This window comes from Sciurus carolinensis, unplaced genomic scaffold, assembly GCF_902686445.1.
Source record: "Sciurus carolinensis unplaced genomic scaffold, mSciCar1.2, whole genome shotgun sequence".
In the NCBI taxonomy this organism is placed as follows: domain Eukaryota; kingdom Metazoa; phylum Chordata; class Mammalia; order Rodentia; family Sciuridae; genus Sciurus; species Sciurus carolinensis.
The window spans coordinates 2,085,077-2,157,165 of NW_025920121.1; the positions used below are offsets into that span (position 1 = coordinate 2,085,077).

Consider the following 72,089-nt stretch of genomic DNA (forward strand, 5'->3'; position numbering starts at 1 on the left):
AGTTCCACACAATACAAACTATACACAACCTTAAACCAAATGGTTCTAATTAAGGATATACAGTAATGAAGTGTTCAATTATTGTCTGTGATATGAACATTAAGTTTGCTAAAAGGGTTTACTGTTTCAAATGATGGACAATGAGGGAACAGAAGTAGCATAAGATGTGATGTATATGAGGGAGGAGAGAAGACATAGGTAAAAATTTATAGTAAGAGCAAGGGAGGAATTAATAGAGATTGGCATTTAGTATGATAGAAGTGAGAAGGAGAACCCAGGGAGACAGATAGGTGAGTGAAAAAATACATACAGATTTTTTTAAAAAGTAAAAATATATGACTATACAACAAAACTTGAATATACTATTCAGATATTCCATTTCTCAATAAATTGTTGTGTGAACCTTGTTTAGATTCAAAGATGGTAGATGTGTGAGGGAGGGCGATAAAAAGAAAAGTCTCAATGGAAAATTGAAAGATTACTTGTATTGACATCCAAAAATTTTCCCAGCTTCCCTTCTCCACCAATAGGTGGGGTTTTCTGAAGTTTGATTTTTAGCTCCATCCAGTGGAGGAGTAGTTGAGTGGGCAAGCCAATAAGAAGGTGCCCTCACATCTTCTTCCAGTCTTCCCACCCATTGTAACTCACCCTTCTGTCTCTGTGTCCTTCAGGTCTCACTGAGCTGGAGAGAGCCTGGTTTAATCCAGTGTCTCCAACCTGTGCTCCCCCTGAGGCACTGCCCCTAGTCTCTGGCTTTCCACAGGCTTGCCAGACTCAGACTGGGCCATGCCAACCTAGCTACAATCTGATGCACCTGGGCTTCAGCTTCCCCAGACTCTGTCTTGCTGCAGTCCCAATATCTCAGTGACCCTTCAACTTGCAGAGGGACAACCAGGGATGCGCTCACACAAAGAAGTGACCCTGCAAAGAGACAACCAGATGGCATCCACTAACATATCTAGCAGAAAGATCTCAAGTGCAACCAGACCTGCAGGTACCCCAACGTATCCCCAGACTGTGGCCAGTGTCCCAAGATGGTGGCGGCTGGGTGTAACTAAACATGTGGGTAGTGTGAAAATGAATTTCCAGGCAAGAATGGACAGCAGGTGATCCACTGCAGTGTGCAGGTGATCTGCAGGTTAACAGTGAGTAATTGGCGGGTGGATGTCAGGCATGGGTATGTGAAAGGTGGGTGATAGGCAGGCAAGAGGTAGGTATGTGGGCAAATGGTGATTGATAGGCGGCAATCAGAGAGCGATCTGCGTTCAAAAGATGGGTGATCTCTGCATACAAATGGGGGGTAAGCAGCAGGGGATCATTGGGCAGTGACTGTGGCCTCACTGATAAATGCTATTTTCTCTGCTTGAATTCTGAGTCATGGAGCAACAAGTGAATGCAACCTTCCTCTAGCCCACCATTTTGGATCTCCACATATGGCTTATTTTAATCTGTCACTTGGCATCAAAGAAACAGTTCAGGGATAAAATTAAATGGAGGAACTTTTATCAATTGGAAAAAGAAAGTCAGATCCATGGGTTCATTAGTGCCAATTAAAAGAAAAAGTAATATGGCCACAAAGAAAAACATTTATGTAGGGAACATGACTCACAGCACTAATACCGTGATTTTTTAAATTCCAATGTTCCCAGTCATCATATATGTAGTATATGGGAGAATATTTACATTGTTTGGTAGGCCATTTTCAACATACTCACTCAGAAAATACACTAAAACACAGAAATATTTAATGATAATCTTGTAAATATTGTTACCTTTGCATATATGTGAAACTGAAGTATATTTTTGTGTCAATATTTTTTAAATTATTCAATGTACTAAAGTGTCTTAAGATTTTTAAGACAGCTCTGTTGAAAACACAGAAACACTGAGTAGTTATTAAAGAAGTCCATGTTGATATGATTAAACTGAGATTTTGAAACTCAGGAAATTAAATACCATCTGGTTGTTCTAAATCAGGTTATGAGTTTAGATAACATATTTGAAAAATTATTCAGTAAAGAAAGGGTTTCTGTTGGCAGGCTCATCCATTTTTGGTTCTTGACTTGAATATAAGAGGGAAATTGTGATAATGTTAGACTTAAAGGATTTTCTTAATAAGATATATACTAGATCAAAGTTAGGAATTAGTGGCAGGGCTCTATTGTGGCAAGTTATATACACCAGATTTTTCTGCACAGAAAAATACAGTGAGCTATTCCCTAAGGAAAACAGTTCTTTTCACCACTTCTCTATAAAGATCACATTTTGTCTTCTACACCTTTTGTCCACTTGGCCTTGTCAAGGTTTCCTTCTCCCCTCCATGAGCTCTTCTATCCAGTCTGTGTTCATCTCTGTCCACATACCCCATGGACATCCGGAGTTCTCAGGTATCTGCTCACACCAAATAGGAATCTCTCAGCCTGAAAATCTCCTTTCAGCTCTTTCCATGCCTCTTTTGGAAATGTCTGCTGTTTGCAGATTTTCTGCTCTACATGTGACAGCTCCTGAGTAGGAACATTTGTTTCTCCAGATCTGAATGGCACAGATTTAACTTCTGTGCAAGACATGCCTGTGACTTCAAGAAAAGAAGATACATATGTTCATTTTAATGTGGACATTGAGCTCCAGAAGCATATTGAAAAATTAACCAAAGGTTTGTAATCATCAGTCACTGACTTCTTAAGGACATGGTCTACATCTGGATTTGTGTACATAGTATACTTAATACAGGATCCTACAGAAGTAGGTCACATGATTATGTACATTGACTTGAAGGATGTCAAATCAATGATTTCTTAGAAAATGGTTTAGCAATTGTATTATCTAATAATATGTTTAATATTTCCATAGTAAAATTTCATTGTCTTTTATGACAAAACGGGAACATTCTTCTCATACTACAGAGTTAAGGGATGCAAATTCCTTAACAATTACCTCAGGTTCCCTTAAGAACCTAATAATTATTTTCAGTTACAGAGTCATTGATTTCTTTCATTAAGAATCTTTGGGTTGAAAGATAGTGTAAGTGGCTGTTAGATTGTAAGAATATGGAAAAGAACAAGCTGGGTATGGTGGCACATTTCTATAATGCCAGCAACTCTGAAGACTGAGACAAGAGGATCCTGAGTTTGAGGACAGCTTCAGCAACTTAGCAAGTCCTGCCTCAAAGTAGAAAATAAGAAGGACTGATGATGTGGCTCAATGGTAAAGTGCTCCTGAGTTCAATCACCATTTCCAAAAGCAAAAGAAAAAGAACATGGGAAAAGACAAAAGCAAATTTTTAAAGCAGGTTACTCTTCCTAATTGCACAGTTCTTAGGATTAAATGCTTCTGGTTGCCTTTTGCCAAGTGGAATACCAGTTTTCCAAAAAGACTTTAGAATCCTTTTATCACCTGAGATTGTTTCTGAAAATTTCCTTCTCTGCAGGAAGCTTCTCAGCATCTTCAGCTTCTAACAATATTTGATATTTTACTTCTCAGATCTGGTGCTGTGGCCTCCTTTGTTCCACCATTCGAAGTCCTACCTTTCACTGTTTCCTTCAGGACAGTGGTTCTCAGGTGGCACCCAGGGCAGCAGTGGCAAAAGCGCCCCCCGCAGGGTGGACAGTTTATTTGTTAGGCTTTGGGGACATAGAACTGTCTACATTTCTCAGTATCACTTGATTATCGAGGATGGTTTGAACAGGCTTGCTTTTAGACCTTTCCTTCCAGAGCACCATCTTAATACAGAATTATGCAATTATAGGGATAAAATGGAAATAGTGATTTGAGCACTGAAGGGGGTGTTAGGAAACAGGTATCAGTTTACACTTGAACCACCATGTGATTAACAAAAACATCCCCCAAAATTGACTTTTGTATTTTTGTTTCAGGAGGAAAATAAATGATGCAAGCTATAATTTTTTTTATTTATTTCTTAAGGACTCTTAAATTAGACTCTTAGATTAGACTCTTAGATTAGACTCTTAAGTCTAATCCAGGTGCTTGTTGAAACCATTTCTATAGGTATTCTTAAGTATCTTGTGTTTCTCTTGTGGTGCTAAATATTTTATATTCTTCAGTCATGTAAGATTCCACCTGTGTACATAACTTACATTCGTGAGTCAGTTGAGCTCAGGAAGTTTTGCAATACATTGTAGGCATAGATGATATAGGAAATTGTCACTCAGACACAGTAGAAGAGTTTGGGGTGATAGCCACAATAAGTTATCAACAATCATGTCATCAGACTGTCTTTGGCACAGGTTACTTTGTGAAATTATGCAAACCTTAGCTTGTTCATATGCTTGTGGTGATCAGAGAAAAGTGACACATAAAAAATGTATGGTCTCTGGCTTATGTAGTTTGTTTTAATTCCTTAGGTGCAGCTATCTTCTTGGAATTCAAACACTACAAGCCTAAAAAAAGGTTTACCAGCTCCTTGTGTTTTTATTTCATGGAAATGGATGAGATTAAACCTGGGCCAATTGTAATAGAACTGTAAGTGATACACATATAGGATTCATACTGTGTTAATGGTTACTAGTGCATGTTACTTCTTAGTTCCTCTTATCCAGAATGTGACTTTGGAATAGATCAATCATCAAAGTACTTTAAACAATAGTCTTTCTGTTGTGTTTACAGATACAAGAAATCCACTGAGTTTAAAAGAAATATTACAGTTACTGCCCAAGAAACCAATTTATCTTCATCAACATCAAACTTTGCACAAGGAATGATTCTGACATGAATAACCTGAAAGTAGTGTAAATTTTACCACTCAGTAGAAACATCATAGCTCTGTGTAGCATATTGACCCTTCAGGAGGCAGAAAGTGAGTCATATCATAGGTCATTGAGTCCATTGCAAAGCAGTATCACAGAACTAAAGTCCAACTGTCATATAAGACTCCTTTGGATACAGGATACAGGTTTATTGTACATTTTGAAACATGAGTGTGCTTTTCTATAAGTTGTACAATTAATAGTGTTTTCCAATTTACCACTGTTCCTACCCTGCTTCCCGGAACAGTACTGCTGTGGTAGGTATGCTCATCTCCCAAATTAATACAGCAATAAGAATGTGCTAGAGTTTACACATTTGCTCACTTTGCTCCAATATGCTCTTTCATTTGAATTAACTTCAAACTTTGAATTGGGTAGCATAGTACCAGATAATGCTTTGAAGGGAATTGGACCAGTTACGGTCTGTCTTATAGGCTGTTTTCTAGAGGTGACCTAAATTCACCCTGATCTGATAGTCCCACTTAGAAATAGTGTGCCTTGGCCAGATCAGTATCCCAAATGGGAGTGTTCCCCAGGTTGTAACTGTGATTTTTTTCCAGATAACCATATTGTTTTCCTGAAAGTGAACACAATTTTAGTCATGTTGATTAGTTGTTCTTCTATGTCACATTGATAGTCTTTCCAATAATGATTGTTGGGTTATCATTGAAACCATGTCAGAATAATTCCAAATTTTTTCATGGGTTTATGTCTTCTATATCATGTCATCTAAAAATAAGTGGGTCAGATGCTAATGAGACACTTCAGGAATGAATGCTGATTTTCTGACAGATTGTGAAACCTTAAAACCTGCATACTTCATTTTTAAAGTAATGAGTATGCATAATCTGGAAAGATATTTTATTTTCTTAACATAGGTTAATAGGATTCCATTTACTTCCTATTTAGAGTTATTGATATTCATCCATATGAAATTATGCAGGTCATTAGCCTATTATAATTGGATTGTTTGCATTACTTTTGACTTCTTGATGAGACATAAATAAAACTTTCATATCATGCGAGGTGGATATTTGATACACAGTACATTAAGATTTGTGAGGGGCTTTTGTGGGTTAGATAGAGCACCCACATATTTTAACATTCACTCTTTTACATGAACAAAGCACGAGGGGAATGCAGTGTCAATACTTGGTCTGTTTTTCAACTAGTGTAAACCCTAGTCATACCAGCCAATGTTTGCTTTTTAAAACAAGTAACAGTTGTTTTAGCCTGTGCACTTCAAGAGATCTAGGCTTTATTTTCAGTTGTCTACTAGGTCAATTCTGTTTACTAAGTGAATGTTAATAAAAACTCTATGAACCTGAAAGAATTCTCAACCAAATTTATCTTGGTTGGGTTAATCTTGGTTGGGTCTCTCATCTTGGTTGGGTTAATTTCAAATGCTAAAATAATTCCATCTATAATACTTCTAGGAAATGAACAGTTTGCCTTAATAAAATATTCATTCAACTAAAACTCTCGAGTTGTCAAATCTCCAGACTGTAAACTTCTCAAGGGACAAGAACGCCATCTTCTCCATGTCTTCTAGACTTTCCAAGGTGCTTGGCAGCACTCTATACCCTGTACAGTACTCAATACCTTTTTGTTTGATGTTGCTGAGGAGAGCTACAAAATACTCCCTTCAAACCTATTAAAATGTAGCAAAACTGAACAATTTTTCTTTCTCTTTTCTCATAGAACATAACACATGTATATCAGGGTGATAATTTATTTGAAGAAGCATCTAGCATCCTTCACATAAGCATGGTTTAAATGAAAGAATATATTTCTTCAGAATTAAAGAAGTTTAAATTGAAAATTATGAATAGCTTAGTTTTAATTCAGGCCTGCATGAAATGACAAAACAAATGAAAAAATTGATTGTCTTGAAGCAGTTCACACAAAACACTCCATATCTCCCAAGTTATTTAAATTCACTTTCCATTGGGGGGCTAAAATGAGCTGCTGAAAAATAACTATAACTGTAGTTATAATACTTTCAGGCTAAAACACTACTGTTTCACCAATGAAATAATCTTATCAACTACATCCAGAAACAATGAGAAGAATAGGAGTTCTGAAACACATCACTTTTGAGACAAAAGTCTGATTGAATCAAGGGACAATATTCTCTACACCATCTGTATATGGGCAGCTAGTTTGGGCTTTGCTACACAAGTACTACACTCAGATGGATGTAAGGGGAGGCAACTATGGGTGGGTTCATAACTACTCAGAAAAACTACATACAATGCTTTCCATCTTACTAACTGAATAAATACCAAAATTTAAAAAAAAAACTTTAAAGGGAAAAATACTATTGTTTTGAATAAAAAAAATAAATTTACCTTTCCTGTTTGATTATCTTCCTACCTGGTTTCACCTTTATTTAAATGTGATTTTTAAATTAGAAGTTACATTACCCTGGTACAGTGGCACACACTTGAAATCCCAGGGGATCTGGAGGCTGAGACAAGAAGATCATGAGTTCAAAGCCAGTCTGAGCAAAAGCAAGGCCCTAAGCAACTCAATGAGACCTTGTCCAAATAAAATACAAAATAGGACTGGGGATGTGACTCAGTGGTTGAAAACCAGAGTTCAATCCCCAGTACTAAAATAAATTAGAAATTATATTAATTGCAGCATTGCCTTATGTCCTTAGGAGGTTAAGAGATACACTCAAAATTGGTGTTTGTGACTTAAATTTTATTTTTACATGGTTATAAATGGCATATGCTATTACATGAAGTTTTCCTATTACATACAGCTGCTTCTGTTCTTGTTATTAAATGGAAGTCATGTAGATTGAATTCCTCCTGGAGGACTCATGAATTCCTTTTGAATTCTGAGTTATCTTCTTACAGAGATTCTGTCTTTCTAAACTACTGTCTTCAGTAGTTTTAGGATAAAGAGATTTTGTTTCACACTGATGCTTTTGCTCCCTTTTCAGAATACTCTTAGTGAATTCAACAGAACAATGACATGTCATGCTCTTGGTTTCAATAATTCTATTACTTCCTAGGACTTAAAAGAATGGAAGAATGTAGCTTGGCAGTAAACAAAAGTACCAGCCTTTTACAATGTTAATTTCATCTAAATCTTTAAATGTGCTGAAAAAGTGACTATAATTGATAGTACAGCTCTGGAGAACTAGTTGTTAGAAGCATCATTTTAAAGATAATAGTTACAGGTTCAGGACTTTAAATATGGTACAATTCCAGATTCTGAGCCTTAATTGAGTTTTCAGTAAAAGTAGCAGTGTTCAAATATTCATTGTAAAATAGTATCTAACAAAAAAAGGATTTAATTCAGCCCATAGTTGCTGAGTGAAGACACGTCAGAAGCCTTAGAGTCTCAATCATTCTTTCTCATAGGATTATACTATTGTATTCTTTTGGTCATATTTCTTGAAAATAAGTGGCAAGGTATAGGAAGGAGAAGAGACTGTACATTTTAAAAAAGAAATGCCCTTATTTTTTATAGACATGACATATCACTTTGATTTTTCTATTATACACCCTTAAAGCAATAATGGCAAATGCAGTAGAACTTCAGGTAGAACAATCCTTGCTACTAATGTAAACTCATTCTCAGGCAGTGAGGGTTGGAAAAAAGCACATGAATGTGCTATAAATAGAACCACAGACTTCTCAGGAATAAAAGAAATCCCTTGTAGAGTCCACAGGTGAACAAGGTCCAGCTTCCTTAACAGTGAGCAACAGGGAGTGTGATGCCAAGTCACTGTCTTTACTTCTGATTCTGAGTTTACATGTTTTCCAAATGGCACAAATCTCATGACAATCCAATGAATCAACAGACACTTGAGGAATATTAATAAACAATTTTTTATTTAATATCACTACAAAGAACTTCAGCAAGAAGGGAAATAAGTTTAGGAAATATGTTGAGTAAACATTTTTAGCGTAACAATCTGTGACCAGATATTAAGACAGAAACTTCAAGCTTATGAACCCCATTGCTCTCTATCAACTGGAATGCACTCAAAATAGGATAATGGAAATACATGTTCTTAAAGCATTTCCACAGGAAATGTTCATATTTTATGACATTCTAAATCATTTAGCAATTATATATGCTACATTAACTAAAACACAGGTATTCCTTATTGCACACTTCGAAGTGCAAGGCTACATTAACTTAAGAGGTGATCATTATTTAAAAGGGGAATGATAGTTTAGAATTTTTTGGCTCAAAAATGCAGACTGCCAAGGCAGCTTAGTTCTAAAGATGAACCCTTAAGACTTTTGGATTTCAAAGCCAATAATCCCTTTCCACAATGAAGAGTGCACAGTCCACATTCTGACTAAGTGCCAGAGGTCATGGTTACAGGCTGTTTTAAAGCCTGTGAACAGTCCTGGCTACTGCTCTGAGAGGCAGATGAAGACTCATCTCTAGAGCCTGAAGGTGTTAAGTCTCTTGCAGCAGGTGTTGGTGAGTAGTCTTGGGGACCATGAGTTGGGGGTGGTAGTTGGGTACCAGGAATGAAGTACTCTCTCGTACCAAATGAACCTAAAGGTCTAAGTGGTGTGGGTCCTGGTAAAAATTCCCGAGGGTCAAGAGGCAGATCCTGTTTTCCAGGTGGAACACCTGGTGCATATTCTCTTAAGCATAGTGGTGGATGCACACCAGGACCTGGAAAATAAAAAGGAAGCATTGTAAATACCCACAAATGTATAAGTATGAGGATGATTTCAAGTATGTTAATATACTTTCTCATCATTTCTCCCAAACCTAGAAATTCAAGTGGTGACATCCTGCCTTGACAGGAGAGGCAAACTGAGCTTGAACAAATTTAGCTTACAGCCTATGGCCAACCAGCCATGAAGCAACATATGAAGGATTTAAGCATGACTCTATTTAGCTCCAGGCTTGTCATTTTTGTATCCCCACCATATAATGGCAGAATTATTTCTATCTCAAAAGACCTCCATTTTTATTTGGTAGTACTATATACCATTAGAAGAGGATAGGTTATGAAATAAGAACTTCATTGCATCAAAGAAATTTTGATAAAAGGAAATGCCACTGTCTACTACTGTATCAATTAAAAATTCATGGTGTATTTCAACATGGACCATGCCATCAGAATCAAGGTGCATGCCCTCCTGGAAAAGGCCTTCCACAGCCACCTAACTAAATTCAGCAACATTTATTAGGTCAGTGTTAAATCCTCCTTAATACTTCTCTCTGAATTTTCTCAAGGTGAGGAGGGTTTTACTTTTACTTTGCTATATTCTGTAACCTATTGCTTATGCTTCTTTCATGGGTGGTTACAACTTTATGTTGTAGGCTGTACATATCTGTGATGTTGTCCATCCCATCCACCTTTCCATCCATTGCAGTACATAGCTACTGATTTCCAACAAACATCTGCACAAGTAATTTTTCTGGTTTTCCAGTATATAGCCACTTTCCTTGTCTATGAGAGAGAGCTACTGCCTATCTCGGTATAAGATTATGTAGTGCCTGCCCCATGTGCCCCAAGAAACTGGAGGAAAAGCTAAAATGTACTAAGTCACCTTTGTTCCTGTACTGTAAAGCCCAGAGATAGCAACTGGTTTAGCAAGGAATAGAAAGAAAAGATGAATATGATTTACAGGTCAATCAGTAGTGTTCAGATCATCATACCAAATGGTAGAGGTCCAAAAGTACCACCAAGCTGAAGTGTCCGAGGAAGTGGCCCAGGAAGTGGCCAAGGTGGTGGTCCATATCGAATAGGTGGTGGTAGGGGCCCTCTCACAGGGGAGCCCATGAGAGATACCCCTGGGAAAGGAGGGGGCCCTTTGGTAGCCATATTAACCTGAAATTTAAGATTTGAAAGCAGTTAGTTTTAAAATTCCTGTATATTAAGACAAAGTACCAACAAGGTAAACACCAAAACCCAGGACAGGCACCTGTCCAGAGAGCACCATCAGTGCAACAAAACTCTACCAGTCCCACACGTTCCCATCGACAGCTGACAGAGGTTAGAAGGATGCCGTAAGAGCGAGCAGTGTGTGTTACTGATTATATCTGCATGGGAAAGGGACAGGCAAGAAGACTGGCAGAAGGTATCAACAGGTGATTTCTGACCAGTACGTCATGCTCTATACACTACAGCTGATTTCAAAGGAGCCCCTCCCCCACCACAGCTCTTTCATCACAATAGTTCAATACTTACATATTAAGAAGGTACAGAACATAATGAAAACTCCATTCTCTATGCATCCAATAACAGCTATTATTCAGAGTATCTTCCACAAGCCTTTCATATATCATTCAAATTCCCAGAACTTTTAGTGTCTTATTTTAACTAAATGGGAACTGAGGCAAATTTGCTGAAGGTCTTAGTACATGTAAAAGGCCTGGCTTGAACTCAATCCCAGGTTTGCCTCTAAGCTATGCTCTTCCCACTTCTACTCCTCTCTATCACAGGGTCTCTACTCTCTTTAAAGTCAACTGAGAAGGGGTTTGGGGTCTTATCTATGGTGCCCTTAGATAAAAAGATTTCTCAAAAAATGTATATTCCTGGTATAGACATACAAGAACTCGCAAGTATATTCCAACACGATACTATATACACAAATTAGAAAGACAATGCTTTAATATTTACTTTCATTTATGGTATACCATATGAGATAATGACTATTTCCTATGAGAAGTGGGTTAGAAACTAAGCAATTAAATTTTTATTTTAATACAGAGCAGCAGAAGACCTACCAGATATAACAGCTACACAAGCTGCTAAAGAATGCACTCGTGAATAAATGAGTCTATTGCTTGGGACTAGCTCAACAGGTCATTTCACATTATCATTATTCACTGAAACACTATTTCACTTCCAGAAAATCTGTTACCCATCTAATTTAAATCACTCAAAATCAGGTTTGCCTCCTACTGTACAAATGGAGGAACTCCTAAACAGCATACTCCCAAGGATAATAATGATGAATTATGTAATATATAATGAATTTACTTTGCCTTAGAACATTCACCCCAAAATACAATGTGAAGTTGGAGTGATGACTTTTCACAGTCTGAAGTTAATTATGGTTACACACACTTCAGCAACACTCCCAAGTTAAGGAGAAAAGTACGCTCAGTACTGCATGCAGTTTAAGGCAAACAAGGTCAATATCATGTTCCTCATATCCTTCCTAGAAATACACAGAATAGAAGCCCAATTGAGTCCTCAACCTCTAAGTACTTACTGCTGTTGGCTGCTCAGCCAAAGAAGTAACAGTGGGACCTTAGGGGGCCTTGGGTTCGTGGGGAATGGTTTGCTTTTCAAAAAATGAATGTGGTAGCACAAATAGAACACAAACAGGGATGATGTAAAGAGAAAGTGCTGTAGGAAAGCTAATATTCCTGCATGACCTCATGATTCACAATGCCTGCAGAATTTACCTTGCTCTCATCCATCACCTTGGCTGGAGAAGAGCTGCTGTTCATGGAAACTGGACCATGTCCCGGGTCGGTTAGAGGTCAGAGAATGAATTTAGAATCATTCCAACATGAAAAGAATAAATATCCTGCATCCACAATCCTAGAGTCTTTGAAATGACTTGGTCCCTTACCAGAGGCAAAGCATTTCCCAGAGGCTTCAGAAGACCATCGAGGACAAGGAAAAGGTCCATCCATTGACCCTTGGGAAAGAAAGAACAGAGTCCTTGCATGTAATATGCAGAAGATAGAAACCAATTGTGGGCAGGTCAGGGTTCAACAATAACTAGAAAGCAACATTAAATACTCATTTCCCAATATATAAGTCACAATTTATGCAGAGACTTAAGTAAAAAAAGAAATGCCTTCGATTGAAAGACCAGCAGGAAGCCCTGCACATTAAAAGTACTGGTTCTGAACTTCAAGCTATAGACTTGAAGTATGTAGGCTGGCTTTTCTTCAGTCTGTATAACCTGACTTCCAATCTTACCAATACTATAGACATATTTAAAATTGGAAATAAGACTCAGTATTTCACATTATTACAATGACAATGGAAATATATATGCTGCATAGAGTTTTAAGGCTACTTTTAGAATATTTGAAAAAGGAACACCACAGAGAGTTAATTTAAAGATAAAGGCTTACACTTCAAAGTGTAAAATTGTAAGAAAAAATAATAATACAGGGACCTCCAGGAAAAAAAAAAAAGTTTTCTATTCTACAGCAGATTTTACAGCACACTATTTATCCAATATGACAAAATAAGAAATCTTCTTCTATATATGTACAGGCCCATGTTCTATAATGTTTTCAATAGAATACTCAAAAGGGGGGGAAAAGAAACCCTTGAAACAGTTTATTGCAAAGCAACATGTGAATGCTCACCAAATTCACTTCTACCCATATCTCCTCCATTCAGAGTAGCAGAGACAGGTCTCCCAGCTGGCTCTGCTCTCAGTGGAGGGGGACGTTCTCCAGCACTCACAGGGGAAGGGCCAAAAGAGCCATTCTTGCTCAGTGGACCTAAGGACAACAATGCCTTGTTCCCACTTAAAAGCAGCCTTTACACTGCCCGTCCTTTAGCAAATCATTCAGAAATAAAAAGTAATTTACATACATTCTGTACCAAGAAATAGTCTACCTCCCCTTACAAAGTGCTCCCTACCTCTCCGGGGAGGGTTTTGTGTCTTTGTTCTTCCTGCCATTGGTTTTACAATCACAGGTTCATCTTGCTGCATTGCCATCTTTTGGGTCATTTCCAATAATCTTGAATATTGAGAAAGAATGGACTTAAATGTGAAACAGTAATCTACTCCTTCTTAGATATCATCTAGCATAGTCTTAAAACACTATAAAACATACAGGAAGGTATCAAAAATCACATACTTGTGTCTCAAATTAGCAGCTTCCCTTCTCTCTTCAGCTATAGCTCTTTCTGCAGCACAAGCTTTGAGCTATTAGAGAAAGAAATATTCAAATTCAGTTGCGTAGGCTATACACAAAATAAGAAAAGGGGGAGAAAAAGTCTTACCCAGTTATCATGAGCTTTCTTCTCATGAGTGGCAATCTGAAAAAGACAACACATTAAAAAAATGTTTAGGGACTCATTATAATAGCCTATAATGGTCTGTATTAGATATCAAAAAATTCTGCAACTACACAACAGTATTAATCACTACATGGTTCTTAAATGAGCGCTCTGCTTTCTGTAATTCTTCCTCCATTTCTTCAATTCTCCGCCTAAAAATTATACATGGTTTTATTAGTGAAAACAATTGAATAAAATCTGAAACAATCTGACCATGTTCCCTTTACTCTGTCAGCTATACTTTTAAAGACTTCATCATACATAAGAAAAACACTTTATATAGTTATACCAATCATGTGAGATCAAAATTAACATTACACCCAGGTGCAATGGCACAAACCTGTAATCCCAGTGACTTGGGAGACTGAGGCAGGAGGATCACAAGTTTTAGGCCAGCCTCAGCAATTTAGTGAGAATCTATGCAACTTAGACCCTGTCTCAAAGTAAAGAAAGATCTGGGGATATAGCTCAGTGATAAAGTGTCCCTGGGTCCAATCCCCTGGATCAATAAGTAAATAAATAAATATATAAAACCTAATACTATCTAATTTCTAACTTAACTGCGAGAGATTCTGAATTGATAAATTATAATTTCCTTAACTGGTCATCAATGTGTTCTCAAATAATTTTGCTAGGCATATCTTCTTCCTTAAAACTTTTCTTTTTTAAAATTATATCCATAGAAGATTTCACAGGTCTATCAAGTGGCACATTAATGGTTTTAAAACATCGCATAGCAAACTGCTTTCTTAAAGAATCACTCCAACATACAAAACCCTCAGAACTGTTTGCATGAACCAAGTTCCCTTATGGTCTTGCCAGCATTTGGGTATAAGTCAATTTTTGTTAACATTTTTCATTTCTTCAATTGAAATTTATTTTTCTTCTGTGTGAATTGAATGTGTTCATATCCTCTCATTACTTATACTTCTGTGTTCTTTTCTTCTACATCATGTCAAATCAGATTCAAAAGAAAGCTAACACTAGAGTTCATTAGACATTGAACTCACTTGTAAGTTTTAACTTCCAGTGCAGCCAAAACTGCCTTTTCATCTGCAGCTGACAGCCGCTGTGCTCTTTCTTGTCTCTCATACTCTTCTCGACTCAGTTTCCTAAAAACAAAACCAGTTTTCAAGTCAAAGTTTCTCTTTTCCCCTAGCAGTGTGTATGACTGCTCTATTCAAATGTCACTTCCCACCCTTCTCTAAAATGCTTAGGATTATAAAATAGGAAGGAATTCAAACCTGCAATTTAGGAAATCAAAACTGGCAAATCACTTACATTTTTCTTACTTCTGCTCTTAATTCTCTAATTACCAGTAAATAAAACAAATGTAAAAACAATATGTGCTCCAAGGGCAAGTCTCCTAGGCTCAAGATGATGAAAACTCACTTTACTTCTAAGTGGAAAGTCAGGACTGATCAACCTAACAGAAGAATATTAGAATAAAGCAGGGGAGAATTCTTTGTCATTTCTGCCATGGCTAAGTACATCTTTGTCATTCAGGAATTTGTTTCCCAATCCAAGACTGGTACCAAGAGTCAGTCAGTCAGAGAGAAAGCTTTTCTGAACATGTCTTCTAACTCTACAATTCACCACAGAACATTTTCACACTTTAGACACCTATTTCAAAAGAATTGTGATTAAGCAAAAAGGCAAATCTGAGTTCTGACAATGTCTACCAACCACAAAAAGGATCCAAATTGACCCATCATCAGGATATTATCTACTGACAACAAGTTTTAACTTTGATCATGAAAATCAAGACATTCATCTACTATAACAAAGGTAGACACATTTAACGGTTTAAAAAATACTTTCTGCTATCTTTGCACTGCTTTAGCCATAGTTCCAATTCAAAAGATAAGTAACTTGAAACTTAATTTTCCATGAATCAGAAGGAAAATTAGAAGAATTAGAGTAATCAAATAGAAAAGGGGATTATGTAGTCTTTTATAACTGCTCATTTAATTCTTTAGCAAATATTTTGAGTGTCTGTAATATACTAGTTACCTTGTAAAATGCTAAAGAAAAAAGGAGCTCACTGTTTAAGATATAAATGATGACTCGGCTGGGATTGTGGCTCAGTGCTAAAGTCTTTACCTAGCATGTGTGAGGTACTGGATTCAATTGTCAGCACCACATATAGAGAAATGAATAAAATAAAGGTCCATTGACATTTTAAAGGGAAAAAAATATAAATGATGACTAAAGGAATATAATAACTTCCCCCTGACACTGCCTTAAGAAATAATGTGGAAAAAACTGAGTATTGAAGAAGAGGAGAGAGAATTTTGTTTCCAATGATCAATGAACTAGCCTGAGAGCACTAAGAATAATCAGACCACCTTGAGAAGAATACACAGAATGTGTTTAAAGGGATCAGAGTTGATAAGGCAGGGAAGATATGTGTATGTGGCAAAGATCCATTAGAAAAAGTAATCTCAGAAACACAATTAAGCTGGCATTAAGGAATCACTGTGACCTTAAATAGTCTGGGAAGTAAAGTCAAGATTATGAATTTCATCAAAGGAATAGAAACTCCAAAACTAAGAAATAGTTGGATGTGGTGGCCTACCTATAATCCCAAATACTCTGGAGACAGAGGCAGAAGAATGAGATTGAAGATAGCATGGAAAACACAGTGAAACCCTGCTTCTTATGACAAGAGCAAGGAAGTGGGGGATATAGCCAATGGTAGAGCACATGCTCAAAGTTCTGGTTTGAGCTTGTGGTACCCATAAATAAAACAAAAACCTGAAAAGGCTGGGGTTGTGGTTCAGTGCTAGATTGCTTGCCTCACACATGTGGGACACTGGGTTCCATCCTCAACATCACATAAAATAAATAAACAAAACCAAGGTATTGTGTTCATCTACAACTACAACAGTATTTTTTTAAAAACCTGAAATATAGTAACTGAAATTAATAACTCATTAATGATTTTAGGAGCAGACTTGAGAAGTAAAGTAAATCTTAGCACTTTTAACTAGGTCAGAAGTAAATATCCAAAATGAAACAAATTCAGAATGTGGGAGGCAGGGGAAATCAACTTCTAACATGTTTTACTGAAATTAGAAGAGAGAATGAGGTAAAATTAACATTTAGAAAAAGACCCCAAAATTCAAGAGATGGTTAGTGGCCCTGAGCCACATAAATGCAAGAGGTAAGGGGGTGTGGGGAGGACTACACCTAGGCACTCCCTGATACAACTGTTAAAAAGTCAGAGAGAAATGACTACAAGAACTAGCACAGGGGTGAAACATTTGACAAAGGAAACAACAATGATAATGGACTCCTTAAAGAAAAATTTTAAAACACAAGATAATTATTTGGCTCTCTTGAAAGTGCTAAACTAAGTAACAGTCAAAATTCAGCAACCAGAAGAAAGATCCTTTAAAATTGGAAACTGGTTTTAACTCTAAGCAGGAAGCTTAGAATGTCTACCTACTATAATACAGATTATAAAAGTAGCAATATTTAATGGATAAAAATGCTATTCTCTGTTTATCCTTATACTACACTCTGATACACTCATCAAACCTATCACTAAAGTACAATGTTAAAACAGAAAGAAAGTAATTTCAAAGGAGAGACCAACAATGTAGAATGAAGAACTACAGAAACTGTAAATATGTGTATAAATTGAATGAATGGTGAATGAATGTCTTGCGAAGTTTGCAGTACATGAAGTACTCAGATCCATGACAGTATCTAATCTAATCCAGGAGCTACTTAAAGCACAGTAATCTCTGTCAGGATTCTATGAAGTTAAGGATATACAGCATGGCCTTTAAATTATAAGAAGATGAATATAACAATCTGTGATTACACCAAACTTACACGGGGGATGAGCAAAACACTTAAAAATATTTAAACTATTCAAAAGATACAATAAAGAAAAAACAGGTCATGAAATAGAAAGCTAATTCTTCAAAACTTCAGGCACTATTGACACAGACATACTAGCATTTTAGAAAGTTCACTCAAGTGGTTGTAAAGAAAATTAATCAGTTTGAAAGAAGTTATAAAAAGATGCAGGATGAAGAAAGGTGATTAGTTAGGTAGTAACAGAAAATATGACCCAGGCATGAGCTAACAGTGCCTGGGGATGAGTAACGAGTACAAACCACAGAGCAGGACTGAATTGATTTTGCAGGAATTGAAGAAAAGAGTGGTACATTCGACTGCATCACAAAGAAAATCAACTGCCATTTAGGTCATTCAGATTACTAGTAGGGACAGAGAAAAAAGGTTTTCTTTAAAAAAAAAATCAAGTGATGAAACAAGAAATGTTTCTGTGAAGCTGGCCAAGCATTTAGAACAAAATTTTAAGATTCTAAACAGGTTGCTTGGAGAGAAAGAATTAGAAAAGTTAAGGGTAAGGTTTCAATGTTTAATGGCATTAGGCAGTAGAAGTCAAAAATACCTAAAAAGAGTTAGGTCTGTAAGGTCTGTCTTTGCTTCACGAGACAAAGACTGCTATATATATGATGAAGAATAAAATATAGTAGCAAACACAAATCTGACACAAACAACCTATTGTTAGAGAATTCAAATATTTTTGTGGATTAAAAACTTCAAATGAACTGCCAAAATATATCTTTCCATAGAAAACTAGCTCAGTGACATGTATATTTGAGAAGATTAATATATAAATAAATACTAAAAATGAGCACTTCTGTAATCAGAACTGCTAAGGTCCTCATCACAGTTCAATTGTTTAGTGTGAACAGCTGAGATATTTGAGTCCAAAACTTACTTCAATAATACCTTCAATAAGTAAATTTTATTCCTTTTAGAAGTTTTTATTCTGAAAAATGGCATCCAAATCACTCAGAATTTTAAAGGTCAACAGTTAGAGATATAAGTTCAAAACATATTAGAATTATCTGACTGATCACAATGAAAGGAAACTGAAATAATGGTGGGATCGGAGGAAGCATCTGGATCTTCAAAAGACAGGTATTTCCACATCAGTAACTGTTAGTACCAGTTAGCCACTCCTGTTTCATATGAATCTGACAATTGGTTAGATGGAAAGAACAATGTGAGTAATGGGATACAAACCACAAAGAAAAAAAAATCTCTATTAACCGGAAGAAACTGTAAATATTCTTTCAAAAAGATAAAATTATCTGTATGAGATCACAGAGTGATAGCAATAACGAACAATGAAAACCTTACCTGTGCAGAGCCATCTCCTTCTGCTGGTACAATTCATTTAAAATGTCCACTTTCTGACTCAGAGTTTTGTACTCATCTTGCAGCCTAGCTTTAGCAGACTGGAGTGAATTGCAGTCATCTTCTAATCTCTTTATTTGGTCTGTTAAAAGATAAAACAACTGATCTCTATATGTGTACAAGGACTTGAGAATTTGTTTGAGGGAGCGGTGCTGAGAAAAATGAGAAGACAGCAAGAAGCCATTCTTTATCTTTCCATAGATTTTGAGACTTCTCAGCATATGGCAATTTCATCTCCAGAAGAACCCACCTTCTAGGTTACACTTTGCAGACATCGAGGCTCTTAGCTTCAGTTGTAAAAGTTTTAGATCCTCCTCAACTACTGATATTGCAGTGTGTGTCTAAAAATTACAGAAGAGAGACATACTCTTAAAAGTGAGGCACAGGAAGCATTCACAGGCACTATGGGACCCTCACAAAGAACTATACCCGAGAGACATCGATCAGCTGCTTAATTTGGTTTTTCACCTTCGCACTCTGGTCACCTGAAAAACAAAAGATGTTAACTGCTTTTCATTTCCTTGATTTTTAACTCTATATTCTCCCAACATCCCCAAACTAAACAATGACCACATTCAAACCCTGAAAGGAAAAAATCAATTGAAGGACTGAACTGAGTAAATTCATTGACTCTTAAGAGAATTGTAAGCTTAGATTTAAGAAAAAAAAATGAATTCCTAGTTTTTGCAATAAAAATGTTATCTGTGCTACTATTGTAAGATAAAAGCCTTTCTTCTCACACAGATCTGTCTCCACCTGGACAAGTAATTGTCTTATTTAGAAAGATTCAATCCTCTAGTTTATCCTTGAATCTACCAACAGGTGTGGTGTAAAACACTCTATGTAAGCTATATCCAACTTGGGAGAGAACATCTGGAAATATTTTCCACATCAGTAAACACTGCTCTAACTTCCTTATAGCCTCTAGCCTCTGTTCTCACAGCCTTAGTTTAAGGCTCCAACAACCTCACTACTCTTAAAACTGCCATGGGCCTTAAAACCACAGAGCCATAGAGATGATGAGTATCAAAATCAAATATCACCTGCATAAAGTTGAGAAACAAGTGTCTCTTACTGTACAATGTTCAATACTCAGAGGTTGAAGACATGACTATTGCTCTGCAGTGTACTTTCCTAGTTCTCAATAGGAACTTCATGTGCCTATTCTTCACATGCCTATTGCTGCACTACACCCCAGCAACCCACTTCTGCCAATGCAACAGACATTTCTACAGATCCAGGGAGATGCACGTACAATTCTGCACAGAGCTTAAGAAGAAATTCAGTCAGCTGAGAAGTGGCATCTGTGTACTTAAAGACAGGAAAGCAAACAAGAATTCAAACTCCCTGAGACCATTCTTACCTCCTACTTCTTCATTGGCTAGTTCATCTGACTTACCTCCTCCTTTATTTTGACCCTCACGTTCCATTTCAAGCTCTATCCCATTCAACTGTGTAATATAATTAGTGAAAGCCTAGAAAAGAAGTAAAAGGTTGGAAGAGTCTCTCAATTTTAATTCGGAAGCTTTCAGGAGAATTCCAGAGACGAAGCATGCATTTGGAGAAATAAACTTACATTAATATTATCATCTTTGTGAGTAAGAGCTACTTCTATATCTTTCTGGGACTTCTCAAATGATTTTATTTGCTCACTGAGCTCAGCATGTGATTTACTCCAGTCTTTGATTTCATGCTGCAACTGAAAAGTCAAAACATGTGAATTCCTATGGGTTAGGGTGGGGTTTTGCCCTGGAGACATCAGGACCACAAGATTTAGACAGGGAAATAGAAAGCCATACCTCCTTGGTAGCCTGTCACTAAGGGTTGAGACCTCAGTTAAGGAAGAGGGAAGAGTGGCCCCAACCCTCAGAGCTGCAGTAAGAACCTCAGAGCTGTCAAGGAAGTTGACCCTGTTGATTGCATTCCCTAGAAAATTGCTGCCAATTCAAATCACTTACTTCCAGTAAGAATGGATGGGCATATGTGACTGGCTCCTGAATTCAGACTCCTTATCATATAACCTTCCCTTGGCCCATGAAAGAAGTAACTACTCAAAAAAGGGTTATAAAATACTTAATTTTCTGCATGAAGAAGTTTCTTTGAGGCAATCGAGTTAATAACTGATTGATGTTTGATAAGAAAAGACCAACACTCTAAGGACTGAAATAAGCTGTACAGAATAGAAAATTCCAAACACATGGAGAACACGTATATGCACTCAATTTGGGGAGAAAGGTTTAAATTTGCACATCTAAGAAAAGGTCCTGCATGAATAATTCCTTACCTTAGAAACAAATCCAAGATACAAGGTAATAATATTCACTTCACTAGCTTACATTATGTATGACATCAATTTTTCTTTACCTGCTCTTTCTTCTTAAGCCTAGCATTTTCTTCCTGAACCCAATGGCATTCACACTTCACCTTGTATTCACTAAGCTTAGCTTCATTAAGAGCAATTTGAACCTAATGCAAAACACAACAGTTAGTGAATTAATTCCACAGAAAAGAACAAAGTTACACTTTCCCAAACCAGACATCATGTAGTTCTCATTTGTTGCACATTTTAGCACAGTTTAAATTTTTGGTCTTCAACCAAACTAATATGTTGGGTTAATATCCTGTAGCAGGTGTTGGCAAGTTTACCTCTGAAAATTCTGAAGCATTCATTGAAATAACATCCTTTAACTTCTCTACAGAGTTCTTCTTTTCTATTATCTGCCAGGTGAAAATAGAACAGAAAATATGCATGAGGATTTCAGTAGAAATTCTGATAGAAATATACATATATGCTAAAAAAAGATAAACAAGACAAAATGTATTTCAGCCCACCCCCTTACATTTCAGGCAACCAGACTAAAAGGTCAAAGTACAGAAAATGAAAATGAAATAAGTAAATAAAATTTTTAAACGTACAGAAAATTAGTTAATCTTTTAAGTACACCAGTTCAAATTAGTAATTTTTTTCTAGTGATGGTGAAAAAAGATTTCCCAAGATCATGTTAAAGCTCTCTTGCCTAAAGTAAAAATGATAGAATCTAAGGGAGAATAGACAAATCTCACATACAGAAGAATTCAAAAAAATTTTAAAGATATTTGCTCCTCCAGGAAGTGGAACAGAACTCTTCACTCTTTGCAGTGCCTGGGATTGAATCCTGGACCTTCTGCATGCTAGGCAAGTGTTCTACCATGAGCTGTATCCTTAGCCCTTAACTCTTCATACTTTCACTATGGACTGTACATAGTAACTTCCAAAGAATAGGCAAGGGATTGGAAGAATCCCAGTGGAGAAATATGGTGAACATTACCTCAGCTAGGTGATCAAGCTTACCTGGGGGTGGGATATTTCAGAACACTCTTGACTATCTTTGCAACTTTTATATAATTATAGAACTATTCTAAAGTAAAAAGTTTTAAAAAATAGGATGCTGTAAAACAAAACAATATACAAACACTCTTCGATGGGGCAATAGTTTCTGCATGTTTCAGAGGGCAGAGCAAAGCAATATGAAAATTATCCAGGATTGAGGACACAAATATAAAAATAATTTGTTGTATCAGTACTGAAAAGTTCCACAAAATGGGCAGAAGCGGGGTCAACTTCCCTGACTTCTAATCTGACTTTACTTAATACCATGGGGAAAGTCCAAATTAACCCATTTTACAAAATACTTCAAAAGCCAAATTACACTAACACTTAGCCACCAAAACTCTTACCAAGTCCTCATTGTTGACATTCTGTTCTCTCTCAGATTCTAACATAACATGAAGACTTTTAGCTCTGTCCTCAAGAATCTCATTAGTTTCTTCAAGTAGCTTGATTTTATCCTAGGTAAACAGATGTCAAGATTAATAGTTACTCATTACATTGACTTTTGAGTTTAGAATGTAACTCCCATAAAACAAGGGATTTGTACCTTATATTTCATTGCTTCTTCAGAGAGGACCATATTTTGTTTTTTGGTTTCTTGGACATGTTTCTTTGATTCCTTGATCTATGTAAAATAAAGTATTCAGAATTAAAAGATACATGTTATAGTCTTACTAAAACTTACTTCTAGGTAAGTGACCCCTTCCAGAAGAAAGCAGTACTTAATACACATGATGATTCCTTAGGATTCAGATGGTTTGTATGAAATAATGAAACAAACATTTAAAAACAATTTTAAAATATCTCAACTATAAAACACGTGGAAATGATTCAAGCTGTAATCAAGGGGGAAATAAACTAGAAAAATAATTCTAACTTCTGTTTAAAATTTGACACTTTTTGCACTAGTTTTTCATTTTCTTTCTTCATATTCTTTAACTTTTCAGAAATTTGCTGTTCAATAACTAAAGGGGGGGTCCAGATTATTACAATCACAAAACAAAATTCAATTAAATTGACTAAAAGCAAAGACATGTTATCTGGCATTATTAGGAAATACTTCTTTGCATAACTATTATGCCTTTAAAAAGTAATCTATAGTTAAAAGCAATAAGGGTGTGAAACTATTAAAATTTAAGAAAAATATAAGAAGGATTATATTTCAATTGAAGCTCATTTCAAAGATGGGAAATACAGTAAAATGTTGTAGTTTGATATTCCTCACTTCTTTTTTCCCCTTCTTCTTCCCCTCACTTCTTAAAACACTTTCTTTTCAGAAAATGGAATCATTTCAAATTTATGTAATTTTTTGGCAAAGAAAAACAAAATGGAAGCATACTGACTTACAGTACCATTCTTTATCTACTCAAATCAATGATTGAATGTATGATTAAATCATTAGCACAAAATACTGTTCAAATGTACTACATCTGCATTATATCAATATTCAAAGTGAATATGCCCTAAAACTAATCTCCTTCCCACAATTTGTTCTTCCTCATCTTCTATCTCAGTTGGTACCATCAACATCTACTCTATTATCCAAGCTAGCAACCTAGGAATAGTAAAATTTTAAGGAGTTAAAAAAAATAAGAAACATCAACAATCACTATCTACTTCTAACATATATAAAACACACATCAAACACAAATACAAAGGGTTACTAAAAGTTACAGAAGGAGGTTAAAAATTTACCTTGATATACTGTTTCTTTGACCTAAAAGAGAGAGAAATAAAGATTAAATTTGATGTCATTCATGCATCTGCTTAAAAGAAACAGAATCAAAACCAAATGAGAATATACTAACTGTCTGATTCTGGATTAAAAAATAAGTAAAGGAGAACAAGCATTTCATTAGCCTCTGTCATACAGAAATACTAAGGTATGTATCTTATGCTACAGTGTATATATATCTATTCCAATCTTACGGCTTGAGAACTTACCTTTAATAATAGAAATGGCTACTATTTTCAGAAAAGTACACTAATGCTTCACTTACTCAAAATTGTTTATTTGATAATTCTAAACAGCCAGGATAAAGTCTAGAAACAATGACTATTCAAAGAACTCTGAGGAAACAAAATTAAAGATATGCCACTTGTTTATTTTCTTAGATGTCGATGGACCTTTATTTTATTCATCTCTTTATAAGTGGTGCTGAGAATCGAACCAGTGCCTGGCACATGCTAAGCAAGCACTTCTACCACTGAGCCACAAACCCACCACCGACATGTGCTGCTTTCACTCACCAAAAAACATCTTAGAACTCCAATTTCAATTTGGCTATTGGCTGAATTTAGAAATAATCTAAGAGGCTACATCACCTATTTCTGCAAACCACTAAAAATAGCTGTAAGAATTCTTAAAAAAAAAAGATTGCTAGAAGAAAATATGGAAGCAACAAGAGAAATGACAGTTAACATCTTCTGGAAAGAGCAAAACCTGAATCATTTCCCAAAGACGGCAATGAACTGTCACATAATAAAACCTAAGCAATAATTCTTTTAAAACTTCACTAAATTTCTTTGCAAATTAGTATTTATTTCTCCTTTTCAATGTTATAAATGGTGATGGGATACTCAGATGTATCCACAGATCATCCCTGGTATCTTGGTAATACTGTAGACCCTAAAATACCACTTATAATGATCTTGTTATAGGAAAATACATTCAGAAAACTCCGACATAGAAAGAAATGGACATTTCTCTAATGTCATAGGCTTACTAATCAGAGAGTAAGCTTTCACCCAAAATGACAGCAGGGGAAATTGGGAAATAGCAAAAAGCAGGCATCTAAGGTAGAGACCAAAACTCCAAAGTCAAATGCTGAGACTGAGGAGCAGCAGCTAAGACCCAGATCCTACCTAACCTAGTGAAAATAGAAACAGGTGCCAGGGTTCTTGAAAGAACCAAGAGAGAAATATAAAATGTTTTCATTTTTTCCTTTTCTCTTTACCTTTCTATCCTCCTTTTTCCTTTTAGCTGAGAACAAGTTCAATGAGATTACAAAAGTCCTCACAGGAATCCACGCAAAAGATCTTCTTTTTAAGAAGGCATTTCTTTTTAAGTGCTTTTATACTCAATTGTACAAGGAGAGGAAACTTGTATTAACAAAGGTATGTCTGATATAATTAAGTAATCAGAAAAGGAATACTAAGATTTGGAAAGATTTGCGGCCAATGTTTCTGGCCACTTTAACTGTTGAGTTTCCACTGAAGGCTTTTCATGCCTTCATAAAATAATTTTCCCCCAATTATGTTAAGTAACTATCAAGCAGAATGACCTACAGTATAAACCTGTGTATGTTTAAGCATATATACATGTATACATACACATACATATATGTACACATACACACATATATAGACAAATTCTACTCAGAAAAAAAAAGACTAAGGAACAGAAAATTTAATAATATGTCTCTGGACAACATATAATCTATACTTCCAAATGAAAAGCTATTTTATTAACATATCATTGAATGACAAAATCTGGGAAATGCATATATAAAAGACTGAAAAATTACCTCATCTGCTTTTCATCATTTTGCTATATTCCTGTGAAGCATTTTTTTCTTGTGTATGTGTTTATATAACATACAGTTATATAAACATTTCATCAACATTTAAATCTTAGTTTCTGCTTTTTTCTATTTCACATTAAATTGTGAGCATTTTCTGTGCCTCAAAGTCTTTGAAATATATAAAGCTGCCTACTATTCCATTATATGAACATATGAGAACTTAAAAAGATCCCTGTAATGGCATAAGTTGTGCTAAGTTTTCAATGTAATACACAGTTCCGCTGAAAAACCTTACCAAAAATCTTTAAAGCATAGTTAGTTATTTCTTTAGGATAGATTACTAGACATATTATGCTACATAAAAGGATATTTATATAACCTATCCCATCTTTTATCTCACTTGAAGACTTCTGATACATATGAAACTACTGGTCAGAATGGCTGAAAGAATTACCAGTTCTTCCCACTGTACCTACCTAATTCTTAATTTTTAGGTTTTGATACAAGGAACTTATAAATTGAAGTTTTCTCCTTGAGATTTTTCAGTTATCTTGTTTTCTTAAGTCTTTACCAAAACAAAGATTACACTAAATTATTTTATAAAGTGAGTGTGAGTTCAACCACTAATTTGTGTTTAAGTTAGTAAACCGGAAAGGGGAGGGGCAGTGATTACAGAATACCCCATGCATTTATGTGCTAAGGTAGAAGGAAGTTAATTTACTCACAACAAGAATAGTTCTCCAGAAAATGGCAAATGAAACAATTCCCAAGAAGACAGTGAGAAGTACAGGCTTCCACGGCAGTCCATAAAAATCAGGCCCAGGCTGAACATCATTGGGCAATGTGGCAACTAGCTGAAATAGACAAGTTAGAAGCAATGAGAAACCTTATATTCATAACAAAAGAGTCACAAAGATTCATCATGGCAGTTCCAAAACCACCACCATCATCTAAAAACTACCTCCTCAAAATTCTCCAATAGCTTCTTCGAGAGATAGGATCCTGGCAGTGTCATATTTCTTGTTTGCCCGCAGTGTTTAAATACTTTAAATTGGGCATAGATTTCCATTTGGAATAGGCCCTACCGACATCATATTGCCTAACACCTGGCTAGAATCCCTCCGGATGCTACTTCTCTCATAGATAACCCGGTCTTTATGATTAAAAAAATTATGTAAGATAAAAACTTAAGTATATGATAAAACTAATTAATTTTATGGCTACAAATAAAACCACGAGGATAATGAATAATACAAATAATGAACTATTTCTCTAAGGTTTTAAATCATATTTCCATTCTATCCATATAAACAAAAACAAATGACAAGTAATGCCAGACAACTCTAGAAAACTAGCTTAGATAAACTACTCTGAATCTAACTTCCTTCTATGAAACTTCATGTCTAACTCTAAATGTGCGCTCAAAGGGAGCGTATTAAACACCAGCCTTCACTCCTCTACTCTACACCGCCCTCCTCAAGTGTCCAGAGGACTCTCATTCTGGCCCCACCTCCCAACAGTCTCCAGAGGGACGTCAGCTGCATTTGGGAACCTACCGAGGGGCTTGCCACCTCTCAGTATTGCGTTAAAAAGTGCAATGAGGAGAGCTTCAAGTGCACTCACCGGCTCGCTTAGCAATACAGCTCGGTGCTGCCTGCCCAGGCCTGACACGCTCCATTTCTCCGTCGCCATCAGTCAGTGCAGCCACTCCGCTCACCACTCAGCCACCCGCCTGCCATAGCGGGGTCCCTCCCTACGAGGACTGCGTAGAGAACCTTCAGGGGTCCCAGAAGCTCGGGGTCCCGGGAAAAGCGGCGACAGAAGGCAAGGCGGCAGGTACTGAGTTCATTGTGTACGGACAGCTGAGCGGAGAAGATGCTTCCCTGCTGAATGGCACAGGACTCAGACCTCTTCCGCCTTTTCCTACTTGCGAAGGATGCAGCACCGGGGAGCGAGTACTGGGAATGACCCTCGCCTTCCCCCGCCGCTGGCGCTTCCCGCCCTATGCCTACAAAACACGTCATCAGCCGGTGCAGCGGGGCGGACCGCAGTGCGCTGAGATTGTGGAGGAGAGGGGAGGAGAGGGGAGGAGAGGGGAGGGAGGGGAGGGGCAGAAGGAAAGGGGAGGGGCGGGAGGGGCGGGGCGGGGAGGGAGCGGGAAGAACCAACTGCGGATTCCGGCGTGGGAGAGCGCCAGCAGAGCCCAATGGAAGAGTCCAAGTCAAGGGTCACGGAGAGGAAAGAGGCTCACCTGCCCTTGGAATTTGGAGAGGACACGCGGTTTAGAGGGCCCCCAAAGTAGCTAGGAATCTAACAGAAGGGGATTATGGTCGGGGACTAGGAAAAAGGAGAAAGTCAGGCCTCCTGGGCCCTCCCAGAGCAGAACTCTTTTGTCACAACGTGCTGAGACACCAGGTACCTGCCCCAAAGGTCCAGACAGGGGAGGAGACACCTCTTCTGCTCTCTTGGGAAGGATCACTGCTCAGAGTGATCATTCCTTCCCTGCTCACTCCATTCCTGTGCTGATTTTGCCCTATCCAACCTCTACTTATGAATGACACTACTTTTTAAAAATTTCACCCTAGCGTGTCAATATCACCCCTACCGCCAATGGCTTCATTCCAACCTACAAATCAATAATAAAAAGGCAACCTAATTAAAGCAGGCAAACCTCTTGAACAGACACTTCATAAAAGAAGATATAGAAGTGGCAACTAAGCAAGTCAAAAGGTACTAAATGTATTAATCGCAAGGGATATGCCAATGAAAGCCATGATGAGCCACGACTTCAGGCCCAGGAAGATGCCAAAGACTGACCACATCAAATGCTGGGGAGGATGTGGAGCAACTAAAACCTCACACATAGTTGGTAAAAGTATAAAATATTACATCATCTTAGAAAAATGTTTCTTTTGTAAGGAAAACACATGCCCAACAATTTCACTCCTAGACACTGGTCTGCAAAATAATTTGTAAAAGAATGTACATAGTAGCCTTATTGCTAACAGCTAAAAACTGGAAACTAGCCCAATAGGACACTGGATAAATCATGGTATATCCATACAATGTGAAAAAAAAGGAAGAGAACACTGATATATGACAATGACCTAGAAACACCTCAAAAAATTCCATTAAGTAAAAGAAAATAGATGCAGAAAAATTGGCTGAATGGTTCCATTTATGTGAAATTTAAGAACAGGCAAAATTCATCTATAGATCTAATTTAATTTAATTTAATTTTGATAGAATTCATCTATAGATGAATTTGATAGAATTCATCTGATAGAAATCACAACAGTGGTAGGTGCAGAATTGGCAGGAAAGGGCAAGAAGGAACTTTCTGAAGTGATAAAAATATTCTATGTCTTGATCAAGGTAGTGATTACATGGTTGTAGACATTGAAGGGTATATTTAGAATTTGTCCATTTAAGTGCTGTTTAAAAAAAAAACTGATTATTGATTTCTTTCTTAGATGTCCAGATGCATTGATTGAACTCCCACAGAGTTGAGATTTACCCCAGGGACAAAGAAGGTAATGTGAAGACCAGGAGAACCAGAGACAAAACTGTGGAGCCCAGGGAAATCTAGATGGTCCACTTTTCCAGCATGACTTTTTCTCTGCAAACCCACGTGTCACTGTGCATTGATTTTATACTAGGAATTATGCTAATTGTTTCTATAGACCTTTTAATCCTGGGCAAAACAGAAACCACAATGTGAACCATGAAGCTCCAGGGAGTTATACAACACAACTGGAACTGCAACACAGCTCTTCTAATTTCAAGTCCAGAGCACTGTCTAGGGCTGTCTCTGGGGATGATGCCAGTTAGGGAACCCAAGGCTCATCTTAAGGATGCAGACTGAGAAAGGAGAGAGGCCAGGCCTTCACCAGCCAGTGACTCCCCACAGGTGTCATGCTCCTGCTCCTGTGTTGGGCACTGAAGTGCCAGAGGGAATTCTAATTTCCTCTCCAAAATTCACTTGTTTTAATAGGGACCAGGGCATCACTGGTGACTTATTTTTGCAAATACCCCCAGGCCTGGCATGACCTGCAGACTTGGAGGATTGCTGGCCCTATAACACAACTGCAGCTGGAGAAAACCCTGGGATCCAGTTAATGGCCCAGGCCATCGGAAAAACCATGGTGGTGGCCTCAAGTGCTAGGCCCTAAGGTCTACCTGTGCAGTGAACCCAGGTCAGTGCAGCGGAAAAGGGCCCCAACCTCCCATCCTCCACAACACCTGCTTCCTGAAGGGCAGCCAGGCTCCCAAAGAGACATAGTGTCATCAATTTTTATCACGTCTCAGAGAGGTGACCTTCCTGGGGAGGAGACAGGGAAACAGGCCTGTGGAGGTGAACAACCTGAGCTGGGAAAAGAAAAGATTTCCAGTCACTTGGATCCGGTCCCCAAGTTTCAGATATAAAGCCACCTTGTCAGAATTGCCTGGACTGTGATGCCTTAGCAAGTTTTTTCCATGGAATTTTCTGTAAAATAAAAAGGTTTAATTTCGTAAAAGTTCAATGTAAATGAAAGCTATTGAGAAATAAAACATTTAATTACTAAATAAAACAGATTAAAAATTCCTTTAATCTTAAGAAAAGTAAAATCAAGCAAAACATTATCTACACACATGTATATCTCATTTGCATCTATATTCATCTGCTGAAGTAATTTTTTTCTTTGTGGTTTAATTTAAAATTCTGGTTGATTCTTTGTATATTCTCTGTCTGCTGCCATGGACAGAAGTCATCATCTCAATTTTGTGTAAGTACATATTTGCTTTTGCCTATTTTAACAGTTAATGAAATGCATGTACAGAGTTAAACATCCACTATTACAAAAGACCCTTAACAAAAGCATGCAGTCCTCTGCCCTTTGTTGGGTAAGCAAGAAAAAACTCATTTTGCAAAAATAAGGCATAGAGGAGAGCAAGTCCAAACAGTTCTACATGAATCAGTCTACTACATGTCTTCTATTCCTTTAACAACAATGAAAAATGTCTGCCTTCTTAAAAATTTTATTTTTAAATTGAAGAATAAGATGTTACAGATAAGTGAACAAATTAATGGGTGCAGATATAATGCAACACCACTAAGTGCACACACCCAATTACCATCACCCTGGTCAAGAAGTGGAAAATAACCAGTATCTCACCAGTCCCCACCAATGCGTTTCAAAGGTGACCATTATCTTCATTATCAAAGATGGATTTTGCCTTTTTGAAGTTTCTAAAAATGCAACCGCTCAGTAAATAATCATTATGCTTCATTATGACTTAACATTTTTGTGAGTTTCTCTCATGGTTTTACTTGTCACCGTAACTGGTTTTCATTTGTCTAGTTTTCAATCACACAATCTGTCCATTGTATGGATAATGAACACGTGGGTCGTTTCCAATGCTGGGTATTACATATAAGGATTCTGAGATGTTTTACATGTTTTTGGTGCACATGTGAATGGTGGTATATACCTAGTGAGTAAAATTTACCTATGACTAAAACTGCAGAATGATAGGGTGTGTGTGGATTCAACTTCCATAGAGAACAGCAAACTTTTTAAAATTATACCAATTCCTGATGACAGAGGAGAGTTTCAATTGTTCTTCATCTTTTCCACTATTGGATATTGTCAGCCCTCTTAATTTTAGCCAGTCTGGTGGTTTCATAGTGGTATGACAGTATATCATTTTATTTTATCTTGATTACTAGGAATTGAACTCAGGGATGGTCTACTGCTGAGCTACATTTCCAGCTCATTTTATTTTTATTTTTAAGTCACCCAGGCTGTCCTTTAACATGCAATCCTTCCTCAGCCTCCTGTTTTGCTGGGATTGCAGGCTTGGTTACAATGTTATTTCAACTTGCATTTCTCTGATGACTGAAAGAACTTGAATATCTTTTCATTTACATATTGGACTTTGGATATTCTTTTGTAAAATTCTTTAATCTCTTACCCATTTTTCTCTTCTGTTGTCTTTTTCTTATTGGTTTATAAACATGTTTTCATATTTGCATTATCAGTCCTTTTCAAATAAATATTCTACAAATATCTTCTTCCATGCTACAGTTTGCCTTTTCACTCATTGATGCTCTCTTCTAATTAATGGAGCCATTACTCTTGATTTCATTTTCTGGTTCTTCGCCCTAGTTACTATTTTGTAGCTCTCTAATACCTTTAAATAGATTCTAAAAAATTAATTTCTCCAGCCTTTCTAGATGTTCTCAGTGGAAGACTGAACAGAACCCCCTCCAATAATCACCACTAATCTCTCTACTGTTTTGTCATTTCCATACTTTAACATATGCACTTAGACTATTATTTCTTGGTTTAATACTATAAACACTTTATATTGATTGTTTAGTGTGGTAGATGAACATGTAACTATCTAACATGTGTACACCGTAGTCTCTTACTTTCCTAACAGTTATTTCATTTTATGATTTAAAGCTTTAAGTCAAATTTGTTTTACATTTATTAACACTATCCAAAATACTATTCACTGCGGGTGTGTGTGATTGGCAAGAACTTTTCAAATCCCTTGTATTTGGGACAACAAGGAAGATTCTCTTTGAAGCTTTCAGCAGCCCCAATCACTATTCTAAATTTTCCAGAATAGTATCAATTTCGAACATGACAAACTCTAGGCATTCTTAGATTGAACTATAGTAGTTTCTACTATTTTGGCATGACTCCAAAGGACTGTGCTCAATGGATGCTATAGTTTGGATCTTGAACATTTCTCAAAGACCCCTTCCCATAGTTTCCAGAATGGTACTATTGGGAGGTGATGGAAACATTTTTTTTGGCCGGAATGGGGGATTTAACTCAGGGGCACTCAACCACTGAGCCACATCCCCAGCCCTATTTTGTATTTTATAGAGAGACATGATCTCACTGAGTTGCTTAGTGCCTTGCTTTTGCTGTGGCTGGTCTTGAACTCGTGATCCTCCTACCTCAGTGGTGCCTCCCAATCACTGGGATTACAGGTGTGCAACACAGTGCCTGGGGGCAATGGGAACTTTAAGAGGCAGGGCCTAGTGGCAAGTCTTCAGGTTACTATGGGCATGTGCTCCAAGGAAACTGGGGACCTCAGCTCATTCTTCTTCCATATTTTTGTTTTCCAGCCATGAGTTGAGTAACTTTGCTCCATCACATGCTCCCTGCCATGATGTACTGCATCGCTGCAGGCCAGAAAGCAATGAAGCTGACTGACCATGGACTGTAAGCTCTGAAACTGGGAGTGGAAATAAACCTTTTCTCTTTATAAGTTTAATATCTCAAGTATTTGCTTTCACGACAGAAATCTGCTAGCACAATGGGGTTTGTCTGTTTAATGAGACCTGACTTTAAATTGGTGTGAAGTGAGTGAGGAACAGTTGCTCAGCAATAAGGGTCCCACTGACACCCCCACCCCACACCACCAAGCCAGCACTCACTTCTCAACACAGCTGTGCTTGACCTTCCTCTTGGCTTACGTGCAGTAACTCTTACAGAGTGAGGAAGATTTTGGAAAATGGTCTCAAAAAGAAATACAGCTGCTGGGTCTGGTGATAGAAGAAAAGATAAATGAAAAGAATTTAAGAAAGATTTGGATCTTGGCCAAAGGGAAGTTTAGGAATGAACTAGAGTGAAATGTTGTATTCAATAGTGACTAGGATGCACGGTGAACATGTAGGTCTCCCATGAACTCTGTATAGAAGTGACAAAAGGTGCTTGTTGAATGTGTTTCATTAGGTAAATTCCCTGGTATTTATGTTCTTAAATATGGGGATTAGGAGAGGCTGTGTCAAGACGTATCTGTCTTCCAACTTACTGTTCTATGAATACATTTGCATTTGTAATTTTATATGTCTGAGGTTTGGGTTGGAAAATAAGAGTCATGGTGATGGTCACCCAAAGCAGTGGGGGTCCCTTGTGTAGCACTACTCCCACCCTAGCCCCACTCCCCACCCAAAACTAGCAACCTCCTTCCCTCAGGAGACCTGCCCTTACAAAAGGTGCAGATGAGGACCCTTCTGGGAATCACAGCTGCTCTTGCTCCTGCAGCTTGGAGAGAACCATGACTGATGAGCCCAGGTGACTGGTAGAACTGACATGACCCAATGTGGCTTTCTATGATCTTCTTGACTTGTTTTTGTAACTCTTGCTGGCAGCAGCTATTTGGATTGTTTTACTCTATTTCTTAGTACAAGGTTCAAGAGGACTTTATCCACTGCAGATGCTCCTCTTCACCTCTCCATTCTAGCCCATCTCTTGCTACTGGTCTAGGCTGCAGTTTGTCCCACCACCCAGAAGCTCCATGCTTGGGACTTGAGTTGGTTTTTTGAGCCTGTGGTCTCCTCCTGCTTCAGCCTGTCATTCAGCACCTCTGTGGAGTTCCCATTCTCATGGCCGCACCCTGCCTGGTCCCTCCCCACAGACTCCAACAGCAACGGATGTTGACACAGGGGTGACTGGACATCACAGTACATGTCATGTATTTATTAAGCACATACTAAGGCCCAGGCATCATTCCGGATCTGGTATACACAGATGAACAGGGCAAGGTCCTGTCATCAGGGTCTCACAGTCCTGAGTCCAGGTTCACGCATACAAAACATATTGACAAAAGGATCACATCTTAGTGACAGAAATCTATGGGGCCTTGATGAATAGGAAGTCATGCTAGTCTAGGAAATTCACCAAAAGACCAGGGTAGGGAGAAGAAATTCAATGGAGAAGGAAGCTCAGACAAGATGTGCTGGCAGGAGACTCTGGTGAAGACCTAAAAATACTTGAGATCTGTGGTGGCCAGTGAGGGTGAGACATAGAAGGTGGTTCATGGGGTCTATAATTCAGAGGAGCAGGTGGCCAGACAGGCTCACAACACTCAAGAAGGCGGGAAATAGAAAGTGCTAGTTTAAATAGAACAGATAATGTGCCAAGAGTCTTCACAAGACAGAGGACTTTGGATTGCAGGGATCCCCAGGGGTTTCATGACTTTGATTTTGAAGAACATGTATGGAAAGACGTGGGAAAATAGTCCAGAAAGGAAGAACAGAGTGGGGTGTTCATGGCTTTCATGAGGACAAGTCCATCACTGGGTGTGGGGTGAGCTCAGCCTGCATGGATGAGTTGGCCCAAAGAAGCCAGGATGAGATAGCCTGAGTGTGTGTGTATGTGTGTGTGTGTGTGTGTGTGTGTGTGTGTGTGTGTTAGAGAAGTGAGGGCCGGGGTGCACCATGAAGGGAAGCTATTAGGAATGCCAAAGCATTTTGGAGTGCTGAGTCCCAGGCCCAGCAGTACCCCTTGAGCTGTGGTCATTGACCTGACTACAGTATGTTGTATGTGGGAGAGGTTGAATGTGAAGCTAACAGGTAATTATGACACAAGTTCTTTGGCTAAAAATTTTATTAATGTTTTCACAGAAACTCACTTATATTAAGAAATGGAAAAAATAATTCAAATGCAAATACACGTACATTCCTTTTTGGGTCAAAAAATTACAAATTCAAAAAAGTTGTAACTGCCCCCAGAGGGCATTCAGTTTATGTAGTCTGTTGTGGCCATTAGGAAAACTAAGGAAAAGATCTGAGAAGTCCTGACAATCTTGACTAATTTAATTTTCCCAGTAACTTTATGAAGGTGATATCATGAGGTCCACAGGTGAGAAAACAGGCCCAGCAAATGTGTAACATACACAAAGTTAAACAACTAACAAGCAGCAGAATCAAAATTTGATCTAGGATCTGTTCATAAATTCCAAGTCCTTCCTACAAGAGCTTGTTGATTTGATAATTGAGGTGGTACTGGTAGAAGAAAAGTTCAAGAGGTAGGTTGGTGCTAACATGGAAGGTCCTGAGTGCCAGGCTGAAAGAAGGACCACATGCAAAATGGTCATGGCCCACAGGGTTAGGCCCAGAGGAGTTGAAGTCTCCTCAGGGCCACCTGTTATCCCCAAGATAGTGTGACCAGATTCCAGCCCTGGCATTGTTCTTAAGGCCAAAGAAGGAAAGAGATCACCTCTATTTGTTTTCTACTCAGTATTGTTTTGCAGAACATAGAGACCTCAGAATCACGGACCAGCCCATTATTGAACTGAATGCTGGGAAAGCGTGAAGCCACCTGTAACTTCTTCCAAGGTGTCTTTTCCATGACGAGGGGACATTCCATAGTCCAGATAACAGGAGAACAGTATTATTGGGTCTGAAAGGAAATTAATAGTGAGTGGGAATCTCTTGGGGCAGTTGAAATTTTCTAGATATTATTTTCCACTTGGAGCTCAGTGAGACAAAATGTTGTGTTGACAGGAAAGCCAAGAGATTGATGTTTTCTTTTTTTTATTGTAAACAAATGGGTTACATGTTGTTTCTCTATTTGTACATGGAGTCAAGGCATACCATTTGTGTAATCATAAATTTACATAGGGCAATGATGTTTGATTCATTATTTTTTCCCTTCCCCCCCACCCCTCCCACCCCACTCTTCCCTCTATACAGTCCTTTTTCCTCCATTCTTAACACCCTCCTTATCCCTAAACCTAAACCTAACCCTAACCCTAACGCTAACCCCTCCCAACCCCCATTATATGTCCTCATCTGCTTATCAGTGAGATCATTCTTCCTTTGTATTTTTGAGATTGGCTTATCTCACTTAGCATGATATTCTCCAATTTCATCCATTTGCCTGCAAATGCCATAATTTTATCATTCTTCATTGCAGAGTAATATTCCATTGTATATATATGCCACAGTTTCTTTAACTATTCATCAACTGAAGGGCATCTAGGTTGGTTCCACAATCTGGCTATGGTGAATTGAGCAGCAATGAACATTGATGTGGCTGTATCTCTGTAGTATGCTGATTTTAAGTCCTTTGGCTATAGGCCATGGAGTGGGATAGCTGGGTCAAATGGTGGTTCCATTCCAAGCTTTCTGAGGAATCTCCATACTGCTTTCCAGAGTGGTTGCACTAATTTGCAACCCCACCAGCAATGTATGAGTGTAACTTTTTCCCCACATCCTCACCAACACCTATTGTTGCTTGTGTTCTTGATAATCACAATTCTAAATGGGATGAGATGAAATCTTAGGGTAGTTTTGATTTCCATTTCTCTTATTACTAGAGATGTTGAACATTTTTTCATATATCTGTTGATTGCTTGTACATCTTCTTCTGTGAAGTGTCTGTTCATTTCCTTAGCCCATTTGTTGATTGGATTATTTGTATTCTTGGTGTACAGTTTTTTGAGTTCTTTATAGATTCTGGAAATTAGTGCTCTATCTGAAGTATGACTGGCAAAGATATTCTCCCACTCTGTAGGCTCTCTCTTCACATTACTGAGAGTTTCCTTTGCTGAAAGAAAGTTTTTTAGTTTGAATCTATCCCAGTTGTTGATTCTTGCTTTTATTTCTTGCGCTATGGGAGTCCTGTTAAGGAAGTCTGATCCTAAGCCAACAAGTTGAAGGTTTGGATCTACTTTTTCTTCTATAAGATGCAGGGTCTCTGGTCTGATTCCGAGGTCCTTGGTCCATTTTGAGTTGAGTTTTGTGCAGAGTGAGAGATAGGGGTTTAATTTCATTCTGTTGCATATGGTTTTCCAGTTTTCCCAGCACTATTTGTTGAAGAGGCTATCTTTTCTCCATTTCATATTTTTGGACCCTTTGTCTAGTATGAGAAAATTGTATTTATTTGGGTTTGTGTCCATGTCCTCTATTCTGTACCATTGATCTACCTGTCTATTTTGGTACCAATACCGTGCCATTTTTGTTACTATTGCTTTGTAGTAGAGTTGAAGATCTGGTATTGCAATACCCCCTGCTTCGCTCTTTCTACTGAGGATTGCTTTAGCTATTCTGGGTTTTTCATTCTTCCAGATGAATTTCATAATTGCTTGCTCTATTTCTGTAAGGTACATCATTGGGATTTTAATTGGAATTGCATTGAATCTGTATAGCACTTTAGGTAGTATGGCCATTTTGACAATATTAATTCTGCCTATCCAAGAACATGGGAGATCTTTGCCATCTTCTAAGGTTTTCTTTAATTTCTTTCTTTAGTGTTCTATAGTTCTCATTGTAGAGGTCTTTCACCTCTTTTGTGAGATTGATTCCCAAGTATTTTATTTTTTTTGATGCTATTGTGAATGGGGTAGTTTTCTTAATTTCTCTTTCTGAAGATTCATCACTTATGTATAAAAATGTATTGGATTTATGACCATTGATCTTGTAACCTGCTACTTTACTGAATTTACTTATGAGTTCTAAAAGTTTTCTGGTGGAATTTTCAGGTTCCTCTACATATATAATCATGTCATCAGTGAACAGGGATAGTTTGAGTTCTTCTTTTCCAATTCGTATCCCTTTAATTTCTTTGGTTTGTCTAATTGCTCTGGCTAGAATCTCAAGGACGATGTTGAATAGAAGTGGTAAAAGAGGGCATCCCTGCCTTGTTCCAGTTTTTAGGAGGAATGCTTTCAGTTTTTCACCATTTAGAATGATATTGGCCATGGGCGTAGCGTAGATGGCCTTTATAATGTTAAGGAATGTTCCCCCTACCCCAATTTTTTCTAGTGTTTTGAGCATGAAGGGATGCTGTATTTTATCAAATGCTTTTTCTGCATCTATTGAAATAATCATGTGATTCTTAACTTTAAGTCTGTTGATATGGGGAATGACATTTATTGATTTCCAGATTTTGAACCAACATTGCATCCCTGGGATAAAACCCACTTGATTGTGGTGCACTATCTTTTTCATATATTTTTGCATGCGATTTGCTAAAATTTTGTTGAGAATTTTTGCATCGATGTTCATTAAGGATATTGGTCTGAAATTTTCTTTCCTCGATGTGTCTCTGTCTGGTTTAGGTATCAGGGTGATATTGGCTTCATAGAACGAGTTTGGGAGGGTTCACTCCTCTTCTATTTCATGGAATATTTTGAGGAGTATTGGAATGAGCTCTTATTTAAAGATTTTGTAGAACTCGGCTGAGAACCCATCTGGTCCCAGACTTTCCTTTGTTGATAGGCTTTTGATGACCTCTTGTATTTCATTGCTTGAAATTGATTTATTTAAGTTGTGTATGTCCTCTTCGTTCTGTTTAGGTAATTCATATGTCTCTAGAAACTTGTTGATGTCTTTGAGGTTTTCTGTTTTGTTGGAGTATAGATTTTCGAAAAACTTCTAATTATGTTTTGTATTTCACTCGTGTCTATGGTGATATTTCCTTGTTCATTCCGAATTTTAGTAATTTGAGTTTTCTCCCTCTTTCTCTTTGTTAGTGTGGCTAAGGGTTTATCAATTTTGTTTATTTTTTCAAAGAACCAACTATTTATTTTGTTAATTTTTCCGATTGTTCCTTTTGTTTCAATTTTGTTGATTTCGGCTCTGATTTTAACTATTTCCTGTCTTCTACTACTTTTGGTGTTGGTCTGCTCTTCTTTTCCTAGGGCTTTGAGCTGTAGTGTTAAGTCATTTATTTGTTGATTTCTACTTCTTTTGTTGAATGCACCCCATGAAATAAATCTTCCTCTAAATACTGCTTTCATAGTGTCCCAGAGATTTTGATATGATGTGTCTTTGTTCTCATTTACTTCTAAGACATTTTTTATTTCCCTCCTGATGTCTTCTGTTATCCATTCATCATATAATAGTGTATTATTTAATCTCCAGGTTTATTATTTATTTATTTTTATTTATTTATTTTTTATTTATTTATTTTATTTATTTGTTTTTATTTATTTTCTGAAGGCCTCTTTGTACACTGTCAAGGGAATAAACTGGCCCCCAATCTCTAGCAGTTGGAGCTGCTCCAGGTGGGGGAATGAGGTGGTCGTGATGGCTCTAATGTAGCTGAAGCTTAGCAGGAGCTTCTCTGTGGTGTTGAGGACCTGGGGAATATTGGTGAGATTGCAGAAAAGAAAAAAGCCCATTCGACCATCAAAGGAGCAGGAAGTAATTCCAAACACAGGACCAGACATGAGCACCACTCCTAAGAGAAGGTCAAGGTGATCTGTCATGTTCCTGTGGGGGAAAGGAGAATGAAAACACAGCAACTCAGCTTGAGGCACTGTACATGATCCTCAGAACTTGGGGGTCTCCTCTAGGATGTGCCTGTTCCAGTGGACCCCCTTTGCTCACATGATGCCAGAATGTGGCTGTGGTCGGTACTGCCTGCTGTGGATGAAGTTGTTCTGTCTGTCTTTCTATCAGACACTTAGTACTGCATTTTCTCCATATGAGGCAGTGTTCTAGGTATTGACTTGGACAGGGATGTAGTTCAGAGGTGCCGCGCTTGCCTTGCAGGTGCAAAGCCCTGAGTTAGATCCCCAACATTACGAAACAAAGGAACAGAAACAGATTTCACCTGGTCTTTTTAATAACTGTCTTTTCATTCATCTGATCATTCATTAACTCATTCTTTCAAGATTTGCTGAGGGATGTTGGAGAAAAGTTGTTTCACTTTAGCCAGAGGGTAGTCCATTTCTAGCCCACAAAAGGTTCAGCTGATGGGTGGAAAATAAATCCCCTTACCTTTCCACCCTCACCTGTCTTGTCCTCTAGTCCATCTCGTGATCTGAGCTGATTCCATACACAGCCCATCTCATCATACAGACATTGGGTATTTATGATTTGGATATGAGGTGTCCTCCCAAAGCTTCTGGATTAACATTCAGAGGTGAAATGATTAGATTTTGAGAACTATAATAAAATAGGTCCATCCTAATGTGAATGAGCTGATTGGGTAGCAGCTGCAGGCAAGGTGGGTGTGGCTGGAGGAGGTGGGTCACTGGTGGCATGCCCTGGAAGGGTTCATCTCCTCTGTGGCCCAGTCCTCTTTTTCTCATCTCCTGTCTCTGCTTCCCAGTCACCATATCCTGAGCAGTTTCCCTCCATCACACCCTTCTGCAATGATGTGCTTGGACCCAGAGCAATGGAGTTGGTTTGCCATGGATGAAACCTCTGAAACCATGAACCACAATAAAACTTTCCCTCCTCTAAGTTGCTCTTGTCAGGTGTTTTGGTCACAGAGATGAAAAGCTGACTAGCAGAGTTACTTTACATCATCTCCACAAAGAGTCAGATCTGGTCAGTTTAATAAAGATTATAAAGCATCTACTGCATGCTTAGCATTTGTGTGACTCTGTGAGTGTCCAACAATAAATAAAACCCAGTACAGTTGCTGAAGTCCACGGTGGGAGTTCTCCATCTGTCTGGGTTGAGTGTTTGCTTAGCCTGTGCAGCAACAGCAAAAGGTGCTCAGTCATGTCTGGCTTAAGTTCCCTCTATCATGCTGGGTGCTATGAGAAGCACAGAGACAATTCATAAGTCTCCTCCATCTTTGGTGCCTGGAACACATTCAATTTGCTTCAGTGTAACAAAAGCCCTGTGATGGAGGCTGCTATGGTTTGGAAGTTTTAAAAGCTTGGTTATCAGTCGGCAGTGCAACTGGGAGGCAGTGGAAACTTTAAGAGGTAGAGCCTAGCAGGAGGAAGTTAGGTCAGGGGGGCATGCCCTTGAAATGGACCCTGGCCCCTTCTTTTGCCCCTTCTTCTTGCTTCCTGACCACCAGGAGGTGAGCAGCCTCCTCTGCCATGTGATCCCTACCATTTGTACTATACTACCAGATGCCCAGCGAAACAGGGCCAAGAGATCATGGTCTAAATTCTCTGAGACTGAGTCAAAACAAACCTTTCCTCTCTATAAGTTGTTTACTCAGGTGTTTTGTCACCATGATAAAAAGTTGACTAATACATCAGTAAAGAGTTATGCATTCAGAGGGCACGAGAATGAAGGGGAATGAAAATAAAGAAATAGGAAGGAAGAAAAGTTTATAAAGAGCAGAAATTCTACAAAATATCATCAAGGGCAATAGTTTTGACTTTAGAATGGATTAAACCCAGAACAGTCGTGAAGCTGGAGTTGGGCATTGGACCTAGCTCTGATGAGATTTTGCTTCCTATTGAGGATGATTCCAAAGCATCTGTGAAGCTGTGGCACAAAAAATACAGTAGATATGAATTAGGTCTTTAAGGCATTGAATGGTTATTAGGGGAAATTTGGTGAGAATGTCTATCATCAGTCTTATTTTTTCAGTGATCTCAGTAAGTAGCTAGAGTATTTTCACCCTAGAGGCTCAGGATGACAACAGCAGAATCACCCTCATTCTCTTGAATATCACCCCACATTCAATTCATCTGCAAATTCTGTGGGTTCCACCTCCTAAGCCTATCCACTGCTCTATTCCAAGCCACTGCCATGTCTTGTCTGGGCCAGGCTAGTAAATAAAACCAGAAATTCCAGTTTGTGATTGTTTATTTTGCAGGTTTTCAGATTGTGTAATAGAAATAAACTAACCCTTTCTTTCTTTCTTTCTTTCTTTCTTTCTTTCTTTCTTTCTTTCTTTCTTTCTTTCTCTCTCTCTCTCTCTTCTTTCTTTTTTCTTTCTTTCTTCCTTCCTTCCTTCTTTCCTTCTTCCCTCCCTCCCTCTCTCCCTCTCTCCTTTCCCCCCTTTTTTTTGCTTTCTTTTTGCCAGGTATTGAACCCTGAGGTTCCAGCCCTTTTTATTTTTTATTCTGAGATAGGGTCTTGCTATGTTGCTTAGGGCCTTGCTAAGTTGCTGAGGCTGCATTTGAACTTGTGATCTTCATGTCTCAGCCTCCCAAGCTACTGGGATTACAGAGGTAAGCCACCATGCCTGACTACCTTAGCCATTTCTTAATGAATTTCCTTTGGCTTTGAGTGGGAGCTAATGATCTTTTATTTATAGATAGTACAGAAAATGGAAAATGGAATAAAAGTTCCAAGTGATATTAATAGTCAATATGATGAATTATTGAAAGAAAATAGAAAGCTACCAGAGCAGATAAGGGTGCTGCAGAATCCCCAAAGGCAGACACCATCCTGTCTCCCTTAATGGTTTGGGACCATACTTCTCAGGCATAATGGGAGGTTTCATTGTCTTTCCACTGTACCTGACATCTTTAATTATATACTTATCATTTATATCCTATATATTTTCCAAAAGCATCAATAATATCAAATATAAATCATGATTATTAAAACAGGACTAAGAAGTGCAGACAAGCATCTACAGAAAAAGAGATGGATATGCCAACGGACAAGATGAAAGGCAGGTACATCAAGGGACCCCAAATCCACCTCCAAGTGTCCTGGTGTGCACTTGTGGGGGCTCTGATTCTAAAAGCTGATAGAGTCTTAGAAGGCAGATTAAGGTATGTGGTAGGAAGCATGATCCCTTATGCAGTGGTACCCAGGGTGAAGATTCTGATGATGCATTTCAGGGGAGACAAAAATAAGGGGAAATCAGGCTTCATGACCCAAGGACAAAAATAAATGATCATGAAAAAATCATATTTAGATGGAGTCTTATGTTAGCTTTTCACATCCTCTGGTATGAAGTGCATTCTAGCAGGACCTTCAAGACACATAAGATTGTCAGTCTCATTGCCCACATCTGTGGCCAGCTTCGACACTCAGGCACACTGTCCAGCAGGAGACAATAGGTCGTAATTCTCAATGTTTTGAGGTCAATGACCCCTCTGTGAATCTTCCAATAGCTTTGAGTCCTTGCCCTCCAAAATTGCACATTTGCATCACAAACCAAATTTTGCACCCAGGTTTAGATAATTCACTGATCTCCAAGGCCTACCCATTTCAATGTTACATTGATAAACTTTAGTATATATAAAAATAACCACCATGGCTTATATTCCAGAACAGGTTGGAAAAAAAGTTTCCTGGAAAGGGCCAGATGGTAAATATTTTACACTTTTCAGTCCAAACACAGACCACAATTTGCTGACCTCTGTTCCAGAAGAGGACAGAACCTTTGATTTCACAAGTGAGGATTTTAAGTGACTTAAGATAAACATGTTCTGATGTTTAATTACTGGTATTTACAGAAATGAACCAGCATAGTCCCCAAGTTGCTGAAAGTTTTGTAGCTGTTGCTTTATCCAAACATCAGAATGAATCCTCATCTTATGTACCAGACAAGAAATCCCTGCAGAGACACAGCAATAAGAACACCAGCTCAGGATGACAGAGTCAAACTTTTAGTTTTTCTTTACGGATGACTCAATACATATAAACATATGAACCAAACTAGGTGAATCTGTGGTGATAATGAGTGAAAGAAAACATATATTTCAAGACACCAAATTTTCAAAGCCATACTAGGACAGCTAAAATTAAAGTTATTAAGTAAGGTGGATAAAGCCAGCTGAACAAGTATTTTAAGAAAATTGAGGTTATGTTGTATTGCAAAAATTTCATGCATTCTTATTTCCTTATGAAGTACAGAAAGGCATGAAATAACTACATATTTGCCTCTGAAGCAGATCTCTATGGGTCCAATGGCCAAACAGTGGGCAGAAGAGTCAGGTGAACTGAATTGAGGTGTTTGGAGAGATAGTTTGTGCAGACAAAAGTAGGAAGAAGGGTCACACAGCTGATGTCCTGGAATGGGAGCCCAGAAGCTAAAATGAGTGGAAGCAAATTTCAACTGAGCACTGATACAGGGCAGATCTAATCTAAAGTGAGAACAAGACAGTGAAGTTGGTTAAGATCCAGTCAGATTTCAGAAAGATGAGAGTTCAAGAATAGAATCCACACAGCAAGAGAGAGAGAGAGCCAGGGTGGGGGACTGACTCAGCCAGAGAGACTTGACCAATGTGGACATAACAGAATCCAAAAGGTACCAAGAAACCTGAAACCCAAAACTCTAAGTGAGTTGAATCTGGAAGGAAGCAAGATGGGTGGGAGCAGGTGGGACAGGGCCCAGAAGAAGCCTGGGAGCTGTGGCCACTTGCTTCTCTCCAGTTCATGTGGGCACCATAGGGCAGGAAGAGCTTTCTACACATCAGAGGAGTGTGCCATCTAGTGGTTCTCCAGAGTAGAGACAGACATCATTATCCTATGTACATATATGATTACATGAATGGTATGAATTTATATTGTGCACAACCATAGAAATGAAAAGATATACCCATTTATGTGCAATGAATCAAAATGCAGTCTTTAAAAATAAAAAAAAATCTTTAATCTTTTTTTTGAAACTGGGGTTCAAATTTGGAGTTTAAGCATGTTAAACATGTGCTGTGCCACAGAGCTACACCACTTAACCTGTAGGAGGTTTCTAGAATGGACAAATTCAGATATACAGAAAGTGGAGTAGGTTGCCAGGGGCTGGCAGGAGGGGAGAATGGGCTGTGATTGTTTAATAGGCATAGAGTTTTAATTTGGGACCATGAACAAGTTGAAAGACGGTGGTGGGTGTACTTAGTGCCACTGAACACTTCAAAATGATTAAAATGATAATGTCTAGGTTATACATATTTCACACAATTAAAAAAAATTAAGCCAAACCCACTACTGATGCCAAGCCTGAAGCCAAGCCTGTCTCCTGGGTATTTAGGTTCCTTGGGCCTGGTGGGGCCTGAAAGTTGCACTTTACAGCCATATCCCAGGTACTGAGAGGCAAGCAGTTCTCATGCCACGCTTTGAGAAGGCACCATCTGAAGGATCCCCTTCATCTCAGAAACCCCATGATTCTTGAGAGACAGAAGGGCTGATAAGAAATTTGGAGGGTTGTTGTGCATTGGATTTAGATTACTAAGGTGGGTTAATGCTTATCTAGGGCTTTGAGGGGAGAAAACAGGAATAGCACAATCAATGCAGGCCTCAAGATTCCTGCCAGTCACTGTTAATTAAGATGATAAGACCAGAGAAGGGTCAGTATCTCTTTCAATTGAAGCGAGTCCATTTCTCTTTCATCCCAGCCATTGGTGGAGCAGGTTCCCTTTCTTGACTTCACTGCCTGGACAACAGAACTGCTCGCCTAAGCTTCCTTGAGTTAAGGACCATGGTGCACAAGCAGCAAATACACAAGCCTACATTTTGGGGGTGCCCTGCTCCCTGGACACCACAGTTGGCCTGAGAATGCCTTGGGCTGAGCCAGAGATGTTCCTATGCTCATTTAATCCTCGATCCTTAACAAGTAATACCAGGAATAGGATCCCCATCAGGGCCCGTGTTCTGAACGGATTCCAGGCTGGCCACAATCATGTGGCAAGCTGCAGAGAAATGTTTCTCCTGGCAGGTGCCAGGTCAACCTGGGGCCCAATTGGAGCACCAAGCCTGGTGGACTCACGATCTGAGACACTTCATGGTAGATTTCCAAATGGGGACCTGAGAGAATTTCTGCAAAGTTCACAGAGTAATAAAAATACTTGAATAATTCCTAAGGTGGATATGGAATGTAGGTTTAGCCTTGAGAAACCTGAAGGTCAGGGGTCCAGGGGAAGTCTCATAGGACAAATACATTCTCTAGACGCATCCTAATAAAGCATCCCACTGAACAAGCCAACAGATAGGCTGGAACAAGTCCAAAACCTCATTAGGGTCACAGTCCCTCCAGCTCAGCATTCTGCCTCTGATCATAGTTCCCTTAAAACAGATGGGGACTGCATGCTCTCAGCCTCAGAATTTGCTCCCCAGGTACGATGCTTGCTCCTGTCACCATGGTTTTAAGGCTACAGAAGTGATTTCATTTTCATTCAGCTCCATCTCTGTTTATTCTACAGGGACTCTTCTGAGACTCAGTTATGTCAGTCACTGGATACTGAGAATCCTTGCCCACTGGGAGCTTGTAGGTTCTACAGACTGTAGGATACTGATACCCAGAGTGTAGCCCCCCACCAGCAGCAAGAGCATTTAGAAAGTAGCACGAAAACTTGGGGTCCACCTGAATCAGAAGCCTTGGGATTGGGGCCTGGCAGTGTGTTTTATGGAACCCTTCTTGTGATTTTGATGCATGCTCATGTGTGCGAACCACTGGGCTAGAGTCTGGAGGGAAGACAGAATTGTCGGTCATCCCTCTGTATCCTCCAGCTTCACATCAGTGGATTCCACCAACTGTAGGCCAAAAATATTTGGGAAAAAAATGGCACCTGCACTGAACACATACAAATGTTTTACTTAATGTCATCTCCTAAGTAATACAGTATAACAACTATTTACAGCACTTGCAATATATTAGGCATGGTAATTAATCTGAGATTATTTAAAGTATATGGGAGGTGTGAATAGGTTATACAAATACTACACCATTTTATATAAGACATTTGGGTCTGATATGTTTGGCATCCATGGGTGGTCCTGGAACAAATTTCCTGGGGATACTGAGTGAAGACTGAATGCTAATCACTATACTATCATACAGTGGGATGCTGTAGACTTCTCCACTATTGTAGACAACATTTTACAAATAAGGAAATTGAGGCCCAGAGAAATTAAGTAACTTACTTAAGACCACACAGTTCTGTCTGCTGTGCATCACCTTCTATATCAAACATCTTCCTTTGTGGCAGTGCAAGCTGTTTTGTGCAGTGGTCCTGCTTCAGCCCACCTCACAGTCATCATCTGCTTATCTTGTGGTCACTTCCCTGTAATCACAAAACACTCGGACCCTGGCTCCCAGAAGGTCACCCTCTCTGGTCCTCTTCAATGTCCATATGAAGGTCCATTTCATCTCTATGTAATTTATTGCTGGCATGGTTCCCACTTTGAAATATTGAGTTCTCTCAACACAGGCTTCTCCTCTCAGCTCTCTCATGCCCTTATCTGAACCATGGCACCTTCCTGATGGCCTCAGAACTTCCCTGCATCTGGGCTCGATAGTGCATGCCTGTAATCCCAGCAACTTGGGAGGCTGAGGCAGGAGGATCATGAGTTCAAAGCCAGCCTCAGCAACTTAGTGAGGCCCTAAGCAACTCAGTGAGACCCTGTCTCAAAAAATAAAAAGGGTTGGGAATGTGGCTCAGTGGTTAAGCCTGAGTCCAACCCTGGGTACAAAAACAAAAACAATTAAAAAAGAAACAACTGCCCTGGAACATACACCTGGAGGCTGAGCTCTGCCAGTCCATGTCATGTGCATTGGCGCCCTTACAGAAATGCAGCACTCAAGTGTGCCCTCAACACAACTTCACCAATCTCTTCTTTCTCTTACTCCTTCAGGAGCGCTTCCACACGTTGCCCCTCCCAGAAGCAGCTGGCCTTGTTTCCTACTTCTAGCAGCCTAGGAAGGCTCAGCTCCTGCTCCTGTTTGGGAGCATGCTGCTGCCCTCTAGTGGCCACCCGTGTGGCTGACTGTGTTGGGACCGCAACACCCGGTAGGCTAGAGGGCTCTGTACCTGTACTGGGGCAGCACCCTGCAGCACCACTGGGAGGGAAACTTGAGTCAAGCAGGGGAGGCTGGGCCTCAGCATTTCACATTAAGATTAATGTGGTGAGAGAGGGCAGCTCACTCGTGCAAACAACATTCCATGGTTGGGGACAGGCGACTTCACACAAGCAAAATGCAAGCATGCTCCACATAGTCACTTAGACACATCACACCCCCGAACAGAGGCAGTGGTTAGCATCTTCTGTGAACACCAAGGACGAACACTGCCTACAGTTCTATAAACAGGACTCTGAGATCAGCACATTAGGTTTCTGGGCACTGGTGCACTCTCAGGAGAAGGGCTGATTTATTTACTGACACTCGCTGGTCTCATTAGGCTCTGTTTCCAACTCTGTTTATGATGATTCTATAACACCAAGAATGACTATTAAGTCTAGCCCAGTGAGAAATGCCCCTTTTATGTTCAGTCTTTGTTCCATGCACACTGGGTGGGGTTGGGAGATATCATGAGAAACTCTGTCCATGCCGAATTCCTGGAGTTGCAGAAACTGAAAACCCTGTCAGGACGGACATGGCTGTGCTGCAGGGAACGTATACAGTGCGGGGGTTCCCTGAACTGCAGACCATTCACTAAATTTCTTCTAGAAATTCATCTACAACTGCTGTCAAGCTCCTCGGCTGGTATTTAAAGTCCACCTGTGTCCCTGCTTGTAAAGTAGAATTCTATTGCTTGTTCTGTTTGGTTTACTGCTGTCACTAGCACCCAGAAGGAACCATGTTGGCAAATATCTGCTGAATGAATGAATTTGCTTGTGTCCTGCCCTGGGGCCTCCCTTCCTCTTCCTGAACCTGCATAAATGGCTGCCCAGGTACTGAAAGCTGTCTGTTGGTTCTCTGGGTCCCCTGGATGGACTGACCTGGGCTCATGCACAACAGCCCCATCTCACTTGCTCTCTTCTCTCCTTTCTGGGTCATCACTCCCCTCCGACCAGTGAGTATTATACCAGTGAGTAGTACCTGTTAGTACTATATTATCTGCTTTGGAGAGTGAACTCCTTCCTTCCTTTCTCCCCTGAACACACCCTGAAATGTCCTTTTCTGCATCTGTAGCATTTCCCCTAATGCACAGCATGTAGACTCCAATGTTTCTGAATCCCTTCGAACTGGTCAAACACTGCCTCAAAATCATCATTGGTCATGGACCCTTGCTTCTGTCTTCAGTACATATATCCTCAAAATCTAATAAGGTGGCTTTTCCCTAAGTCCCCACAGGAAGAAGCTTCAAGGATGGCAACAATGCAGTTGGCAACTAATTCTACAAATTTCACCTCTGAGTATCTCCAGCAGTGATTCCCCTGCCTTCCCATTCTGTTGCCTCTTCCTTGCTTCAAGGCCCCACTGTCTCCTACCTGGATTCCTAAAGCAACCACCTCCCAGAGTGGGCAATAGGGTTTGGATCTTGAATATTCCCCAAAGGCCCATATGGTGAAGGGTTGGTTACAAGACTGTGGCACTGTTGGGAGGCGTTGGAATCTTTAGCAGATGGGGCCTAATAGGAAAAAGTTAGGTTACTGAAGGGGGTATTGAGATCCCAGTCACTTCCTCTTTCTCTCTTTGCTTCCCAGTCACTATGAGTGGAAAACTTCTCCATTACCATGCACTCTTGCAATGATATGCTGCCTCACCATAAGCCCAAAGCAACTAGGCCAATCAGTCATGGACTGGAATCTCTAAAACTGTATGCCAAAGGAAACTTTTCCTTTATTAAGTTGATTGTCTCAGGTATTTTGTCACCATAATAGAACTAACAGTGTGTGTAACTCTGAAAAAAGCATCCCTCTGCTACCTGAGGGAGCTTCCCAGAGCATAACTCTTACCAGAAAATTGTCCCTTATGCCCACAACATCAGAACTCTTCAGAATTACTCTGAGGCCATCCATCTGGGACCATATCCTAATTCTGGAATGGCCCCTTAGGACCTGCACTCTCACTTTACAAAGGGGAAACCTCAACCCGGCCTACCTTCCTTGCTGTGTCTAGACTTCTTTCCCCTTGCTTCTTTGTTTCCCAGATATAATCTGCCATTCTCAGAATTTGACCTCCACCCTGATTTCTCTGCTTGGGTAGTTCCTGGGCTTGGGATGCTTATGCACATCTCCTAAGTTCATCCCATTCCATGCCCCTTGCCAGGGCTGATCTGAGGCCGGCTCTTCCATGAAATGATCCTCGCATTTCTGCAGGCATGCTTTGCCTCTCTCCCTTGATATTCTGGGTACGACTCCAGGACAGCATTTTTATTACAATATGCCTCTCTCACTGGATTGTAAATCTGGAGGGCAGGAACTCAATTTTATTCATGTGGGAGCCCCTGCAGTACTTGTCACAACTTAAGCACCCCAGCAATTTTTTTCCCATTAATATTTTGAAGAAGATATATATTCATCAGAAGCACTTACCTCCTCATCCTAGCATGAGGGACTTCTAAGTTATTTTCATTATAGGGGCAGAGGGTGTGTGTATGTGTGTGTGTGTGTGTGTGTGTGTGTGTGAGAGAGAGAGAGAGAGAGAGAGAGAGAGAGAGAGAAGAGATTAGGAGGAAGAGCTTTCATTTTCTTAAGAGAGAATAGGAAGCTAACTAAGAGAAAGAAATAGAAAACATTACATAGGTGGATAGGTGGTTTTCTGTGCCATATGGCAATTTTCTTTTTAGTTGTGTTTCCATTAAATGGAATTATAATCAGAAAAGATCAAGACCATTTTATAAATTGAGGCACATAGAACATCAGGGTTGAAGAGATTTTGAACCATCTCTGGCCCAACCTCTGGTTCAGAAGGTGGCTAAGTCATTCAGTCTGATGGGCAACTTTCTTTCTTATAACTCCAGGGAGAGGAAAAAATTCACTTTGGTGGTGAGGAAGTTGCCCCCCAGGACCCAGAAGTCTCTTTCATAACATTTCCATGGTCATTTGGTTTCTGAGGCTCAAGAACAAGGACAAGACAATTCCACTGTCTCTACTCCCCAGTGAGCAGAGAACGTGCTGACTCAAGGATCTTGTGAATTTCTGGGGGAAAATAGAGCTAAGGTCACCACCAGAGTTTGGCATTTCTAAGCAGTAGGACTAGGTAAATCACGGTGATGTTACAAGACACCACACAATTATTGGGACTCAGATTTAGGATGAGAGTGTCCCGAGAGTTGAAGATTTGAACACTTTTGCTTTTCATATTTTATAGATGTTTTAATGGATTCTCACCAAGGTTAAGCTCTTGCCTAAGGTCTTATATCCATTAAATTGTGGAGTTAGGATTTGAATCCAGTTGAAAACTTGTCACTGCGATTTTTAAACAAAATCAATATTGAGTACACTGCAAAACACATACAGAGCTTCAGTGGGTACTTTGATGAGAATCACCTAGAGATCTTTTTGAAAGAGAAATGTCGATCCATCAGCTCTGGATGGGGCAATAGAACATGCATTTCTAACAAGCTCCCAGATGGTGATCATGCTGCTGCTCCACTGACCACACACTGAGTGGACAGGGCCTAGAGATGTGCTCTCTGTCTGGCTGCTCACTGCTCCTCTGCTATCTGGGCTGCCTCATGCTGCATGATCAGTTCTGAGAGGAACTGAATTCACTCCCCAGTTCTTCTTAGCCCTGGAGAGTGAAACATCAGGTAGTACCTCAGAGAGGACTCACTTGGGATTTCAGAAGATGGAGAACTAGAGGGGTCCCACCGTTTTACTAGGAGCTAAGAAAACAGGAGGGCTTGGGGTCATTTCCTCTGGTTTGGAAGCACTTCTCCTGGAGATCAGCAGAGGGCACACAAAGGGCAGAATTGGGGTGGGAAAGGCTGTGCTGGGCTCCACTGGGAGCCTTGTATTACTTGCATAATGGAGTGAGTTAAGAGATGAAAATGACAACTAAGCTGGTCATAGTTGGATTCAAATCCTAGCTCCACAATGTAACAGATGTGTGAGATTGGGCAAGTGCTGAAGCCCTGGGTGCATAAGTCTAAATCATCTTCTGTAAAACAGCAACAATAATAGTTTCTACTTCCTCCAGCAACACAAAGAGCAGCTACTGAGGATCCTCCAGTGTCCAAACTGGAGAACCCAGTTAGCCACATAATCCTCTCATATTTCTTGCTTGTTTAAGTAGAAAGCTGTCATTTATTCAACAATGCCTCACCAAAAAGGCATTCCTTTTAAAACCACTGAAGGGGGACAGTAAGAGAAGGAAGTGGATTTCTTGACATGCTGGGGTGATTTGGTGTTTCTCTTTTAAGTACTTGTGGGAAATTATGTACTAGCTTCCTCTGTTTTCTTTAATATTGTCTGGTGGTGGTCCCCAGCACTATAAAACAACAAAAACAGTGGCAACCAAGGGAGCAATAATCTGAAAACAGTATGTTGAGAACTGAAATGGGTTAGGCACAGAGTGGCTTCTCTTTTGTCTGCTTATTATAAACTAATTAGCACAGTGTTAAAGCATCTGATTACTATAAATACTTTCATCTGAGTGATTATGAAAAGTGAACAACTAGCATAACACACTCAAAATCTTCAGGGAAAGATAGTTCACCTAGGAATTGAACATTTCTACCTGTCTTCAGGTTCAGTCTGTGCTCATCTTCTCAATTAGAAAATTAACATTGCAGGCTCTGACAGCCTCCCCGAATGCATCTCAGCTAAACCTGGTGTGTTGATGGGCAAAGTGAATTGCCAGGAGAGCCGGGAAACTGCAAGGTCAGGGAGCTGGAGAGACGGAGCTGGGAAGTCCAATGTAGCACCCCTGAAAGTAATGACACAGACAACCTGCGAGAGCAGAAGAAATAATCTGGACTGTGAAAAAATTGAAAGAGGTTGGGGCAGGGTGGGGAATGTGAATGGGAGAATAGAATCTCTTTTCAACTGTGCTCAGTGATATGCAGAGAATGGAAGTGGGAAGGGAAATTATAAAGCACTTGAGAAGCATCCTGGGAAGGATCTGCAGTCTGTATTTCTCTTAAGCTCCTTAGGCACATAAAATCATGTTGGCTTTGCAGCTGACGTAGATGCCTCGGTTGCAAGGTGAGCCTCAAAGAGGTTAAGAAGGAAGAGGACCTCTGTGAGCCTCCAGGTGCAGAAGAGGAAAGATGATTTCAGTGGTTGTGCCTGAGTGACTGTGAGCAGGAGCAGGCAAAGGTCCCTGGGGAAGCACAGGTCCCTATCATGTGCCCAGGGCACTGCTCTCCCTAGCAGCTTTATCATGTGTGAAATCTGCCTGGGCAGGTTGTCCTGGCGACTGTGCTGCACTCTGACTGAGGGAGGGGAGTCAGCGAGTGACTTGACTGCAACTTGCTGGTGGTGTTTACTCCCAAGATACATGTGATCCTGGCAGAAGCATCGGGCTGGGTAATAGTAAATCCAGGTCCTCCTCTGGACACCATCAGTGCCTTCCAGACAAATTTAACTTTTCTTATCCTCAGGTTCTGCATGTGTATAATGGCAACCTGAACTGGCAGCATTTTCACATCCTTGTGAACTCCAAAATTACCTAAGGAGACTTGGTGAGTATCATGACAGAAATCACAAACCAGTTAGTCCTCCCTGGAGCAGAACATTCATCTCCATGTTGACAAATTTGCAAGCCTGTTACCAAGGATCTTGAAAAATATAGTGGAAAATAGCATTATCAACAAACCTATAACATATACCCTAACCTTAAATAGCAACTTCTTCCTGCCTTAAGAATTTACTCTGAAAGGGGACTACATCTGTGGCTAGAAACTATTTTGAGATTAGAAAACTTTTTTTTCCTCTTCTTGTATTTTCACCTTCAGGCAAGTGGCAGGACTGTACCCAAAAACACCTTGCAGATTCTTCTGGCTTTGATTTCCTAAACAAAGCTGTAGGGAGAGGACACACAGCCTTTGCCAGGAGGTACAGGAAGAAGGGGGTTGTTGGACAGAAGCAGAGAGACAAGGGAGAAACAGGAGAACACAGTCGGTCTGTAGGTCCCAGGAGGATAGGACTGTGCTTGATCTCAGAAAGTTAGACTTGTGGTCTTGGACCAACAGACCTGCTGGAACTGAAGGGACTAGGGCAAGAGCACCCTCGTGTGTACTGGAGAACAGGGCAGGAAACAACTCCTAGCCCTGCCCCTGAGATCTTGGCAATACGTGAGATACAAACTGAGGTAGTTCTTTGAATCCCAGCCCAGTGAGATGAAGACGCCAAACAAATATTAAGTCAGTATCTAGGATCAGTTTTTGGTTTTTTTTGCACATATGAGCATGATCATGTTAGAGATGAATACTCACCATCTATTAGTTTAACATGTTGGCAACGAAAATAAAAGGAAGCCTTGAAACTACAAGGACTCACCTCTGAGCAAGATGAGGAGGAATCTCAGATCACAAAACACTCAGGGATGAAAGTGGCATTAGATTTTGCCTTCATTTGTGGCTGTTTGAGTTCAAATCCTGGCAGGGTTTCCCTGTCTCCAAATTGGAGTGATTAGGAAGAGCAAATGAGATGGAGGATACAGCTCAGATTTCCAGGTCTCTTGCAATACCTTGCACATGATAGATTATTAGTTAGTTGTTAAATTACTTATTGACTACTAAAGCTGGTCTGACAATGAAAATGGGTCTGGAGAGTTAATGGTTTGGCAGCTCTGGACAAGTTGTGTTGTCGGTAGCATTGGGGTTATGAAACTTGTAGAAGTGTCAGGAACATCAACGTGAATTTACAGTAAAATGTCAACTTACTTATTTTGAATTTATAGTAGTGATTTAAGTGCATGGGCCTGAAGACAGAAATGTTCAATCTGAACACTAGTTTACATTGGCCCCCCACAGGTACTTGGGACAGTGTCTGGCTGAGAGTAAATGCTATGTGTGTGTTTGCTGCTATTACTGGTCTTATTAATTTGGGTAAAGGAAAAAATGACCACCACCATATGAGAGAAAGCCAAGCATGGGACATCTGAGAGAAGTTTAACACAGGTCAGGAATATTTTCATTTTGGCATCACAACATCCAATGGTTAGGTTTAGTGATACCATAACTTTGGAAATATACCAGAAAGTTCTATGGGATACTTGCAAGGGAAACAATAGAAATTAAATGAAATATAATTGATATGAAAAGGAGAATTTACTCACATTCCTTCAGAATAAATGGGCTCCTATCCTTCTGCACACAAACTTAGATATCAGTCCCTTATAAAATGAACCGAAAGTCTTCTCTTGACCCAACTACTTCCCCTTCATTCTGAGAAATAATCTATCCTTTCTTTCATGGCCAGATTCCTCAGATATGAAGGCCAAAACCTCTTCCCAGTGTTCCCATTTCCTACTAACTATCCTCTTTTTAACCCCTCAGCTCTGGCTTCCTACAGGGATGCTCTCTTGAAATTTGTTTCTGTCTTTTCTTTTGGGAACTCCCTTGTTCATTCATTCATTCTCTTCCTTCCTTCCTTCCTTTCTTTCTTTCTTTCTTTCTTTCTTTCTTCTTTCTTTCTTTCTTTCTTTTCTTTCTTTCTAGCATCAGACAGCTTTGACCAACTCTTCTCAGAATACCTTCTCTTGGCTTCCATGATTTCCCTTTTATTGTTCCACCATTTTATTTCTCACGAGTTATTTTCCCATATCCTACTCCCTTTAGCTTGGACATTTTTCCTCTCCAAGGGTTTCTCAGCTGTAGGCTTCTTCCCCCAGTGACCACATATGCTCTCCAAGTTGGACCTTGCACACTCCTTCCCCCAAATCTCTCCCAGCCTTGACCTCTCCTGGTCTCAAAGGACATCCATTTGAATGTCTTGTTGTACAGTCAAACTCACTATGTCTCAAAGTGATAAAACATTTTGAATTCTGAAAATCCTACAGGAAATAAAAACTTTTTTGCATGGAACTCAGAGACAGATAAGTGGACTTCTCCCAGACCAGGTATCTGATCCCTTTGGGATTCTGCCTCTACCTGCTGTGTCCTTTAATCTTTTTACAGAATTAATTAATTAATTAATCATGGAATCCTACTCCCCTGCCCTGCCCCTTTCATATGTCTCTAGATTTGTCCTTCCTTTTGTATTTTTCTCACCCCAGGGTGATACATGTTTATTGGAAATCATCTCTTGGGAATAAAGCTAGCTGATGGTGCAACACCCAGGATAAACCCTTAGCTGTCTTCAAGGAGCCCACAGTCACCAGCAGGGATACAGCCATGTCACTGCAGCACAAGAGGGTATTGCTTTGTGCTGGGGTAGCTCAGAAGGCTAATGTGTGTGTTCAAGGTTGGAGTTTGAGGCTGGAAAGGATATGCTGAGGTCAAATTAAAAACAAAAACCCTCTAGAATTCCATTCTGAGGGTGTTAGGGGGTTTCGAGTACTGCTACTGCATTAAACTCACACTCCTCAAGGGCTCTGGGAATGGGCTTCACCTAATTTATCCAGTCTTAGATCTTCAATAACACATCTCACACCTTCTGCTCCAAGTAAGTGGGAGCTTTGATCTTCCCTTTATATGGCTGGAGTTCAATCAAGGCTCATTTACCAAATGCCTCCTATGTGTCAGACACTACCTTAGGCTCAGGGGTTCCCCAGATGTGACACAGCCCTGCCTTATAACAGGGACTTACAGAGGCTGATTTTGCTAAAAGCAGTGGCTTTTTTCTTCCTTCAGATACTCTATGGGTAACTAAAAATGGGATAAAGCTTGGCATCCCTGGCTTCATTTTGTACCTGTCTCCTTTATTACCTTCAACTTTATGATCTGCTCAGGTCTGCACACTGGCAAGATAATCATTTAAGGAGTGTTCATCTTAAAAAAAAAAACAGTAATATAGGTTTATTGACCCTAAATTTACCTAACTTACCTTGTTCTCTTTCAAGACTGGGGCAAGATTTGCAGCATCCTGTTTCAGACCCCTGGTGTAGTGCCTACAAGTCTTCAGTAGTTGCCTTACATCTTCCAGATCACCCCAGAATGAGACTGTCCTTTCCCCAAGCAGAGGCAATCAGCTCATGGAAACTGAATTCGTCCTTCCAAGATCACAGGACTGATAGACACCCTGAGCGGCAAGTGGCAATTGCCCTATCACGCGATAATGACTTCTCTGGAGCCACTTCACAGACTAAGAACCAACAGAATAATCAACCAGACCACAATTTGGCCAAGACTGCTTATTTATGCATACCTCTCACCCACTGCCCCAGTTCATCTGTTTAAACTTAAAGTTCCTGTCAATACACCAAAGTCAGGGCTGAGATTCTGAATCTCACTTTGTCTTCTGAATGTGGTCATATTGGTTAAAGATCTCCCCCAGTTTTTCATTATTACCTTTTCTGCTTATTTTGGGGGGCATGTGCCTGGACCTGGTTTGTTGGGACCCTCAAAGTCAGACCTCTAGCCTAGAACTCCAGTAACAGCCCGAGTGGGGCAAAGACTCCTCATCTCCAATGGTGATAAGAAATTCAACAGGATGATAAGAATGCAAGGAGCAATGAAGGACAAGGGAGACACTCTCCAGCTCTGCATGAATTCTGGAGTAGGGGCCAGCCAGGGAAATCTTTACTACAGAAGTTAGTATTTGACATGCTTTAAAACTTTAGAGGATCCCCCAGCACAGCATCCTGAATATAGGAGAGAAAGCATAAAGGGAAAAAAAGGGGGGCAGGAAAATGGTGTGCTCAGAATCCTACAGGAAGGTCACCTACAGCAGGATGGGTACCTGAAAAGAGTGGCCGGAGATGGAGTTGGAAAGGGAGCCATGGAGTTTTGAATGTATCTTGTGGACAGCAAGTGCCTTTGCTTGTCCTGAGTTTCCTGTTACTCTGGGGTTTCCATCCTTCTCTCTGGTCTAGTCTTTGGCGGTGGTTTCTAAACTGAGCTCAAGACCAACTAGCTCCTAGAAGTCTTCTCTGCTTTTTCTATCCTACACTGATTTTATCTTTGAACTAGAAGATGATACCACATAATTTTGTACTTAATTTCTCTCTAATTGTCTTGTGGGTGCTAGTTTTACTTTCCCACCTACACCTGGAGGATTCAGAACAATAGAAACCATAATTCAAACTTGTGTTTGCCCCACAGAGCTGAGCATATTATAGATTGTGGTTTACACATTAGGGGACTATGAAAACAGAACTTCAAATCACCAAAAATTCAGAGACCTGACTGAAGATTCAGAGATTCAGGCAGATTCAGAGATCTTACCTTCTGCATGCTTTTTCCACAATTAAGTATGAAATAAACACATCTGGAATCAGTTACTGGACGTTCCAGGGTATCTTGCTATCCAAGCATGTGAGCAAACAGAACTATTCTGGTTTAACACTGAGCACAGTCACATTTCCAAATGTGTGGAAATCAACAAAGAAGGCTCTGTGCTGCACGTGCCTTCCCAGGAGTTGGCTTCCCTCCTCAAACAAAATTCAAGACCTGACAGGATTGGTTTTGCATTCAGAAAATGGAATCAGAAAGCTTGCTTTGCTCACAGAATAAATGTCCAAAGGGGTGATCCTGTGCCATCATTTAGGATGGAAGTAAGTGCCTGTCGGGATAATAATGAAGCATGTGGGCATGGTCACCACATTGTTTAAAATATGAACTGATTTTGTACTGCTTGGTAATTAGCTTAGGCCTGGGTCCTTCCTCTGGGACTCCCCTGGATCCTCTCCACAATGTGGTAAGTGAAAGATTAGCATCTAACTCCACAGAACTGGAGCCCTGGCTCTGCTCCAGGGCTTTCCTTCTGACTGGCTACACATGGTGCTCTGGAAAATTCCTGGTCATTGTTTTCTTTCCCAGAGAATAAGGTGAAGTGAGTCAAAGAGTTCAGGAGATCTTTGATGGGCTGTTCAGATCCTGAGTAAATGCAGAGAAAAGTGATCAAACTAAATGCATCTTGCAAGAGCCCGACTGTGCCTGCCCAGCAGGTAATCAACACCCTCTTCCAGGCACTGAGCAGGAGGACAGTGTTACAGACTACAGATGCACTCTATGTCCAAACAAGACATTGCACTGATTGGGTCATTGCTCAGCAACAGTATCTGAAGGTCACTGGGGTTAAGCTGTTCACAGTTAACTATATTGGGCCGATCTGTCCCAAATACTAAGTAACCACATAGCTAATCCACACCTGGGAGAAAGCCACCATCATGGATTTCCACTCAATGTGGCCTCAAGCAGTCTTCTTTGGAAGTACCTCACCCACAGGACAGTCAATCAACCAAACCACAATGTGGTCCCAAACCCACCTCAGAAAATGTCTTTTCAATTGTGGTTTTACAGATGCAGAGCCACTGGGACATCATCTTCACAGGCTGACATTTTTCTTTCTTGCAACATAAAGACCATCAATTTTTACTGTGGAGTCTTTGCCAGGCTGCTCCACCTGGCAATTTGGGACCGGGTGTTTAAGGCCTTTTGTTGATCATCTCAGTGACTTTCTGGGATTTCTGTGGCCCTGTTAGAAGTGGTTGTGTCTTTTCTTTCCAAGAGGACAGGGAGAAAGCTGCCTCCTGACAAGTCGTTGGGCCCCTTCCACAGGGTGCGGACTAAGGTGAAAATGTGAAAGCTTGCCAAGAAAGAATGGCTCTGTTCCAAGGCAAGCATGGGAATTACCTGCTTGTACTGCCGAGGTTTAGTTGTGTCCTGCCTATTGGGCACAGGGTATCCACGTGTCACTTTCCCCTCTCCACTTTGGGTCAAGGGACCCCCACTTCCCTCAGTATAGCGGTACAGAGGGTGCCATTCAGGGATGGATGTTCGGTGGAGGGAACAGAGTTGGAAACAGCCCAGATCAGCTCCAGGAGGAGGCCGGAGGAGGGGCAGAGGCGCCCCACCGCCAAAGGCATCTGTGTCCCAATCCCGCGCCTCAGCCTCCCGGGTCTCCTGCAGCTAGGATGCTCACCTGTCTGGACGAATCCCTGCGCGTCGACCTCGGCTTGCTCCTCCCTGCAGCAAAGTCCAGCTACCTCTCAGGGCTCCGGAAGGCCTCGCAGGTCCCGGGAGGCCCCACCCACCACCAAAGCCACTCCCAGCGACTCAGCGCCCTCTGGCCTGGCCTGGTCCCCTCTGCATGGTACCCTCTTAGCTTTCTCCTTAAATGGGAGACCTCGGGCTACCGCAGCAGTGACCCTGCGGGGACGGGGCAAGGGTCCACGTGTTGAAGGAGAATGCAGAAAGCTCGGAAGTTTGTGGTGCGGGGAGCTGACGCCCTGCATCCAGGGGAAGGGCCCCGGGGAGCAGGCGGAGGTCCTGCGGCGACCCCTGTGGACCCCAGATATGCCCACCTAGATTCTCCAGACCAGCACTGCCCCTTTCCTTCCTCTTCCAGTCGTACAGAGGAGCAACCCAACACTTCAGCAGACCCCGAAGTGTTGTCGGAAGACCTGAAGTGTCCAAAGGCACAGCCAAGTGGAGGAGGAACTCGGTCCGTGCTGACTCCCAGGGCAGTGCTCCTTCCACCGCGCCACTTCAGGGTAAAATGTGAAGATCTTCAGAACAGATTCTGGTCAGCAGATGCTACTGTGTTTGGGAGCTGGGGTGGTTTGAGGAAGGAAGTTCTCATTTTATTTGAAGAATGCAAGAGAGGACAGACTCTTTGTGTCCTATGAGCCTGGGGTTCCTTATGTTCTAACTTCTCTTTTCTTTTCCTACCCTCCCTCTGATGCTGGGATTTGCCACACTTTCAGGAAAAGGGGCATGTCAAAGGAAAGAAACGACTCCCTGGAGGCTGGTACAACCCAAAGGTTAGAAAGAGGAGATTAATCAGAAAGGGATGGAATGACTTTCTGGGGCGAAGTTCAGTTCAAGGGCAGAAATGACACTGTCTTGAGTAAGTCTGGGAAAGGGGGGAAGCCGGGTAGGACACAGATAGGCCCCTTCCCTCTACCTGCCTTTGGGAGCTGGGGTGTAATCCCAGAGTGACTCCCACTCCCCATTTACTGCCTGGGGGATCTTGGTGATATGATCAGCACGGTGGGAAAGACAGGTGTAAAACAAAGCCTGGCACTTAATTACAGCACAGGGATCTCATTTCAGAGTCTTCTCAGCTCCCCTCTTGACGGGCAGCTTGAAGATGAGTGACAAATTGCCTCAAGTAGTTCTCAAAGGTCTGTATGCAGAGAGAATGAAATTACCTTCTGTCTCCCCCAACCTTGTGTGGGGAGCTGTGGGATGAAGAGTGTGCTTACATTCTGGTGTTATGCAGGGTAGAGGGGTGAGGTCTGTAAGGGCACCAGGGGATAGTGAAAGCTGGGAGTCACAGGCTGCCAGGACATGACCTAAATGACACCTTGCTGGGCAAACCCAATGTTCCTGTTTTTGTCAGTAGAACCAAAGGTAAGATGGGAGAGAGTTTCATGCAGGCCACCATTTACTCCCTTCATAGGAGGACACTGCCAGATCAGCATGGCCAGGCTTATCATAGGAGTGCTGTGGCCTCCCGGGACCACCCAAAGCCACTGCCAAGTGTGTCTCCTGGCTTTGAATACTGATTCCAGGTACCGGGCTTCCTAGATTCATGTTAGAATTGGTAGGACCATTAGATCCTGTCTACCTGGCATGTCTCATGTCATGATGGATGAGATATCATCTGAGGGAGATGACAACTTCCACCTGAATAGCCAGGACAGCTTAAGGTCTTCTCATGTGTGACCGTGGAAGTGAGCTTCCATTATCTTTCTCCTGTGGGTTCAGGGGTGGGAGCTGATGACTAAAGATTTGCTGATCAGGGACAGAGAGGTTCTTGCTTTTTTTCACCACTAAAATTCAGAATTGCACCCACATCTGCAGTGCACAACATGGTGCTCACAGGAAGATCCTTCCCAGAGGTTCACATCACTCTCCTGTTTTAAACCTTCAGTGGCTTCCTTATACACTGATAAAATCCAGATTCTAGATGAAAGCCCTGCAGTCTCTCCCCTGACAGTTTCTCAATTTTTGTGTCCCCTCCATTACCACTTCCCAGGCTAGCCTCACCAGCTGTCTTTCGCTTGCTTAGGGTCTTCCCACATGCTGCTCCCATGAGCTGGAATGCTCTTTCCCCATGATATTTCATGGCTCATGCCTATGCAGTCTTTTACGGCACCTGTAACATCATATCTTCAAGAGAAGTTCCCTAAAACTTTCTACAGATGGCCCCTGATTTATTGTAGGTATCCTTGTGGGTTTTTTTTTTAATTTTTTTCTTTCAGAATGGTCTGAAAATGATTTGCATTCAGTAGAAGCCATACTTTGAGAAATGAATTTGTATATTTTCCTGGATTATCCATATTTGGTAGAATGTTCTTTTGCAATGCTGGTCCATGGCAGCAAGCCACAGCTCCTAGTCAGCCATGTGATCACAAGGGCAGATAACCAATAACCTACAGTGTTCTGTGTTCCTGAGTTCTGATGTTCAATACATTGGATGTATCAAGTGCATTTCCCACTCATGATATTTCAGTGAATGATGGTTCATTCGGACACAGCTCCATTGTAAGTCAGGGAGCATTCATATATAAATTAGATCTCTCCTTTTAATCTGTTCTCTTTACAAGTCTCATTTATAACTTTGTATTGATACATTTATGGCTCAAGGTCAGCCTCTTCTTTAAAGTCATAGATTTAATAGACTATAAGACTTATAAGGGGAGGAGTCATACCTGATTTGCTCACCTTAAATCTAGAATCTGATAAATGTTTCCCAATACATATTTGTTGGGGAATGAATGATACTAGCAATCTTCATTTTAAAGGATACAAGTAAAACTCAATGAGTTTGTGACATAAGCATCAATGACTATTTCTATTAAAAAGTGACAAGCAAAACAAGATTTAGGAAAATACAAATATCAAGGTTTATTAGATACTTCCCAGAGCCAATCATTCATTCAATAATCATATATTAAGCTTCCACTATATACCTTGTAGTTCTTGCCAGAAATACAAATCTTATTAAGATCTGACTTTTGCTATCAAGGAGACTGTAGCCCAGTGGAGGAGTTGACATATAAACAAATGGTTATTCAACAAATGCTACAATAACATAGAGACCTACCTCTTCCTGGAAACCCCCATGTGTGGAACCAGATGCTGCAGATGTTGTAGGCAAAAGATGATAATATGACTCAGGAGTCTGAGGTAGGAAGATTATAAGTTCAAGATCAGCCTCAGCAACTAAACCAGGCCTTCAGTTGTTTTAGGGAGACCCTGTTGCAAAATAAAAAAAAAATGAGCTGAGGATGTAGCTCAGTGGTAAGATGCTCCTGGGTTTAATCTCTAGCATCAGAAATAAAAAAAAGTTGATGACAATCTCCTGAGCTGGACAGGGCAGAGGAGGGCATTCTGGGCAGGGAAAGATTAAAGAAATATGACTTGTTCTGGGAACTGCTAGTGGTTTGGAAAATGCATGTAGGTTGTATAAAGGACTAGAATGGTTCAAGAAGTAGGTAGGCACATGCATTAACTGATTTATTCCTCACCATAACCCTATGAATCAGTACTATTATCAAATGTGGAAACTAAAGGAGAAGAGGTTATAGAACCAACACAGACTTATGTGGCTAGAAAATGACAAGGCAGGATTTAAACTCAAGTACTTAGACTCAAGAATCCATGATCTAAACCATTATCTTATTTTGATGTTGTGGTAAGGACAAACTGGACAAAGTCCCTGGTCTCATGGCACTTGTTTTTTGCATTGGAGATGTAGAGAAGACAGATTTCCATTGTAGATCAGAAAAACTCAATCCCTGCAAAGAGCAAGAGATGGTAGGGTGACTTCACAAGATCCTGGGCTTTGTGATTGGGGGATGGTTGTGCCAGTCATGGTGTTAGGAAGTACAGGGTTGGAGTGGCCTTGGATGGATGAATTCTGTTTGTGGTGACAAGATCACTGTATGAATTTCAAGGTAGTAATGAGAATCAGTGTCAACAGTTCTAGAAGTCAACTATGAAAAGTGAAATTTTCTCATTGGATATGATAAATTGCAGATGTGTTGTCAGAATTTTGAGTTGGTCCCCAAGATTCACATGTTCTGGTTCTGGATACCCTGTACCCTACCATTCCCTCAACTATCATGGGCTAGTTACTCCCTCAGTCAGGAAATCTTCTAGAAGATCCCAGCAGAAATTCACCTTCAGACTTTAGAGAAGCAGTCAGTCATGCTTTGGATGGGACACAGAGGGGCCCAGGTGGGTAGGAGCTGAGGGCAGTCCTAGGTCACCACTTAGCAAGAAAACAGGGACATCAGTTCTGCAATTAACAAGGAAAAACATTTGTTCTTTGTTTTTGTGGGATTGGCTTATTTCACTTAGCATTATATTCTCTAGTTCTATCCATTTACCTGCAAATGCCATAATTTCATTTCTGCAAATGCCATAAATGGATGAATTGGAGAATATCATGCTAAGTGAAATAAGCCAATCCCCAAAAAACAAAGACTGAATGTTTTCCCTGATAAGTGGATGATGATATATAATGGGGTTAGGGGGGTGGGGGGTGAGAGAAGAATGAAGGAACTTTAGATTACATAGAAGGAAATGAGAGGGAGGGGGATATGAAAAATTGTGGAATGAGACAGATATTATTATCCTATGTACATGTATGATTACATGAATGGTATAAATCTACCTCATGGACAGCCACAGAAACCAAATGATGTACCCCATTTGTGTACAATGAATCAAAATGCAGTCTGTAAAAAATTTTAAAAGCAAGGAACTGAATTCTTTCATCTCCAGACTCTGAAAAGAATGAAGCCCAACTGAAACCTGATTTCTACCTTATAGGACCCTGAGCAGAGGACCCAGATACCTAAACCTGGCCTTCAGACCCACAGAAATTATGATATAAGAGATGGCTATTGTTTTGAGTCATTAAATTTCTGGTCATTGGTGGCCAATGACCTAATGATATAGAGAGCTGGTCATTGAGCGAAAATTGTGAAGGATTAGAACACACTCTCCAGGTCCCTATGGTCCCTCTGCCTGGACTCCCTCCCTCCTGTTGCTGCTTGACAGATTTGTTCAACTCAGTCATTATGTCCACCCTGTGCTGCCCATAGCATGTTATTTCTGCCATTGGTCATACTTTACACCTGGTGTCCAATTTGATCTTGTGCATTGCCCCTGCCAGGCCGTGAGCTCCAAGAAGGCAGGACTCTTTCCACAGTTTCCTTATCCACCTTTATGCCCTCAGCCCTTGACTCTGGTGATGACACATGGTGAATGCTCAATAATGTTGACTGAAGGCGTGAACCAAACAATGGTGAAGCCTCCTGTCACTTCTTTATGCCCACTAGAGCCAAGCTTTGTGGATATAGGAAGTGGACTTCCTCTGTGGCATCTTTGAGCTCATGGAGTTCTGTGCTGCCAATGTCCTGTCAGGTAATTAGAAAGTCCTAGAAGTCCCCATGGGTTTTCCCTTCTCCAGGGCCATTTGGCTACATATCATTGAAAAGGAGCCAAGCAGGAGGGCAGCTGAGATGGCTCTGTCTAGGTACAGTATCACAGATCTCAGGAGTAAAAGGTTTTCAGTAGTCTCTTGGTCTGGGTATTTTATAGCTCTTAAGACTGTCAATTATTTGAGGGCATGAAACAATTGGAGGACTCAGGGATATGATAAAACCTGTGTAATTCCAGTTTTATTACTGAACTGCAGAGGAAGTTCACCTTTGGCCAACACTTTAGGTTAAGAAGGACATTCACTGCTTGCTTACACTCTGCAAAGGTGAATCAAATTTATCCATTTCATTCAGTGCTAGATTTCAGCTTTTTGTCCTTTTGGAAATGCCTTTCATTGGATCTTAATTGTTGTCTTTTCCTTCTCTCCTCCTCTTCCTCCTCTTCTGCTCCTCCTTCTTGTCCTTTTCTTTTTCTGTTTCTCTACTTCCTTTTTCTTTCTACTGAAACAAAGTTTTTTTATTTCCAGGAGATTGGTGTAGGCACACCTAAGTTACCAGAAGCATTCTTCGATCTATGTCCTCCCCTTTGGTTCTAGATACACTCTGGCTGTTTCTTCCTGGACACTTCTGTTTCCATTCTCCCTACCCCACCTGCTCCAAAGCCCCAATCAAGGTGGACCACTTTCACCTTGTCAATGAATGCCTAGCAGTTGGAGTAATGGAAGTTCACCCCCAGGGTCCTCCTAGCTGAAGTCAGTTTTGGGCACAGCTGCAAGACTGCTAAGATGGCACTGTAGGGTTGTGCATTCTTTAGACTTCTCAGCTGATCAAGGTTGTGGGCCAGAGGGAGGCACATGTTAGCAGGGAGTACAGGCACTTTTCTTCCAGAAAGGTTTAATTGTTGTGCTTCCTGGTAACTCCAAGGAGAAACCGAGATGTTCTTCTTTTCCTTCCTCTTTTGTTCATGCCAGGAACATGAATCATTGTTTTCTTTATCTTGATCTTCAGTGAACTTGCTGCTTTTGTGTCAGACAACATGCCTCTGAAAATCCTGAGAAAGTCCTGGTGAGATTCTTGAAACACACACCACTAACCCTCATGTTCCCCTCAAGGAATGGTAATAAGGTTAAAATATGGCTCCCTGCAGGGCAAAGGCAGAGTTTGGAAAACATGGTTGGACTTCAGGTGGGCTCTGGAAGGGTGTTGGAAGGAGCCTCTCCCTTAGATGAGCTATAATCAGGTTCAGGAGCCTTAGGTTGTCTGAGTCTTGGGGGTAATCTGCCTCATGGCTGTGCACCATCTCCTTTACTATGGCTGATGGGGAAGTGGTGGGAGAAGGGGGTGGAAATAGACTTGATGATCCTCACTTCACTCACACTTGACTCTCTTCTCAATAATCAAATTGCAAAATAATCTTAGGCGGTATTGCAATTTGGGTTCCTCAAAGACCACACTGTGGGAATTGTTTTTTGTTTGTTTGTTTGTTTTAAATCCATTTGACCTAGAAACAGTCTGACTCCATTGCTGGCCATCTCCACCAAGCCGTCTCCTCTCCTGGTTTCTGTGACACAATGGTCACTCCTGACCTGTTCATCACAGCTCCTCATGAGCCCCAGAAATCTTATTCTTTCTCCTCAGGTTTGTGTCGGGGGTGGGTTGGGAATTGAACCCAGGACACTTTACCACTGAACTACACCCCCAGCTGTTTTTATTTTTTATTTTGAGACAGGGTCTTGCTAAGTTGCTGGCCTTGAACTTGCAATCCTTCTGACTCAGCCTCCTGAGTCTCTGGGATTCTAGATGTGTGACACTGTGACTGGCTCTCTGGTTCTTAAGCCTCTCAACACTGCCATGACTAGGTGGTCCCTGTGTGCTGCAGTCTTGCAGTTGGGCCTTGTTGAGGCCACCTGGAGTGAATGCTGAACCTCCTGCAGTTAGCAGGTGCAGGGGTTGATCTAGACTTCCTCTGAGATTTCTCTTAGGCCAGTTCTTTATCTCTTGTCTCATCAATGCTGCCCTGATCCAGGTCATTCTCTCAGGTCCTCCTCTCTTTGTGCACTTTTTTATTATCTATTTGTCGAATCTCCATTCACTGGCAATGTGAGTTGGACAGCCTATTAGATCTGCATTCCAAGTCCAGATTCTCTTATTTCTTAGCCTTGTGACCTTAGGAATCCATCTGCAGTCCAATTATGTTTTCCAAACTCTGCCTTTGCCCTGCAGGGAGTCATATTTTAACCTAATTACCACTCCTTGAGGGGAACATGAGTGTTGGTGGTGTGTGTTTCAAGGGTCTCATCAGGACTTTCTCAGGATTTTCAGAGGCATGTTGTCTGACACAAAAGCAGCAAGTTTACTGAAGATCAAGACAAAGAAAGAATAATTCATTTAGAGTGATTTTCAATCACTCTGAACCTTATTTTCTGATCTATAAAATGGAATGAATAATGTCTACCTTCTCAGGCTGTCATCAGATTAAACAAATACAACACATGTGTATTAGAGTTCTCCAGAGAAACAGGATAGGAGATAGATAGATAGATAGATAGATAGATAGATAGATAGATAGATAAGAGAGGGTTTATTAGGGAAATTGGCTCATGTGATTACAAATGCTAGTAAATTCCACAGTGCTACATATGTAGTCTGCAAAACCAGGGAAACTGATAGTATGATTTAGCTCAAGGTCAAATGCCTAGAGACTAGGGAGCAGATGGTGAAACTCTCAGTCTGAGGCCAAAGGCCTGAGAACCTAAGGGGCCACTGGTGCAAGTACTGGAGTTCAAAGTGCCGAGAACCTGGAGTTCTGATATCCAAGGAGAGGAGAAGATGGGTGTCCCAGACTGCAAGAGAGAGGGAGAAGTGGGGGGGGGGGCGTGGAGAAAGAGAGAGAGAATAGAAAGAGATTTTGCCTTTCTTTTTAAATTTTTGTTCTGAGTCTTTAGCCAGTTGGATGGTGCCCGTCTATATTAGGTGAAGATGGATTTTCCTCATTCAGTCAACTAATTTCAATGTCATTCCCTTGCAGATATACCCGGAAATAATGCTTTGCCAGATATATGGGTGTCCCTTAGTCCAGTCAAACTGACTCCTGAGATTAACCATCTCTGTGTACCTCACCTAGAAGAGGTCTGCACTCAAGGCCTAGCTGTTGCTGTTGCCAAGGGTCAGCTGCTGGTTAGGAGTGCAAGGAGCCTGACTCATACAAGAATAAGATGGACATACACAGAAGCAAGTATGATTAAGTGCTATAGCTGCAGCAGGAGTCATGTGCAGGGGATACCTGGAGCCCCCAGCACCCACCTGGGAAGAGTCAGGAAAAGCGTTATATAGGAGCAGCAGTTGTGTTGCTTCTTGAAAGATAGCAGGCTGAGTCACATTTTCCTGGCTCCACCACAGCCAAGTCCCATCTTTCCCCACTGGAGAGTGTGCAGACCTCCTAATCAGTCTCCACATTGTTTCTCCTGCTCCTCTTCAACTCGTTCTTCATGAGCAGTCAGGGTGAACTTTTAAAGCATAATTCACATCATGTTATCTTACTATTCAAAGCCTTCCAATGGCTTCTACTAGCATGTGGGATACAATAAAAACTCCTTTGCATAGCTCACAGGGCCCTATGCAAATGGCCCCTGCATTCTCCAAGCTCACACCTGCTTCTCCCCACCCACAACCACAGTGAGCTCCAGCCACACTGGAGTCCTCTCTGTTCTTCTTCACAGCCTTTGCTCTGCAGTATCCTCTACCCAGATGCCTTCCCCAGGGCAGCTCCTTCTCACCCTCAGGCCCCAGCTCAAACCTTAACTCCTCGTGGAGTCCTGTCCTGCCCACTTACCTAAAGCAGAGTCATTCACCTTTCTCCCCTTGCCTTATTTTCTAGTCAGTACCTTATTTATTCCCCTTTCCTGTCACTTATTACTGTGTGAAATTAACTGTGTGTTCCTGGGTTTACTTGTTTGGTGCATATTTTTCCCACTCAGTCTTTAAACTCCTTGTCCATTGTGTCTGGTCCATGGTTGATGTTCAATAAACACTTTGTTGAGTACATTGATATTCAACAAGGTTGGAGTCATGGGACCTTTCACACCTCAATCATTGTCTCTTACCTTGCTCTGGTCCAACTCTGAAACAATCAAACTTTCTTAAGACCCCCTGTCTTCACGTCACTTCTCTTGGATAATGTCCCATTGTCCGTTGCATCTAAAATTACTCATTTTTATTTTATTTAAAATAACTTGTTCTCCATTTCAAAGATGACATCTGTTTATTGTAGAGAGATTGCAAAATTTAGAAAAGGAAGAAAGGGAAAGAAATCACCAGTTCTTCCATCTAGTTATAAGCATTGCTAACTTTTCTCTGAAATTCTTTCCAAGCTACTTGCTATGAATATTTTAAATGTAATCATCATATTAAGAAATGATTCTTTTCTGATTATAAAAGTGTAAATTCAGCTGTAGAATATTACAGGAGATGAAAATGTAAAGAAAAAAATTTACCCAGATCCTTCTACATTCTTGCTTTCTGTTTTTCTGACATTGGTTCTGATACAGCCCATCCATGGCTTCCTATCCATCAGAAATGTACCCAAGTCTATTTCACTCTGTCTGCCCTACCTTTCTTTTTGGACAGCAGACTATGGTGGACTCTACAGTGTTGGCTCTAAAACAGATTCTGGTACCAGAATTGCTTGATTTGAATGCCCAGTTATGCTACTTACTAGCTGTAGGACTTTGGATGAGTTACTTAGCCTCTCAGGGCTTCAGTTTCCTCATCTGTTAAGTGGGGGGTTATAGTACTTACCTCACAGAGTTGTCATCAGTCCTCATGTGCAGTGTCCAGCACTCAAGAAGTGTTAGCTATTATTATTATTCGGTTTCATTTCATGCCTTGGAGCTATTCCACTGCCACCTCATTTTGTATCCCCCACTCAGTAAGCTAAATTCAGACATTGGAAACATTACCAATTGTTTTCTCACCATCCACTCTAAGGCTCATCAAGGTAACTGTCTGTTATACAGAAATGTTTCCTCATGACAAAAAAGGATTCTCTGTTGCTTGGAAAATAAATTCATTTTTGTCTTGTTTTCTCGTACTCTCTCAAGTTCTATTTACATGGCATAGATGCACTTTGTGTGTGTATGTATAAATTACACTCTCAATATCATACTATATACACTACTTATTATATACATTACCTTTAAAGAATAGTTATCATAAGATTATTCACTTGTCTTGTCTGATAATATGAATAGAGCTTGATAATATATTTCCTTTTTGGTATTTTATTACTTAAAAAAAAGGGGGAGCTGGAGGTTTAACTCAGGAGAGCATGCACAAGGACCTAGGTTTGATCTTCAGTATTTAAAAAAAATTTCAAAACCAAAAATTTTATACCACTGAAGACATAGAAGAATCATGATTCAAGTTCATTATTTTTATTATGTGGCCATATTTAACATCTTTTTAAAAATGGAAAGCAGGAAGAAAAGATTGTTAGTTTAGTAATTCTCCTGGCATAGCCTTCTCCCTTCTACCATGTTGATTGTGTGCTATTGTTTGTAATGCTGGAAGAGAACAACAGCAGTTATTGTTTTCCTTGTCTGTCAAGCATGGCAAGAGATACCACTGCAATCATGGAGTGATGCATATGTCTCAAAGTCACAACTCCTGGTGCTGGGAAATATGCTTTAGCAGAAGAGGACATAGTGAGGTGACTGCATGGCCAAGCTTTGCTCCGGGTAGACACATAATTAGATTGGATTACTAAGATTGGGATGTAAATCCAGCAAAAAGGATCTGCAAATACTTTTACATGTGATTTCACCAGTCTTATATTTTAAATTTATCTCTGGTTGAATGAAACATATGTTCATGTAATTTTTTCTATAAAAGAAGTTTTTTCCATGCCCATATATAAGAACACTTTTATGCTACATCTACATATCACAAACAATTTGACTGGGAATAAAGTTATTGAATCCTTACTTTCTTCACTCAATACTGTCTCCATATGACCTTTTTGCCCCTAATATTTAGTCCCACTAAAAAGTATGCAACATAAAATCGGTTCCTTCATTTATAATGAAAATAAAATTTTCTTTATGTAGATCCTCTGGGACTTTCTTGCAGTTCTTTATAATTAAAGACTATTTTAGAAAAGGTTTCTGGAAATGAATCAACTCATGATTTTTTTTTCCTAAAATTTGGACCATTCTTTTATTCTTCTTACTCAGGTTTATTATCAGTTATATAACACGTTCTTTAATTATATCTTTAATTATTTCTTCTATTTGTTGTAAGGCCTTCTTTAGGAACACCAGTAATTCCTATGTCAGATCACATGGGAATGGTGCACCATTCTCTTTCATCTCTGCTGCTTGGAAAATCGCTGTGGGCTGATTTAAAGATTGAACTAAGTTAACTCCATTTTGTTCAGACATTTCACCCTGTGTAAAAATCAGCCCCCTTTTCTTTCTTTGTGAGCCCACTTGCATAGCAGCTAACACCTCTGCCTTTCCCCACTCGCACCCTGAACTTGTAGAGTGTAAGTTTGCCCCTCTGAACATGCACTGATAATTCTGAGCAACT

General features: G+C 40.2%; 1 protein-coding gene across 1 annotated transcript; it reads right to left on the bottom strand.

Annotated features, from left to right (window-relative positions):
• Window positions 1-8,647: 8,647 nt before the first annotated feature.
• Window positions 8,648-27,907, bottom strand: LOC124973770 (transport and Golgi organization protein 1 homolog). Its single transcript, XM_047537494.1, has 22 exons — window positions 27,562-27,907; window positions 26,664-26,792; window positions 24,110-24,131; window positions 22,962-23,039; window positions 22,762-22,872; window positions 21,691-21,762; window positions 21,409-21,510; window positions 20,621-20,743; window positions 20,408-20,519; window positions 19,474-19,529; window positions 19,295-19,385; window positions 18,988-19,126; window positions 14,811-14,912; window positions 13,892-13,952; window positions 13,744-13,779; window positions 13,599-13,666; window positions 13,378-13,478; window positions 13,098-13,235; window positions 12,332-12,412; window positions 12,174-12,223; window positions 10,416-10,587; window positions 8,648-9,419 (listed from the first exon to the last, which is right to left on the bottom strand). Exons 2-22 carry the CDS (start codon window positions 26,771-26,773, stop codon window positions 9,091-9,093), a joined length of 2,154 nt encoding a protein of 717 aa, XP_047393450.1. The 5' UTR covers window positions 26,774-26,792; window positions 27,562-27,907; the 3' UTR covers window positions 8,648-9,090.
• Between the last annotated feature and the right edge of the window lie 44,182 nt (window positions 27,908-72,089).

What these genes read in the sequence shown, in the direction of transcription:
- LOC124973770 (XM_047537494.1), bottom strand. Translation starts at nt 26,773, where the DNA reads ATGATGTTCAGCCTGGGCCTGATTTTTATGGACTGCCGTGGAAGCCTG. An exon ending in ATGCTTCAGAATTTTCAGAG is followed by an intron (nt 21,511 to 21,690) that starts GTAAACTTGCCA and finishes GTTTTGCATTAG; the next exon opens with GTTCAAATTGCTCTTAATGA. An exon ending in TATGGGTAGAAGTGAATTTG is followed by an intron (nt 12,413 to 13,097) that starts GTGAGCATTCAC and finishes TTCTTTCCCAAG; the next exon opens with GGTCAATGGATGGACCTTTT.